The sequence below is a fragment of the Solanum stenotomum genome, chromosome 8 (assembly GCF_019186545.1).
Source record: "Solanum stenotomum isolate F172 chromosome 8, ASM1918654v1, whole genome shotgun sequence".
NCBI lineage: Eukaryota > Viridiplantae > Streptophyta > Magnoliopsida > Solanales > Solanaceae > Solanum > Solanum stenotomum.
Genome location: NC_064289.1, coordinates 51,197,042 through 51,269,130, shown reverse-complemented (window position 1 = coordinate 51,269,130; position 72,089 = coordinate 51,197,042). Strand labels below are relative to the sequence as shown.

Genomic DNA, 72,089 nt, shown 5'->3' with positions numbered 1-72,089 from the left:
TAAAATAAAGAAGAATTTTATTACCAAAGTAATGGTATGTACAATTTTATTGCCATTTTCAACCAACTAAGGAGATGGAGGGAAGGGATTTCTTTTGAAGATGTAGAAATTTTTATGCAATTCTCTACTGTAATTGTTTCAATAACTTTTTAATGTATTCCTTACATGTTATTTCAAGGATATGCGGAAAAGGGGTTTTGTGTCAAATCTTATACTTCAACATTGTGTTATATTGGCGGTAATTTACTTTAATTAGTGAGATGGGCACAGCAGAATATTGAATAATCACATAGGAAATCTTCACTATGCTTGTAGTCACTGTAAGGTATGCAATGATCTTCAGAAAAAGAAAAAAAACCTAGTGATATTGGGACGTATTTTAGTTTCTTATACTAATAATAATAATTATTTTACTAAGTTAAAGAAGACTAGTTTACAGTTTTGTTTCTAAACGAATTCTGATTTTTTAGTATGAATTCTGCATAGGACTTGTCATGTAAGTTATCTTATGAACTGCTGTGTCCTTTCAGATACTAAGTTCGTATCTAAGCTTTTATACTTATTCTCTTTTGTGCCTTGTTTAAGATTGAAATAATTATCTTGCTCTTGAACTCAGGATTTCATTACTATTTTCTTATTGTTTGTGTTCCACTGGAAGATGAATTGTTCTTCCATTACAAAGCCTTACCTTTTTTATTATTTTTCAAAAGAAGTGCCTTAAATTGTCGCCAAATGACATAAAAACTACCATTATTTGCTAGTAAAGGCGCTATTAAGGTTAGTAGCTATTATGAGTTATGACTAATGTGGGTATAGAGCTACAAGTTTAAACTTGTTCTTTGGCTACTAATCATTTGTCTAATGTTTTTCATCCCAGGGAAATAATAGACCATTGCAATTCTCATTTTTTGTTGGAGTCTTTTCACTCTTTTGAGTTAATTGGGAATTTGAAGACGTGAAATTGGAGGCTATATCTCTCAATGATCAGGTCTGTCTGTGACTCACTGTGGTGGAAAATTCAGAAAGACGGCAAGTTTATTGTCGAAGTATGTTATAATTATTTTTTCGGGAATATGGGAGGCATTCACAAGGACTGGCCATGGAGAATAGTTTGGAAGACAATTGCATCCCTGAGGGCCGACATGTTTCACTTGGATCGCTACTCCTGAAGCTTGTTCTGTGCAGCAGATGCTTTTTGTGTGCAAGTGCCAATGAATCAGTAAATCATCCACCGCTTCACTGCACCATCAGTAAACAGTTCTGGACAATGTTTCATGTTATTTTTGGTGTCCAATGGATCATGCCAGGATGCATTAAACGTACACTATGCAGCTTCACTACACAATTGCTGTTCTGGTCTATTTTAATGGGGAGGAATGTTTAGACGTTTCAACGACAAGAGAAGCAAGAATAAAAAGGTATGGCAAGACTGGATCACCGTTGGGATATGGAGCCAAAAATTATACTTTGAAATAACCCATGACTCGTCTAAGGGCTTCAAAATGCTTTCTTTTGTGTATAGGAATTCAAGAAATAGTTTTTCACTGATGAGCGTTGAGCTCTTGATTACACTTTGGAACTGTTTTATTTGGTTTCTCTACTTCCTCCCAAACATTTGAAAGTAGCACGATAATCTTAGCAATGTAATGTCTATCAAGATTACACATGTTTAGTCTCTCAATATCAAATGGTATAGTTTCCAGTAATGGTATGTTCATGTGATGCCATTTCAATACTAGAGGAGCATGACAGATAGATCAAAGGGGTATTTGAGAACTCGATGCACTAAGCTCTCACTGTGCTTGGGTTCAAGGAAAGGGCCAGAAAATAGAAGGGTTTAACGTGGACAATCCTACCTTGCATTTCGAGATCATTCCGTGGCTTCAACCCATCACCTCCCAGTCAAGTCGCAGCAACGAGGCTCCCCTTCACAATGCAGATATGTTACAAAAAAGAAAAAAAGTCAATTGTGGAAGGTTGTTACAAACGTTGTTGCAGTGTCCAAAAGACTAAAGAACAACTACTACCTAGGAACATCGACCGGATCATTTCTCACTATGTAGGAAAAAAAATTTGAGAAGAAAAGGCAGTTAAGAATATGTCAGTATCTTATTTTGATGAAGGTAGGATATCATAAAAAGCATCAAGAAGATGCAAAGAGATAGTTTGTCAGCTCATTTACAAAACTAGAGAACTGACAAAGTTCAAATAGATGTCGGAATGAACCTTTTCAAAAAAAAATGGCAGAATGGTCTGGTGGACCCTTGTACTTGTATCTATTTGTATTGTGAACCCTTATACTTATCCTTTTGTCATCTGGACCCCTGAACCCATCCAAACTCAACATTTTAAACACTTTTTTTGATGTGGCATCCTATATGGAAAGACTCCACATGGAGCGTGTGATACACACAAGGTAAGAGCGTGAGATGCCTTAAAAATAAAGTAACGGTCAGATTTTGACCTTTAAAGGCCATCTTTCTTCTTTATTTTCACTCAAACACCATTGTTGGACAAATTTGAGCTTTTTTCTCCTCTTTTTCTCGATTTTGTCTTTTCAAATTTTTTTCTCTTTTATTTTTGGTGCCTTTATGTTTTCCTTCGATCTACTCATCTTTTTTTTGTGTGTGATTCTATTGTATTTTTGTTTCATCTTTTTTTTTTGTGTGGTTCTATTGTATTTTTGTTGGTTTGATTTTGTTGGTCTTCACAATGACAGTTCGATGTTGCTACTGTGGAATATATGCTGAACTAAAGACATCAAGAACACCAACTAATCCTGGAAGAATGTTTTGGGGTTGCCAAAAATATTCATCCGGTAATGGGTGTGGATTCTTCCGATGGGCTGATGCAAATGATTCAACATGCCAAGAACAATACAACACTAAGAATCCATCAACGAGTTCAGGGCAAGGAAGACAAGGAAGACAAGGAAGACATAGAAGACATAGAAGACAAGGAAGGCAAGGAAGACAAGGATCAAACACTAGTATTGATATCACTGTTATTGTGATTGTTGTTATTTGGTTTGTAGCCGTTATTTTTAAGATATATTAATTTGTACTAGGTGTTATTTGATAATGAAATGGACTGCATTTGCTTTAGAAATCTAAATAGCAACTTCATTCAAACACAAATTCATACAGAAAAACAAAGTCTTCCTAATAGCAACATAACACAAATTCATGTAGGCGCCATTCATATACAAAAACAAAGTCTTCCTAATAGCATAACCAAAACAATTGGGATCAAGTCATTAATCAAAATAAAGTTAGTTGGGATCAAGTCATTAAGCTAAACCAAGTGAAATCTAATGTGTGCCTTGAGTGCTTGGTGTGCCTTGAGTGCTTCTGTAACTCTCCTCCCGTAGCTGCCTTTGAGTAATTGCAGCTCTTCCCTTCCACCTTAGTCCATTGGGTTTGTAACCAAGATCAATATTGGTAGGAGTTGAACTTGACAATGTAGCACTATGTAATACCCTATCAGTATTTCCAGACTGAGAGAACAACAAAAATCTTAACTTAAAGATGAGCTAATATCAATTAAAGCAATTTAATGTGTTTAAATGATAAAATACATACCCTCGCAGTTACACTGCCACCTGATCCAAATAAGAGACCATAACCAGTTGTCTTTGCTTTTTTTGGTCTTGGTTTCTTATATGCAAGAGTTGCACCACCTCTCAAAGCTGTGCTAGTCTTTCTTTTTTGGCCACCTGCACTAGAAGTTGATTGTTGAGCACTAATTAGACCTGCACTTGGAGTGCAACCTGCACTTGGACCTGCACTTGGACCTGCACTTGGAGTGCAACCTGCACTTGGACCTGCATTTACACTTGACTGGCTTCCAGCAGTTGCAGCACTTGCAACACTTGTTCCAGCAGCAACATTTGAAGTTGCAGCACCTGTTCCAGCAGCAACATTTTTCTACAAACATATTTTAAAGTCAAAAGTATAACAAGAGTAAAATTCAGTAACAAAGAGACATTAAAGCACAACTTACCAGAGTTGGACATCCTTTCTTGTTATGTCCAAAAGTCTTACACACAGAACATTTCATTTTTCTTCCCTTCCTTGTAGCCTTTCCAAACTTCTTCTTAACTGGCTCATCACTATCTTTTCTTCTATTTTTTCCTGGTCTTCCTGGCATAGCTGTAATTTCAGGTGGTTCAATGGCTGGTCTATCACTTTTTGGCCACATCTTCATGTTTGTCATAGGTTGAATAAACCTATTATATGCTTTCAAGTATGTTTCCTTCTTATACCAGTGATCAACAAATGTATCAACAACCCAATCCTTATAATGAATTGCTGTAAGTGCATGACCACAAGGAATTCCCTTTAATTGCCATGACCTACAACTACACACCTTCTTTCTTAGGTCAACAACATGTTTATATGGTGGATCATGAATCTCAAAGCCAAGATCACCATTAAACTTTACCTCACAATTATCTGCAATTTCAGCATTTTTTCTAAGAATATCCATAGCCATTGGTGCTACATCAGTAATCCATTTTTCTGAAAATTCTCTCATGTGATTCATTCTTTCCATAACTTTGACTCTTATTTCCTCTAGCATAGTGATTATTGATTTGAACCTAGCACCTAAAATCCAACTGTTGAAAGTCTCACACATGTTGTTCTCAACCACATCACACTTGCTATGTTCTTTAAAATATGCCCTACACCATGCTTCTTTGTTATACTTTAACAAAGCTTCTACAATGCCTACTCCTAACTCACTCAAGTCATCAAGTTTGGACTGTAAAAGTACCTCAAATGATGCCCTGGCAACCTGCCAGAATTTTCTTCTCCTTTCTTCACCCCTCCAGTCTTTCTTCCAGTTTGCCCATATATGCCTAGCACACCATCTAATTTCAGCATTTGGCAATACATCAATAAGTGCAAGATGAAGACCCTGTCAAATAAAGAACATTTGACATACAACAATGTTAAATATTAATTACTCCAAAAATGAAGAAATAAATTTAACAAATAATATAGTAATACCTTTTGCATATCAGACATCACTGTTAGTCCTTCACCTTCTGTAAGCTCCAAATCATGTTTGATGCACTTGAGAAACCAAGACCATGTGTCCTTGGTTTCTTTATCAACTACTGCCCATGCTATAGGGTACATCTGATTATTTCCATCTTTGGAAATGCAAGATAACAATTCACCTTTACATACACTTTTAAGAAATGCACCATCTAAACCAATAATCCTTCTACACCCTTCTTTCCATCCAATTTTTAAGGAACCAAGACAAATATAGATGCTCATAAACACCTCTTTTCCTGGAATTGTGTTCTTGGATGTCCTAATAGATACAGTAGTTCCAGGATTTGTGGTCTTTAATTGCTCAGCATAATCATACAACCTAGCAAACTCCTCTCTGAAATCTCCCATATGTTCATTCATAACTCTCAGTTTTGCCTTTCTACAACTTGTCTTACTAACATACAAACCATATTGCTTTTGTATCAAAAACTGAATCTGATGTAGTTTGATGGTAGGCTCACTCATAATCCTCTCCTTGTAATGTTTACTAATCCAAATGGGGGTACACAGTTTGTTTCTTGTTCTTTTAAAACACTTATGGACAGGAAAATATGTTTTAACACTGAAATTTCCAGTGTTACCATCAATACTTCCAAGAATATGCCAAGGACAACCTTTTTTATTACACTTTGCCCTTATCCTTTCCTTCTCATTAGGTTTCAACTTAATATTAACACCCTTCTGAATAGAGTAAGTTTGCAGTGCCTCCCTGAACTCTATGTGATTCAAAAATACCATATACAGTTGAAATAAAACCTTTTTAGCAGTTGGATCAAAGTAGATCTTTGTACTTTCCTTCCTAGGTGCTAGATCTACCACTTCATCATTCTCAACAGGATCCCCTTCATCTTCACTAATGTCACTACCAGGATCTGAGCTATCAAAATAAGGGTCATCACCACCCAAATTGCCTTCAAATCTCCCCCTCTTCTCCTTATAAATGTCTTCAAAACCAGCATCTATACCTACAGGACCAGATGGTATCTCATCTAGATTTACTCTAGCAGTCTTTTCTTTAACTTGTTCTTGAATATTAGACTGCCTAGCTTGAAGCAACTCCTCATCCAAATCACTCAAATCATCAATATTTTCATCAATATCATAGAGTGAATCAGAATCAGAATGTTCTTCAACTCTAGGGGCAGGGGCTTGTTCTTCAACTAAAGGGGACTGCTCTTCAACTAAAAGGGGCTGATTTTGGTTTAAATCCCTATTTTCATTTTCATCAAATGGTTGAGATGAAGACACATCAGCCCTATCTATTTGTGGGGAGGATGACAGATCAGCCCTATTTTTGTGTGGGGAGGAGGACACATCAGCATTATCTTGTTGTGGAGATGAGGACACATCAGCATTAGTGCTAGGCAATACAAGTATCTCCTCTACAACTAAAGGTATACTAATGGGATGTACAACATATACATCAACAAAATCAGCACCCTTCAAACCATTCAGAAAGTTTAAAACATCAGAATCAGTATTTAACATGTAAAAAACACCCTTCTTGTTGACTCTACATCCAAATGTCTCAACATTTTCAACACCCAATTCCATTGCTATTTTATGAAATAACATAATATGCAACTCATCTACATCTATATTAATCTTTTCAACACTACTGATTCCATTGACATACCTTAAAGTAGGATTAGATACAAAACAGCCCCCATAGTGAAATTGAAGTGTCACTATAGTTAAAGCCATGACCTTACGATGCCTGTAAAGTCAAAAATAATAACTACAGTTAAACCATAAACTTACCATGACTGTAACACAAAAATCCCTAATTTTTTTAAGGAAATAATGAATTGTTGTAACAGTTAAAGCCATTAACTTACCATGACTGTAATTGATCTAATAATGCTCAACTAACACTATCAATACCCAAGACAATTGACCAGAAATAAAATATTAATTTTAGTTGAAATTGGGATTTTACGAATAAACCCTAGAATCTACTCGAATTCACGAAATATGCCATTGAAGTCACTCAAAGTCATACATCAACTAAGAAAGCATATTACACTAATATTACATCTAAACCAAAGTAAAATCCCCAAAAAATTTCAGAAAATCGACCCTAAAATCAAACAGATACGCGCGAGAAAATGAAAAAGATCAGAACTAACGCAAAAGGCAAGAACTTACAACGAAAATCGGAGTGGAACTGGGCTTCAACTGAGCGAAGGTTTGGAGGAAAATCACAGATGAACGTCGTGGAGAGGAGAAGAGAAGAGGAGAAGAGGAGAAGTGTAAAAGTCACGAAGGTTTGAAAAATTTCGCCGGAGTTAGGACTATTCTTAGTTTAAGGTGAGTCATTTGCCACGTGGAATATAATATCATACGTGGATTATTTTTTTTTCTTTTTGGCCAACGTGTACGTGTTTGTGCAACACGCTCCATACCACATCAAAAAAAGTGTTTAAAATGTTGAGTTTGGATGGGTTCAGGGGTCCAGATGATAAAAGGATAAGTATAAGGGTTCACAATACAAATAGATACAAGTACAAGGGTCCACCAGACCATTCTGCCAAAAAAAATAGATGTCGGAATGATTTACAGGGGAAAGTTTAGCCCAACAAAAAATGTTAACCAAAAATCTAGCCTTCTTGGAGCAGTTTGAAGTTGATAACCCATGCAAACATCTCTGGTTTCTTTTCGTCCAAATGCACCCGAAAACGCTTGCAGGGGCTATCTTCCAGATTTTCCTGATGGTTTTGTGAACTTCTTTTGAGTTCCAACTCAAATAGGCATATCAGATAGCGAACGAGATAGTCCACTTCAAATAAAAAAACACTGAGGAGCATATTCCAGATATACATAGCCACTGGAAGAATATGTCAATTATCATTCAATAACCTCCTTGTATATAGGCATTTAACGGCTTAACTCATCCCTATGCCCACTTACAACAGCGCAGACAATATCTCCAATGGATACCAGACCTATCATATCAACCTGATCAACAAGAGGAAGGTGCATAGATAAGTTTTGACATATTGTGTTAGAAAAATAGGAAGACAGAATTGAGAGAAAGTTTTGAAACGTGAAAAATCGTTGTTCCTAAAGAAATATCACATGTATACCGTTTATGGGAACATAGATAAGTTTCTTTGTGAGCCAAAATGTATACTGCAAATTGACAAGTCACTTGCAAGGGAGATACAATTAATAGAGGTTGAAGATGGCTATTCAGAAAAGTGTCTTATTTCAGGAATAGTTATCTCAGTTAGCATTTTCTAAACATACAATTAAGTTTTAAATGAAACTAAAATATGATATGGTAAATGAAAAAATAAATCCAAAATGAAAATAGCCTTTTATTTGAATGTCTGGTCCAGCCAGCACGCCCTGCATCCCAAGTACAAGTACAAGTCATTACACATACACCTGTTTATTAAATATGTCACTTGCTTAGTCAATGATACTTGACAGACTTCCATATCTAAACCTTCAAAAAGAAACTTTTCTCAAACAATACAGGACTTCCGCTTCTCAACAAACCAGTAAAAACTAATATTCTCAACATGTTGCAAAGTATTTAAGCAATTCTTCTTGGGTTGGATGCAAATACAGTAAATAAAGGGCTTGAAGTTTGAGATATGAAGCAGAAAGATACCACCTTTCATAAGTTGTGTCACTAACAAAACTTTAGTTTTTGGTGTGACCGTGATAAGCTTGTTTTGCAAATCCAGATGTACAAATTTGATATAATGTTATAAAATGTCACGTAGATTTAGCTACTAGAATGAAATTTGACAGGAAACATATTTCAATCCTGCTCATTTCTTTTATGAGAAGAGGCTATTAAGTTACCTCCTCTGTCATGACGTTCCCAACTGACTTGGATGCTCTTCCCCGTACTATGATTTTCCTGAGATGAGTTCAAGAGAGTTAATGTTAGAGAGGAGGAGAAAAGAGGGGCGGAGAAGAACGAGAAGAAAGTAAAGAAGTCATTGTTAGTAAATTGCATATAAAAGAAAACCACTATTTGTTCATTTGATCGGTAACACTAGTAAGTCATCCTGCAAACACTTGTCAGTAGAAAATGGAGATTCAAAACCTTTCAGCCTGGCAATTGTCTGTGTATTCATTTCCGAGAGCACAAATACAGAGTCGTATAAAGAGACTACTAAAACTGAGGGAATCATGACATAGACACTGAATACCAATAATGTTCCAGGTTTAATTTTTATGTCAAGACTCCAAGTAGCTTTATTTAATAATGAGTCACTCTCACAGCCAAGTCAAAGCAAGACAATGCAACAAGAAAATATTAGAATGAAAATTCATACACTTTAAGTGTACTTCATTACAATCATGAATCAGAAACAAAAAAATCACAGATATTCAAATTATTGTAGAGATGAGGTTAATATTATTTTTTCTTTTTTGAAAAAACATGATCACACTGAAAAACTAAAGAGGGAAGTAATTTGATATATGTTACTCCTATCTTATAATGTCCACAAGATTCAATATTTCATAGAAATAAGATTTCTGAGGGTGATTTTCATTCTATTTGATGCTATATCTGGGGTCCACATTAACTCAAACAAAAGTTTCCTATATCCCGTTAATGAGGTCCCTCACATTCACAACTTGGCTAACATTCTGGGAGGAAGAACAGGTGTGCTGCCAACCGAGTCAATACTTATCCTTGGGTGGTAGACTAACCTTGCGTTGGATGCATTACCAACTTATATGATGTCCATTTTTCGTGTTCCAACAAACGTGATGGATAGAATAGATGCTCTTAGAAGGAACTTACTCTGGCAAGGCAACTTGATACCAGGAAGACACATTTGGTCAATGGAAATCCATGATCATCAGAAAGAAGTATGGCGGTAACTGGTAAGGGAATCAAGAACCTGATAACTCAGAACCATAGTCTTTTGAAGAAATGGTTATGGAGGTTTGCCTCAAATGAACAATCTCTCTGGAAGAAGGTAATTACTCAAAAGTATGAAATGAATGGAGAATGGACAACCATATCAGTCACTACACCCACTGGAGTCAGTTTATGGAGGTCAATCAGAAATTTGGGGGCAAAAATCATTCATAAGTGCAGTCATCAAGTGGGTAACAGATTGAAAACATCTTTCTGTTCAGACAGCTAGTTAGGTCAACATCCACTAAAGCAACTCTTCCCGATTATCTTCAGCCTGAATCAATAAGAAGATGCCACTATAGGAGAAGTCTGGGATGCTCATGGCTGGAATCCAAGCTTCAGAAGACACCTTAATGATTGGGAGATTGATAACTTGGCAGAATTCTATAGCACTCTCAATCTATTCAAAGGTTCCTCCTCTCAGGAAGACAATCTTATATGGCAAGTGGATAAACAAGGGAGATTTTCAGTCAAGTCAGCTTACAAGGAATTCAATCATTCTAACAACCAGATTAGTTGTTGGTCATGGAAAGTTGGAACTAATCTGGAATGTCAAAATTCCTTACAAAGTGGCTTGTTTCACTTGGCTCATGGCCAGGAAAGTGGTCCTATCTCATGAAGGACTTAAGAACAGGGGCTTCCACCTATGCTCTAAATGTTATATGTGTGTCAGTGAGGTGTGGAGAAGAATCAGAGACAACCAACCATCTTTTTTTACACTGCAAGTTAACTGGACAACTTTGGAGGATTTTCCTTAATTTAAAAGGGATCATGTGGGTGATGCCAAGAGATACACTTGAAGTGTTGGAGTGCTGGAACAAATGTAGTACTCAGTCAAAACGGAAGGAAAGATGGAAGATTATCCCTGCTTGCATTTGGTGGACAGTTTGGAAAGAGAGAAATCAAATGTGTTTTGAAGAAATCATAGCTCTATCCAGAAACTGAAGATGAAGTGCCATGCCCTTTTCTATTTTGGGTGTAAACATGAATATATGGAGGACATAGAATCTTTTATTGATGTTTTAGTACATCTTGCTATATTCCCTTGTAAGTATGGACACCTGTAGTTACTAGTTTTTGTGCAGCAAATAGTTATACAAAAAATGTTACCTTCTCAAAAAATTAGAAGGCTACACATGCAGACATGATCAGGAACAATTTCAAAATTCAAAAACTAGTACAGAAAAGCAAGAGGCCGCATTGCCAACTCTAAAAGCCAGTCAAGAAGAAACTAATATCTTTTAGAAGTGATTGATACCTCATTCTCTAATTATTCCAGCAAATGATATAAGAACCATTCAGTCAATACAGATATTGGATTTACCAGGGAACCAAAAGAAAACAACCCTCATACACGTAGGAGTAGATTGCTTGTTCGTGCATCTTTTAAGTTCTTAGATTGCTGAATTTTCCTTCTTTATTTTTTTTCCTTTATAGAAATCATGTTAGAATATGAATAGGTTTATACAATCCTATTAGAATAGAAATAGGTTTACACAATCCTATTAGAATAGGAATAGGTTTACACAATCCTATTTAGAATAGGAATAGGAATACAAATAGAAATTAGAATAGTAAATAGCATCCTACTTGGTAAAGGATTGTATTCTAGTGTCTATAAATAGGGTCTCAATGTAATAATGTAAACATAACAACAATTCAATAATATTTTTTTTCTATATTTCTCACATGGTATCAAAGCCTCTACGATCTTGGTAGAAAATCAAAGAGTTTCCGCTGCCGGTGGGTGGCTATTACCCATATATACTGCCTGTTCGGCCAATGATTATGTTAGCAAAAGTTGGGTCACAGTGTGTCTTTCTGGTGACTATTTTTTCATATCTAATTTGTGTAACACCTTGCCATCATTCCGGTGACTACTTTCTTATATCTAATTTGTGTAACACCATGCCATCATTCCGGTGACTACTTTCTTATATCTAATTTGTGTAGCACCATGCCATCATTCCGGTGACTACTTTTTCATATTTAATTTGTGTAGCACTGTGCCATCATTCCGGTGACTACTTTTTCATATCTAATTTGTGTAGCACCATGCCATCATTCCGGTGACTACTTTTTCATATTTAATTTGTGTAGCACTGTGCCATCGACTACTTTTTCATATCTAATTTGTGTAGCACCATGCCATCATTCCGGTGACTACTTTTTCATATTTAATTTGTGTAGCACCGTGCGATCTTTCCGGTGACTACTTTTTCATATTTGGTTTGCGTAGCACCGCACCATCTTTCTGGTGACTACTTTTCATATTTAATTTGTGTAGCACCTTGCTATCCTTCCGGTGACTACCTTTTTTTGCATATCTTATTTGCGTAACACCGTGCATCTCTCCGGACTACTTTACCGTGGATTTTTTTGAACTACTTTCTTATATCTGAGTTGCATAGCATCATGTGTCTTTTCAATGACTCCTCAGATTTGATTTGCATAGTTCCATTCGTCTTTCCGGTGACTCCTCAAATCTGATTTGCGTAGGGTTGTGCCATCATTCCAACCCTACTTGTATAATTTTTCAGGTCATGCCATCATTCCAATCCTACCATATTATTTCTCCTTTTCAACGGGGTTGTTCCATCAATTCGAACTATCCTATACAATTTCTATTTTCTAGTTGGGTCGTGACATCATTCCGACCCTACCCATATGATATTATTTTGTTAGATTGTGACTACTTTTAGCCATCAAATCTAATACTCTGGTGTATAAACATGTTCCGATCAATTTTTCGGTGACTTTCTTCTCTAATATCGACTAGATTTTGAGCACTTACAACGACCGCTACATTATGAAGAAGTCTATGGGAGTTTAGTAGCCTTGTATGTTGATTACGTAAGTACTCAATGGTCTGAACAGTCTTTGCAAGTTTGGTTTGGGAAGTTCAACACTGTAATTTTATCACTCTGTGTTTTATCGGCATTATGCATCAAATTCAGTATTTCATGAGAAGATTAAGCACATTGAGATTGACTGACATTATGCATCAAATCAAATCCAGTATTTAATGAGAAGACAAACACATTGAGATTGACTATCAGTTTTGTGAAGTCGACTGATCAACTTGCAGTTATCTCACCAGGACCCTCATTGGTCCTCGTATTAATTACATATGTAACAAGCTAGGTACATGAATTGTATGCACTAGCTTGAGGGGGAGTGTTAGAATATGAATAGGTTTATACAATCCTATTAGAATAGAAATAGGTTTACACAATCCTATTAGAATAGGTTTACACAATCCTATTTAGAATAGGAATAGGAATACAAATAGAAATTAGAATAGTAAATAGTATCCTACTTGGTAAAGGATTGTATTCTAGTGTCTATAAATAGGGTCTCAATGTAATAATGTAAACATAACAACAATTCAATAATATTTTTTTCCTATATTTCTCACAGAAATCATGAGAAAACAAAAAATCAAAAGGGTGCCCTAAATGTCAGTCGGAAGAAATCTTCCGTATAGGTAGTTCCGTCCTGAAACCCATGGATCTCACTCTGTTCTCATAATTTTGTTTAAACAATCAAATAGTACAATAACAACTATTACATGTCAATCCCAAACCAGTTAGGACCCATTTCATTCTTCAAGATTCAAACCTAGCTATCATCCTGGGGTAAATAGAGAAACCAAATAAAACAGTTCCAGAGTGTAATCAAGGAAGAAAGATCTCACTCTCATCAGTGAAAAACCATTTCTTGAATTTCTATACACATAAAAAAGCATTTTGAAACCCTTTGATACTACCATGAGTTATGGGACGTTTCAGAGTATAATTTTTGGCTCCATATCCCAAAGAAGCCATTACACTGAACAAGAATTCTCAGATTACATAATTGTCAAAAAAGAATTCCCAGCTTACTCTGTCAAAGTATTGTAATGGATAAAAGTATTCTATCACTGCTGTTAAGAGTATCTATCATTATTAATGGTACTCCGGAAAAAAATATTCCCTGCTCAGACGGATCTAAGGCAAGGTGATCCAGTCTCGCCATACCTTTTTTTCTTGCTTCTCTTGTCATTGAAATATCTACAATTCCTCTCCATCCAAATAGACCATAAAATGAAGGAATAGCAATTTCATAGTGTTCATTGTCCCTTTGTGAAGCTGCTCGTTCCAGCTGTTTAGTGCAAGTTTAATGCATCCTGGCATGACCTGTTGGACACCAAAAATAGCACGAAACATTGTCCAGATCTGTCTAGTGAAGGTGCAGTCAAGCAGTAGATGATTTACTTATTCATGAGCACTTTCACACAAAAAGCATCTGCTGGCTGCTGCACAGAACAAGCTTCGGGAGTAGCGATCCAAGTGAAACAGGTGGCTTCCAGGGGTGCAATTGTCTTCCAAATTGTTCTCAATGGCCAGTCCTTTTGAATGCTTCCCATATTCCCCAAAAATTTCTAAAACATACTTTGACAATAAACTTGCCATCTTTCATAAACTTCCACCACAGTGAGTAAGCAAAAGCAACCTGATCATTGAGAGAGATAGCCTCAAATTTCAGCAGCAATTCATTTACATTTTCAAATTCCCAGTTAAATAGGTCCTTCACAGGACCAATGAACTTTCCTTTGACAATATTACTATTGTATGAAGATGTCAATTCCCAATAAGCATCCAGCACTCTTGGATCATATATAAACTTCCAAAAGTATGGTCTTAAATAATTTGAAAATGATGTTGACCATTCATCTATGGTATATCCTATCAGATTTTAACAAGTTTTATTTCAATTTCAGGACAGAAGGATGGAGTTGATCTTGTCAGCTCTGGTGTTCCATTTATGGATGATGTAGCAATTTTTAAGTTAAAGACAGTTGTCATCGATTAAAAAAAATAGATAGAAAATGATAATACTTGAAGACAACAATAAAAAGAATAACTGAAGATAACTAAATAACACTTAAAGTGATATTAACAGACTTATAATGTGTACACACAAGGAAACTCACCACTACTCCTTTTTGGGAAAATCAAATTAAGAGTGCAATAACATCTGATTTCTAAGAAAACAAAGACTGAAAAAAAACTCAAAATATTTAATTACCTCTTCAATAGGCCTGCCTAAAAATCTCAAGCAGCATCCTAAGTGCGATCAGCTTCTGCAATTGCATAGTATGCCATTTCTTTTGCATGGATAAAAGGGAAATTGTATCACAGTGATAGCATAGCCGAATAAACCAAGCGAAAGAAATATTCACTTCTTATTTTTCAAGTGAAGCTCGGGTATCATGTCAAGGACAAAAGGATTCTCCATTATAATGTTTACCAACAACTCAGTTGTAGATGCATCAAATGAGAAGCCTCTTCCGGTCATTTCCTTCGTGAAAGTTGTCATTTCACTAATTCTGCTGCACCTGAGGAATCCTTGCACCATAACATTGTAGGTGACATTGTCTGGAAAACAATTGTTGCCCTCCATTTTCCTAAGCATATCTTTAGCTTCATCTACTAATCCTTGTAGACAAAATCCAGTTATCATTGTAGTGTATGTTCTCACATTCGGAAGCAATCCCATTGAAGAAAGCTTCTCAAAAAGAGCACGAGCTTTGTCGAGTTTACCATTTTTGCACAATCCATTAATGACAACATTGTAAAATTCAATATCAGTATTTTCTCCCTGTTTTTCCAACTTATTAAAGAGTGAAATAGCTTCTTCAACAAGTCCATACTTAAAATAACCATTGAGCAAAGTGCCGTGAGTGTACAAATCAGGAATACACCTTGCAGATAGCATCTCAGCATAGATATTTTTAGCAGATCCAATTCTTCCGACATCAAACAGACCTTGCAAGATAGTATTGTAGATAAAAGTAGTAGGCTTTGGTCCCTTTTGAGAAATTTCACAAAACAATTGCATGGCCTTAGCCAATTTCTTTTTCTTACAGTATCCATTTATTAGTATGTTATAGCTAACAATGTTAGGCTCAATGCACTTACTTATCATGAAATCAAAAAGTTTCCTCGCTCCATCAAGTTGACCACTCAAACAATATCCATACATTATTGCATTGTAGGTGATTATATCAGGCTCTATACCTTTTTCAATCATGTATCCCATTACTTCCTTGGCATCTTCGACTTTCCCTTCTTTGCATAGTCCATCTGTTAGTATGTTGAAGGTGCGTACATTTGGATAAATATTAAGGTTTACCATCTCAGAGAACAAAGTCTTACACTTTTCCCATTCACCAAGCTTACACATACCATCAATTATTGAGTTATATGTAACTATGTTTGGAGGAATATCTTTCTGCTTCATCTCATTCATAAGATTGATAGCAGCATCTAAGTTTCCATCTTTACAAAGGGCATCTATGATGATGTTGTAGTTAATTAAGTTGGGCTTAGTGTTCCCTTGTTCCATTAACCGGAGCAAACTTAAAGTCTTCTCCGTATGACCCCTTTTACTAAGCCCATTCATGACGGTTGCATACATGACTTCATCAGGTTCACAAATCTTTTCTCGCACCAACTTTTTGAACAATTCAACTGCATCTTTGACCTTATTTTCAGCAAAGATTCCCCTTAATAGGGTGTTAAAGGTTACAACATTAAACGGAATACCATTCTTGAGGTAAATGGGTAACACCGAAAATGCACAATCAACACGATGCATCAGGCAATAACTATTAATGACAATATTTAAGATGACTCCATCAATTGGGATACCCAATTTCTGCATTTCTCGAAAAAGAGAAAGGACAGCAGAATAATGCTTCATATTTATCATAGTCTTAAATAATTTAGAGAAGTCAACAAGAGAAGGAAGACGGTTCATTGTAACCATTTGCTTAAAGAGAATCACAGCATCATCTAAACAGTTGATGTTAACCCCAAAATCAAATTTATCCATTGCAGAAATGGATTTATTACTATAAATTCTCACTGTAATTGCCGTAAAACAAGAATGAGAATTAGGAGACAAAGAGAGAGAAGGAATACCATTGCGCAGACAAAATCTCCTCATCTCCAATGCCAAACGAATCTCTCTCACTCAATAATTTTCAGCTCATGTGACCTAATTTTGCAGCAAACTTATGCGCTTTTTGCAATGACCCGCCATATCATCGCACCACGTAAGCGCCAGGTAAGTGCCACATCGACACAAAGTTTCCCATATGAGGGCTTGCATATGAAGGTGCTAGACATTTATGGAGAATTCCATCCTTCCAGGACCAATTTTGGATATGTAATTGGATTTGGTTTAATTGAGCGTAACTTATATAATTATTTGGTCAGATAATTGGGTGTAATGAATAAGTAACTCATTTAAGTGACACAATTTTATTTAGACCCAATTATATTTAAGAATAAAAATTAAATAATATCTTCTATTATTATTATTTTAATTATTTTTTTAGAAAATATAAAATAATAAAGAATCTCAATAAAACAAAAAAAGAAAAGTCTCAACAATTAACTTAACTGAAAATTTTATAATTGACATATGCATGATCAGTGTTTTAAAAGGCGGGTGTGTGAGGCGAGACATTTTATACAATATAGGACGAGGCGTAAGTCCTGAGACACGGGACGTAAATCCGATGAATCTACGGGGTGTAGTTTCATGTGTGTATATATATATATATATATATATATATATATATATGATGTATTAATATGTTCTAACACATATCAAGAATATTTAACCCATCTGAAAATATTTTCAGAAATATGCATAGAGCTAAGTTACAAGAACAAAACTTGCTTCATTCCAATGGTATAAAAATGCCTAAAGAAATGACTTGGTATAGTTGAAGGCAACTTAGCTTATACCAAATCAATAAGGGGGTTGTGATGTTTCTTAATACATGGTAATGTATTTTAATACATGGTATGCGGAATTTATATGCATTAAGCACTTTTTATGTTGTATAAAGGTCATTTCTTTTTAAAATACCTTTTGCATTTATGTATTCAAAATACTCTTGTATTCTTATCATTTTTATCTTATGGATTGCTACAATCAATTTTATAGATTTTCGGCTTACCGATAAAAAAGCTTTCTCTAAATTTTGTATAGATTTGTCCAGGTTGTATAGAGCTATGCGATGTTTCCATGCTCTTCTTCTTACTAAGTGTAAATGATATTGAATATTTTTCATTTTATGCTATTAGCATGAATATATATATATATATATGTAATTTTATAGTTTTATTACTAATAAAATAAGCAAAAGTAAACATTTCAATGATTTATGGTTTTTATTTGAGATAAGTATTAATAATCAATAATGAAGAAAAAGAGTATTAGAATTACTATTTGAGAAATATCATTACACCAATAATAAAAATATGACTTAAAGCAAAAAAAGGTTCAAAAAAATAAATTAAAAACGCCCGGGTGTACGTTTTTACTCCCAGGACTTACGTTTTTATGCTCGGGACTTACGCCTCAAATTTTAGGACTTAAGACTTATGGATCTACATCTTTAATTTACGCCTCGAAGTGTTTTTTGTACGCCTCGCCCTGAGACTCGCCCCAAAAACATTTTTAAAAGGCTTAAGTCATCTGCGGCCCCTTAAAGTTGTTCGCATAATTCACGTAGACACCTCAATTAGGACTAGTACCTATTGAACACTTTTATCTACCTAAAACATGTTCCTATTAAACCTTTTTCGATAATCAGTAACAAAGGTAAAGTGTGTGTGATACACTTGCTATGACGTGACAAAAATGACTAATTAAAAGATGACATGTGTCACTTGACCCCAACAACTATAGATTTATTTATTTTTATGTTAAAAAGAATGAAAATTATTTCAAAGAAATTTTATATTTATTTCTTAATAAAAAAAATAAATGAAACTCATTTTACTCAACCCCACCCTACTAACCCTCTTTCTTCTTCATCTTCTTCTCATCAATTTTTTTTCTCAAACAACAAAAACCTTCACTGCAAATTACTTGCAGATTCGATTTTTTTTAAAAAATACTTTGTATTCCTAATATGTGATGAGAGAGAAGATATTCAAAGAGATTGATATAATAGTGATGAGGAAGTTTGTCAATGGTTACTCATCCAGAAATCGATTGCAAAAAAAATTCGAAAGGACCCAAATTAATTTTATTAAAAATTATTTTTCATTCCTAATACGTGATAGAGAAAGATATTCAAAGAGTTGGTACAAGAGTGATGAATAAAGGAAGTTTGCCAATGGTTAATCATCTTGAAATCTATTGTAAGGAGAAATCAAGAGGACCTAAATTAATTTAGCAAATTATTTGATATTGTTTTTGATAAGTTTAGTGAGTTTACAATTTTGTCTAAATGGTAATATTTATTCGGAGGTGATCGAAAATGGAGATGGAACGTCGACTTACTTTTTTTATCCCAATGTTCAAAAATCTACTTTCGTTATTTTTCTTGCAAATTCAGTTACTTGATTCAATTTTTTTTATGAATATTGAAAAGAAATAGAAAAAGAAAAAAATAAAAAAAAATGGAGATTCTTTAGTTGTCTTTGAAAATTTAAATTTGGGGAAGAAGCTGACTTGAAGAGGGGGTAGGGGTGTTCTTTCTTTTTTGAATTAAGAAATTTTTTTTAAAAAAAATATTAAAAAATTATTTTAACTTATTTAAATGCCAAGTGTCAATTAAAGAAGAAAAAGTGTAAGTTTTTTTGAAAAAAATAAAAATAAAATAGTATTTCAAAAACCTTCACGCGCCCATAGGAAGTGAAAAACACTTATTTTGCCATATCAGCATTTTGTGTTTAATAGGTACATTTTTTGAACAATTTAATTGCTCATTAGGTAATAGTCCTAGTTAAGGTGTCTAAATGAAATATGCGGACAACTTTAAGGGGTCGTGGATGACTTAAACCTTTTTAAAAACACTGTGTATGACTAATAATTATAAGTTATGACATTATTCTTTTCTTTCAAGTTATAACAATAAAAAATTGCAGGTTCTAACATTTTATTTAAATAAAAATGATTTAAAACAACAGTAAAAATCATTTTATTTGAAAAATAAATAAGGTAAAATCGGATAAATTATTAGTAATTAATTTGAATTCATTAATGATAATTAGTATGTGCCATAAAACTAAGAGATTCATAAAAAAAAAAGGAATATTTGTTTTCTTTTTTTAACTCAATGCAGTTAAATTTCATTCAAAAATAGCTTTTTTTTTCTTTTGTTCAAATGTTTCTCTCTCTTCACAATTTTTTCTGTAATTAGTTGTCACTCTCAACTAGTTCTAAATCATTTTTATTCAATAATCTTCATTTACTTGTAATGGACGGCTTCTTATCAATATTAATAAAGTATGGTGGTAGATACGTTCCTTCAGGATAGTGTTTTTTTTACGATTTTTTATTTGTATTGTTATACTAATCAAACATAAAAAAAGAAATTAAGAACAGTGATACTGAAAATAAAATTATCAAATTTTTTTTGTGTATAATAAAATTTAATTATAAATGGTATACTGGTTATACCATTTTTGTAAGATTTTGAAATTATATTGGAATGAATTTGGTATACTGTTTACCTAATTAATGATAAGTAATTGTTAAAATTAGTATTATTTTTGTATTATATTGGCATGATTCTGCTGTGAAAAAATTACGACTTAGATGAAATAGTTATAATGTTAATATGAAATATGTATGAAATGTGTACACTCCATTCTGGCGTTTTAAAAAAAATAAATGAATAATGTTATATTTTGGTACTCCATTATTATTTGGTATGTTTGTTGGTTAAAAAAACTATATAATTTTTTTTAGGCTTAAGTCATTCATGGTCACCTAAAGTTATCCGCATATTTCACTTAGACACCTCAATTAAGAGTTGTACCTATTGAATACCTGTCTTGTTCAAAACATGTACCTATTGAATAGGTTTTGATGACATGGCATCATAGGTGTAATACACCTCTGAGAAGCGCATGAAACAAAAAAAAATTACTTACAGACCAATCACAAAATAACACGTCAACATTCAAAAAGTAAAGCAAACATTTCAACATTAAAAAAAAATTCCTAAAATATGTCTTCTTCCCCAATTCCAAACCACCTTACTGCATTTCCTCCTCACCAGTCACCAGCTAAATCGTTTTGCCACCTTCCCCTGCCACGCACCCTTTCTATATTCTCCTTCATTTTTCCTTTCTACTATCATTCCACCACCACCAATATCATATTTGTTATCTTAGTCGGAAAAGTATTCATTAAATAAATAGCAGTCAAAATTAAAAAAAAAAATCAAAAAATTCTAACATTATAAAATGTAGAAAAATTCAAAGAGTTGAATATGTAGGAGGGAATTTAATCAAAAAGAATAAAAATCAAATTGGTAAAAAAAAACTGTGAACCTCCATTTTTTTCGGCAAGACTACTTCGTATCTAAAATTATTTCCTTTGAAATTGTTAAAAAATTCAAGCCCTAAAAAACTCAAATATCAACAAATCTTAATTGATGTTTGAGGAAGACAATGAAATTGGAGAAATGGTAGCTATGGTGTTGATGGAAATCACCAAATCGGGATAGAAGGGAGAGGGTAGATAGCAAATATGGTGTTGATTTTCCTAATCACCATGTGGGGGACGCACTGAGGTGGCTGGTCGGCGGACTAGTTGCTACCAGAAATGTTCTGGGTGGGTGGGTGGGTTGTGTAGAGTTCATTGTTGCTTTTTTTTTTTACTTTAAAATATTTTCTTATAATATATTTTTATATTTTTGAATCCAAATGACATATGTCACAATTTAATTCGTCGTTGTGGCATGTCATCACGAGTGTATTTCACACACGTTTTTGTTTGATTGTCGAAAAAATGTCGAAGAGGTATCAACTCGAAGTGGTAGAGGTGTTCAAAAGGTACAAACCTTAATTGAGGTGTTCAAGTGCATTATACGGATAACTTTAAGTGGCCGTCGATGACTTAATACTATTAATTCCAAATTATAATGTTTTATGGTATGATTTATGGTTTGAATGGATTTTTTTGGCATTATAATGGAATGTAATTTGATAATAATAATAATAATAATAATAATGTAATGAATTTGGTATACTGTTAATTTAAGTTATTACAATTAATCTTTATAAGTTGAATTTATTTTGGTATTCTATTTTCATGATACTGGTATGAATAATTGATGACTTTTGAGTAAAAATATGTATGAAATGTGTGAAGAAGAATTGTATAAAAGTTGTATACAATTTTGGAAGGGCTAGCTGATGTGAAATTCAAAAGGTCTAAAATAGCATGCAGTAGATGTTATCGGGAGGGACACAACAAGATGACATGTTGTCACGACCCAAAAATGAACGTGATGACACTCGTCTTATCCCACCAAGATAAGTCAGCCTAAAACCAAATATCACAGAAATGCAGAAGTACGACAAATTGAAATCTCAAAATACAATAAGTGCCGATAACTAAGTCAACTTAATAAAACCCCCAAAATCTGATTGTCAAGTGTACAAGCCTCTAAAGTATTATAATTGATTCAAAAGAAAAACACAAGTCTCAAATGACATTGTTTCTAGAATAGAACAAGATAATAAATATGAGTAAGAAGCTCCGCTGAAACGACAAGCAACTACCTGACAAACCTCCATAAGAAGCCTCGAACAAGGAGAAGAGAAAATATCACGAAGGTTCGGACAAGTAACCTACAAAATTGTAGAAGCAAGGGGTGAGTACTAAACCACACGGTACTCCGCAAGTAAACTTCTAAACACAAGCTAAGGGAATAGAATACGGGTACTCCTACCACCCCAATCGAACCTCCACAACTACAACCTGCATAAAAATCAGCCTAACCTAACAGTTCACAATTTACATAGCACACAACCAACATCAATACTCTAACAATTACATATTCTCAACAACAACCTCAATAATTCGTTAATCACAAGTTCCACAAAAAGGCACTCACAAGATCAGCAACACACAAGATCAAGTTCACCAGTGATAAAGATGTGCAATGCAATGAAATGTAATGTCAAGTATAATGATTCATGTCTGACCTAATGATACACACCCACTGTCTCACAGTCCGGGACCCATGGAGGACATATCTATCCATGCATCCGTCGCGGCATACGACACAACCCTCGATATATAGTATCTGTTACGGCGCGCGACACATCCCTCAATAATAAAATTTGTCGCCACGTGCGACACTTCCCTCGAAATATAGTATCAGTCGTGGCGTGCGACACGTCCATCAAAATGGTTCATTCTTTTTAATTTCTTATTCTTTCTCAATTCACATAACATTTGTCACAACCATGTCTCAGAACAATACAAATGACATGTTCACATAAATAATGAGGAGATGACCATTTTCATAATAATGCAGAGTTCACAACAACACAATCGTGACACAACATCAACAATGAGTCAATAAGCCTTTCAAACCATTCTCAACAGATCACACACCAACAATTAATCACATACGTTGCCTTTTAATATCCCCTTTTCATCATTAGAATTATTCAATATGGACAAGTCAACCCATCACCAAGTCTCATTACTCCCCAACACATACCACAAGAAAATACACGATTCTATACACTTAATAAGAGTTTAAAAATCTACTTGCCTCAATCAATCAAGAATTCACTCCAGGACTTGAGCCTTCCCTTTTCGTTGAACTTCCAACTCAAAGCAATCTATTCAAATAAATGACCACGATAAGATTTCGAAACTAACAACATTCATATTACTTTATGTCTAGGCTAGACTCATAAAAATTCACTCAAATCTATAGTCAAGTTCCTAATTTTGATGCCAAATAACAATTCAACTCTCATATTTCCGAATTTCAAATCTAGGGTTAAGTTTCAATTTCTCCATTATCGTAAATCTAATAATATACATATAATACAATACAATTAATATTTAATTACTTATCTCAATGTATCAAAAACTAAAATTTATAAAGCAATTATAATAATCATATATTACTATATAAGAAGAGCGAATAATATATATATAAAAGAGAACCTTAGGCCCGCCTACGTGGCACCACCACAAATAAGAATTTCCTTTTAATTTATTTATTTACAAAACTAGCCTCCCCTTTCATGAAAAGTTGTGAAATTTATGAAAAGTTGCGACTTTTATGAAGAGTTGCGACTTTTATGAAAAATTGCGACTTTGCAACTTTTCCAAATAGTTGTAACATTTCCGATAAGGCACAATAAACATTTGTTCACACTACCCTTTGTTGTCTATAAATAGAGGGATTTCCTCTCATTTTAAAACAACGAAAATTCTGAATGTCTTCTTCTTCACAATTAAATTTTTGTGTACTTTGCTCCTGTTGAGTGGCTCACTGACACCATTGCTTATGTTACAGATCCTGGTATGTCTTTTACAGTCATTAATTTATGCTTATGTTATTAAGAATAAAAAAATAAGATGTAGTAATTTTCATTTCCCTTTACATTATTAATGTTTGTTACTACACAATTTTGTATGTAAGATAATATAGTGTTTTAGTTTAATGACTGATAGATTTTAAGTATTATTTTATAAATTTTATGATATTAAATTCCCGCGCAAAGCGCGAATAATTTTACTAGTAATAATATAAAAGAAGATCGAACCCCAAATTATCTTCAAGTTACATTCAGTAACTTGAATCGAGAAAACCAAACAAGCACCCATTTATACGTATAAACCACCTGAGCATCTTTCCAAATTTCAATTTCTCAAATGGAAAAGAAATTGATCACTAATTAATGATGACATTCAGATCTTGACCCCTAAATCAACAAATCACAAACAAAATTAAATAAATTCGTCCACCCTTATAAATCCAAATTCCAAAGCCATTAATGCCTACACAACTTACTATTATTATTGCCTTATCCATTCCTAATCCTCTATTCTTTATATATGTTACTCCCTCCGTCCATTATTGTTTATCAGGTATACTAAAAATAATTGTCCAAAATTAATTGTCAATTTAAACAATCAAAAAATAATTAGTCACTTTTTTTCAATTCTGCCCTTAATAATTACATAACTACTAGCTTCAAAAAGTAGTCATTTTAAAGTTACAAGACTAATTTAATAAGAAAAAAGTTGCTTTTACAACTTTTAAAAAGTATAAATCATTTTAATAATAATTGATAGTAGGGTTATATTAATCAAATTACACTTTATATTTAGTTTTTCTTAAAAATTGTGCATAATCTTACCCTGACAAACAATAGTAGACGGAGGGATTACTACATTAACAATTGATAAGAAAAAGAATGAAAATGCTAGATAGAGTTTGTAGTACCGTGGTTTGTCTTTTTCGAATTACGGCCGATGTCTTCTTCTTCCTTTCCAAGTTACAATAAAAATAAGTACAAATTAGATTTCACTTATTTCCATTATCCCCTGTTACTTTTAAAAATCTCCAAAATTCTTTATTTCTTTAATGTATTTAAGCTATATATTAATATATCTGAGCTACATATTATGTATCCGAGCTAGTTTTTAATGTATCTGAGCTACATATTAATGTATCCGAATCAGTATTTAATGTATCCGAGCTTGTTTTTAATGTATCCGAGACAGTATTTAATATATCCGAGCTACATATTAATGTATCCGAGCTTCAATTATTGTATCCGGTTTTTTTAATTTTTAAGGGATTAATGTAATTAGAAACTTATTAGGGATAGATTGTAATTTCATATTAAAACTATGGGATTTATATAATTTACCCTTAAAATAAATGTTAAACCCCACTAACTCTTTAAATAAATGGATCAAGTGATATAGGGTATCAACTTAATACTTGAAATTGGCCCATTAACCACCAACTAAATAAATAAATTATTTAATATATACCCATCAATAAAATAATCGTAGTTATCGAATAGCTTAAAATTCTCAAATCAATTTCACCGATTGATCATAAAATTACTCGGGGCAACTATCAAGAGGGGTAAAATAGTAATTTTACGAAATTTTCAAAAATGACCTTTCGAATAATTACATTATCCACCACAAAAAAACCATGTTCGTCCTCGAACATAAAGAAGAAGGAAGGAAACCGACATTACGAGAAGCTTGATGTATAATTTTCAGAGTCAATATTTATCTCTCCATGTGAGCTCATCCTTAAAACTATTCCATCAAGTGCAACTACTAAGAACTGAATTTCGACACAAAGTAGCATATATGAGGGCTTGCATATAAAGGTGCTAGAGATATACGGAGAATTCCATCCTTTGAAGACCAATTTTGGATATGTAATTGGATTTGGTGTAATTGAGTGTAACTTATATACTTATTTGGTCAGATAATTGGGTGTAATGAACAAGTAACTCATTTAACTGACACAATTTTATTTAGACCCAATTATATTTAAGAACATAAATTAAATATTATTTATTACAATTATTATTTTAACTATTCTTCTAGAAAATGTAAAATAATGAAGAATTTCAATAAAACAAAAAAAGAAAAGTCTCAACAATTAACTTAATATGAACTAGAGGGAGTATAATTCAACTAGTAATTAAAAACATAAGTAAATTCAACTAGTAGCTAAAATTGTGTTTGTTGACTTCCACTAGGAAAAAAATGTACCCAGTTCGTTGAAAACAATTTATTCACCATTTTAAAGTTTGAACACCCTTAACAAAATTCCTGATTTTCCCACTGACATGGTGTGATTACAAGTTGATTACTTTTAATTTCTTCCATTTTTTTATTTTTATTTATTTCATTTTTATTTATTTTTTATTTTTATTATTTTAAATTCTTTTATTTTTATTTTTATTATTCTAATGTTTTCTGAATATATATTTATATTATTATATTTCATTTCTTTCTCATACTCAACCTTTACTTCTTGTGATTTTATGCAATTTTTCGTATTATATATTGTTTTCATTAATATAATTTTGTTAGCATTCTAATTTTTAAATTAAAGTAGAATTCATTGTTGAATAGGGTAATGGACTTATGTTTTCTTTTTCTTTTAAAGTATATTTATGTATGCTATGTTGAAATTTGACATAAGGGTATTATGTTAAATTTTTTGTTTTGAATTTAAAACTTATGTTAATTTTCAATTTAATTTGTTTTAGGAGTATTGGCTCAATATTTTATATTGCAAGCAATTTTTTTGGTTAGACTTGATAAATCACCTTTTTGTCAAATGTTTTTATATTTTTATGACATTATATTTAAAATATTAATTTTTTTGTCAAACACGCATTTCATGATGTTCATAGAATTTTTGTACTTTTAATTTTTATGATTAATTTAATCAAAATATGCTAAATTGAAAAATATAAATCAATTATTTTTTATAATATTAGTTAAGAACATATGTTTATTAATTAATATATTTGCAAAAGACAATATATATCTTAAATATTCGATTTAATATCATTTATAAAGACTCTTACTTGTCTAATATATTTTTTTGAGTATAACCTTATGATTACACTTGTGCAATCAAATTATACACTTGTAATTACACTGTGGCAAACAAACAAATCATCGTAATTACTAGATTGTGTAATTACCAGGCTGATAATTACTATCCTAGTAATTCCACCGATTCCAATTACTTGGAGGCTTTCCAAATAGACCATTCATGAATTTTCATAGGTCTTTGGAATATTCTAGTTGGATAGAATATTTTAGAAAAGGGACTTATTTGTTAATATGTAGAGACTTGATTAATAATTATTACTTACATATTAGCCCCTAATTAATTAGTATAAATAGATGGGTATTCATTTGTAAAATCATTCAGCAAAAATCAAAGTTCTCTACAATACAATCTTTCTTATGTGCTTAGTAGAAAACCAAGGATGTGACATTTTTCTTGCATTTTCCAATTTTCGTTTGTTAAAGTGAGACTAATACTGCTAATAAATACTCCCTCACATACATTAAAAAAGGGCGAAAAGACTCAAATATGTAGGGGTGTACAAAAACCGAACCGAAAAAATGTTATTAGGTCATTGCTATTGGGTTATTGAATTAACGACTTTTTAATGATTTTATAAAAAGTTTTATCGGGTTATCGATTTGGTATCAGTTTTTAGTATTGGGTTATTGGATAAACCGATAACTCATTAAGACGATAGTAAGTTACTACTATACCCTTCATAAATATTAAATATTGATAATTTAACGACACTATATTAGTACTCCACACTACGGTCTACACACTTCACATGTCATAGTACTTCTACTTCACATCAAAAAATTCATATTATGTTTTGGTTGTAACGTGTTATTGTAGTCGTACTACATCTAGTTTTTCTCATTATATTTCTTGTTTCACTATATCAAAACATTTACAACTGATTTGCTTGTCTCACTGTATCATGCCAAATTGTTAGATAAGTGAGAAATCATAGATTTAATTTATGAGCATTTTCTTATTGGGTAAATCGAAAATCGAACCGTTAATGACAAAAAAAAACCAATAAAGAATATCTTATTGGTTTAGCATATTTAAAAACTGAAAATCGATAAACTGAACCGATAATACATAAAATCAATCTGAACCGACCGATGCACACCCCTACAAATATGTCATCAAACTTTGAGAAAAGGTTATCTATGTCATCCGATAAAAGTTTGACTAATTTATACCATCTTCGTTTGGAAAAGACTCACAATTTCGATTTTGCAAAATCAGAACTGAGTCTTTCTCAAACAAAAATAGCATAGATGAACCAAACTTTAATTAAATGGCATAAATGAACCTTTTCTCAAAATTTCATGGCATATTTAAGGCTTTTCCCCTAAAAAGAAGAAGCAATTTGGTGTAAATTCTTATTGTACACAATCATAGACTATCAACACTATTTTTATTGAAGCTTGAACTCATAGCCTCTCATCCATTATCGCATTGTCTTTACCATTTTTCATTGACCAAGCTTACACAAATTATCAAGAACTATATTTAGTTAAAATGTCCGAAGGAATGCCTTTCAACTTCATCTCATGTTATAGTTGACTATGTTGTTTGATTGACTTGAATGTTTTGGAAAATGTTTTCTAAACCAACTCATTTTCTTCAAATTTAAGGAAAATGACTTACTTTCAAAAATGAAGGAAAACATTTTTCAAAACTCTACTTGATCCTTCAACATTTATTCTTACCCTACTCCATACTCCGGACCCGACCCCCCCCCATAAAAAAATTAAAATTTTTAAATCTTCTTATTTCTTAATTATCAAGTCTATTTTTACTCCTACCCTCAAACCAACCCCCTCCCCCCTCCCCCAAAAATAAAATAAAAATTATTTTGAAAAATATTTCAAATTTAAGATTTTTTTTACCTAACCCAACCCCTATCCCCCACTTCCATAAAGATATTGTTTTGGAAAATATTTGAATTAAAGAATAGTGCTCATTAGATGAAATGGATAGAAGTAAGTTAAATTTCAGTATGAACCAATTTTCAAAGAAAAATATAAACGGAAAAGGCTCAAAAATACCTCTAACCTATTAGAAATGGTTTAGAAATGCCCTCCTTTCATCTATTGGTTTAAAAATGCCCTTAACGTATTTTTGGGCTAAAAAATGCCCTTTAATTAACAGAAATCTGATGTGGAATTTAACTGAACAAATGGCCAAATTTCATTGGTCCATCTAATTTTTTTTATCAAATAAAATAAACCCCACCAAGCCCAAACCCGTTTCATTGTCAATTTAATTTTTTTTCTCTACTTTTCATCCTCTTCTTTCTTTCTTTAAGAAAGAAAACTTCCAATCCAAAACCCAGTGTGTTTGTAAAATCTTGTTATTTAAAAAAACAGACATACAGATTAAACAAGATGAAAATAAGCAATTAAAATATTTTCATACGATGATATAAACCCATATGTATGAAGTTTGAACTAATCCTAAATTTATAAAAAAATCTATCTTTAATCCTTTTCAAAAGTGATTCAGTAGAGATGATGAACAAACAAAAGTTTAAATCTCCATGTGAGAACAAGCAAATAACGGGAGGTATAAAATCAAAGATACGAAAACTGGGATAGATTTATCAAAAATGGCTTTGAGTGTAAGGTTTATTTGATTTATAAAAAGAAAATTATGTGAGCCACTTATTTTAAACTCCTTAAAAAATTTAAAAATAATAGTTAAATTCCACATCAGATTTCTGTTAACTAAAGGGTATTTTTGAGCCTAAAGAAAACATTGAGGATATTTTTAAACCAATAGGTGGAAGGAGGGCATTTTTGAACCATTTCTAATAGGTTAAGGGCATTTTTGACCCTTTTTCCAAATATAAATGATACAAATTACATCAGTCCTTGTAACCGCCAGGAGTTTCATGCCATTGGTAGAAGAAGGGTTGTCAAAAACTTGAAAAATCATGCAAAATAGTCACATATCTCGTAGAAAAAGAAGTTGAAACTAGAGTTTTCGAATACAGAGACGAGAGATTGAGAAAGGAGTATAAAAGGGGAAAATAGCTGCAAAACAGCAATTCTCAACTGCTAAACTGACCACCGAACCAGTAAGTATTTAGTAGCAGAAATCAGTCAGTAATTCAGGAACGGTATTCTAAGAATGAGATACAGATTCAATCTTATGGATGTAATGAAGAATAGGAAAGACAAGATATACAGCTGAGTTGAAGTAGTTTCATAAAAGGCAAAAGAGGGAGCGAAAGCAGATATATGCTTGTTAGCACTTTTGTACTTGTGAATCACTAAAGTCTGGCGGATATCTGATTCCATCCTCAAAGGATTTCTTCAAACTAGATGATCATTCATTTTATTCATGATTGATCAAGAGGTTGCACAATCAAGTAATGGTTGCTCTTATGCCATTTGGTAATAAGCACAAGTTAAGTAGGACCGACGAACCCAGTAATACTCTTTAACTTCAAATTAAGGTCACAAACTTAGCACAAGTGTAAATAAGATGATTGAAAATGTTAGTTATTTAACGTCGATGGTAAAGACAGGAAAAAACAGAATTTTTTTAGATACGGAAGTGTAAAGTATGTCTTCTTCAACTTAAATAGTAATAATAGTGGAAGAAATGAAAATACATCCTAATATCACAAAGTATACATTTTCATACCTTATAGTGAGTACAGAGCATAACACAAACTTCCCTTCTACTGTGTCCATCTCCATCCCACTAATTACTTCACTAATTATACTAAAGTTACCAGCAGTATAACACAGCATAAAAGCTTAAAATAAGACACACAACTGTTTTTCCACAAATCTGGATATAACATGCTGAGGTTACACTAAAAAGTTACAATTGATAATCCAAAATTAGAAACAAACAATAACAGATTGCAGATTTCTACATCTTCAAAAGAAAACTGCTCCCTCCATCTTCTAAGTTAGTTGGAAATGGTGATATGGAGCACAACCCTTTCTAAATTATGGTGACAAGTAGTCAAAGGCCCAATGAACTTATATTTGACAATTTTATTGTTCTATGAAAATGTAAATTCCCAATAAAGCATCCAGTACTCTTGGATCATATATAAACCTTAAGAAATATGCATACGAAAATATTCTCAAAAAAAAAAAAATGTATTCTAAGTAACTAGAACATTGTATTGACAGTTCATCTGTAGTATATCCTATAAGTTTTGAATATGATTGTTTCCCTCTTTTGTAACACTTTTTGGAGGTGGCCAGTAGGCCCTTAATGCTGAGAAATTCATCAGTACTAGTTTCCAACAAAAAAAAAATGGTTCCCAAAACATTTCAAGTTACGTGCAGTTGTTATTGATTCACAAAAAGCTGGAAAATCATAGTACGTGAAGACAACTATATAGCACAGAAACTGATATTCCTACAGACTTATAACGTGTACACATAAGGGAACTCACATTATCACTCAAAAGTGGAAAAAGAATTGAAATATCAAAAGTGATGTACCTCCTCTGTAAGCCGTAAGCATGCCTGGAAAGCTCAAGTGATGTTCTAATTGCCATTATTCTATCTTTCGTAATTGCAAGGATGCCACTTCTCATTGTGAAAGTAAAGCCAAATAAAGCAAGAGAAAGAAATATTCACTTCTTATGTTCAGATCGAAACTCAGGTATCATGTCAAGGGCAGAAGGATTCTCCCTTATAACGTTTACCAGTAACTCAGTTGTATCTGCATCACATGAGAAGCCCTTTCTAACCATTTCCTTCATATAAGTTGCCATTTCATTAATTTTGCTGCACCTTAGGTATCCTCACACAAAAATATTGTATGTAACATTGTTTGGCATACAACCGTTGTCCTCCATTTTTCTAAGCATATCTTTAGCTTCATCCAAAAACCCTTCGAGAATAAATCCATTTATCATTATAGTGTATGTTCTCACATTCGGAAGCATTCCAATTAAAGAAAGCTTCTCAAATATCACACGAGCTTTGTCGAGTTCACCATTTTTGCACAATCCATTAATGACAACATTATAAAATTCAATACTAGTATATTCAATTTCTCTTTCCAACTTATTAAAGAACGACAATGCTTCTTCAACAAGTCCATATTTAAAATTACCATTGAGCAAAGTGCAGAGAGTGTATAAATCAGGTACGAGCCCTGTTGATAGCATCTCAGCAAAGAATTTTTTTGCAGAGTCAATTTTTCCAGCTTCAAACAGACCTTGCAAGAGGATATTGTAGGTAAAAATATCAGGTTTTGATCCCTTTTGAGAAATTTCATGAAACAATTGCATGGCCTCGGCCAATTGTTTTACTTTACAGTATCCATTTATCAGTACACTATAGCAAATAATGTCAGGTTCAATTTTCTTATCTATCATGAAATCAAAAACTCTCCTCGCTCTATCCAGTTCACCATGCAAACAATAGCCGTCCATTATTGCAGTGTATATAATTATATTAGGTTCGACACCTTTTCGGACCATTTGTCTCATTACTTCCTCAGCGTCTTCTACATTCCCTTCTTTGCATAGTCCATCTGTTAGTATAGTGAAGGTGCGCACATTTGGATAAATATTAAGGTTCACCATCTCAGAGAACAAAATCCTAACCTTTTCCCATTGACCAAGCTTACACAAACCATCAATCAATGAACTATACGTGACTATGTCTGGAGGAATGCCTTTCTGCTTCATTTCGTTCAGAAGACTTACATCACCATCTAAGTTTCTATATTTGCAAAGCGCATCAACAACAATGGTGTAGATGAATATGTCAGGCTTAGTGTTCCCTTGTTCCATTAACCGGAGCAAACTTAAAGTCTTCTCCGTATGACCCCTTTTACTAAGCCCATTCATGACAGTTGCATACATGACTACATCAGGTTCACAAATCCCCTAATTAAGGCAGTAAAGGTGACAACATCAAATGAAATACCATTCCTCAAGTAAATGGGTAACACTGAAAACCCACAATCAGCACGATGCATCAACGAATAACTGTTAATCACACTATTCAAGACGACTCCATTAATTGGGATACCCAATTTCTGCATTTCTCGAAAAAGAGAAACGACGGCAGAATAATGTTTCATATTTATCACAGTCTTAAATAATTTAGAAAAATTGACAAGAGAAGGAAGAGGCTTCATTGTAACCATTTGCTTAAAGAGAATCAGAGCATCATCTAAACACTCAAAATTGCTATTTGCCCTAAATTTACTCAGTACCGAAATGGATTTATTACTATAAACTCTGACTGTTATTGGGGAAAAACAAGAACATGAAGTAGAAACGAAAGATGTGAAAAGAATACCATTGCCATTTCGGAGAGAAATTCTCTTCATCTTCGATGGAGGAGTGAAGTTTCTTCTTTACTGTGAAAATGGTCTTTCTCTTTTGGTGTGCCGTGTCTATTTTGATTGACTTATTTTAAATGCTTTTAAGCAATTTTAAAGTGTTTGTGTAAAGTTAAAAAATACTTATAAACAATTATTTTAAAGTCAAAATAATAAAAATAAATCAAAAGTCATAGCTTTTTTTGTGATATTCTACCTTTCTAACGGTAAAGGCACACGAGATTAGTAGGGATAGGTTCACATATTTGGTTCGATTTTATCAAATTTTGATTTTATTTTTTGATATTCAATTTTGGAAAAGTGTGCATTAGATATCAAATTGAACGAGTTTGATTTGATTTGGTTTGGTTTAGATTGATTTTATATAATTTTGATTTGATTTGGTTTGGTTTAGATTGATTTTATATCATTTTGATTTGATTTGCTATTTTTAAAATGTTTGTTTTATGAAATGAGAAATAAAGTAAGCACAGAGTATAAGATCATTTCTTGTATTTTTAGACCAAATTATTTATATTTTCAAATGAAAAAAATAAACGTTTTCCATGGATACATTAATTTTCGGAAAACTTACATAAATATATTATATTAAAAAAAATATTTACCATTTATAGGAGTATCCTTTTTTTTTTTTTTCACTTGATCACTTTTAATACATTTATAATACAATTTTAATAACATATTACAAAGAACAATTCATTATTCACATATAATACATGTTTTATTGATGGATAATACATTTATCACACATTTTAATACACTTATAATGCAATGGTTAATTTCTTACCAAACAAGCATAATATATTTTTAAAAAATAATTATAATACATATATATTGCATACATAATTCACTTTTAATACATATTGCAGATTTAATATAGTATTGTATTAATTGTTATAAATGGTAATAAATAAAAAGTATCGCTAAAATCAGTAATTATTTATAAAAAGATACTCATCTAAGTAATTTTTCCTTAATTTTCTAGCCTACCAACCAATAAACCTGTTAATTGGGCCGGCTTGTCCGGTTTCAGCCTATTAAGGCCGGTCCAGTAACGGCCCAAGTCCGGACTGACAGCCGACCACTTTTAATAGTGGGTGGGCCGGTCGGGATATTTTTAATGCTCAGGTCCGGTGTTATTGCAGATATATAGTTGAGAGAAAATATAAAAAAAAATTATAGCTTCAATCGCTAGTCGTTTCGCTTAAGATATATAGTTGAGCAATATAACGTCAACCTTCTTAGCATGACGTAAAAGAACGAAAGAACCTTTAAATTAAAAAAACTCTAACATAATAATATCCATCATTTTTACAACTTTATTTATTTATTTATAATTAAAATATATTTTTATTAATATTTATACGATATTAAAAATTTGGTACTCATTAATAATTAATATGGAATGCACACACAATGAAAATATATAGAGATAAATACTTAGGGAAAGAGATTTTTTTTTTAAAAAAATAGAAATTAATTAAAGCAAAAAATAGTCAATTAGATATTTGGATTAACAAATAATAATAGCAAATAAGGAAGAACGGGGCGGGGGGGGGGGGGGGCGGGGGGGGGGGGGCGGATTGAAGCCTTGCGCACATTAATGAAACTCGACACCAGCATGGTAAACTAAGCCTTTTACCAGTCACACCATTAAGGATTTTGGTTCACAAGCTTAATACATGACCAATTTGTCATATACATACACACAAAGTTTTAACCGAAATCACTGAATGTCGTGACACCTCCACCCATGCATATAGATTCGCGCCCCTGCCTAGTTTCATAGTGAAATAAATTCATAGCTTTTCTTTTGCTAACAAGTGGCTTCCAAAAACGAATTGCAGATTTGATCTGTAATTCATTGTTTCAGAATATCTCATCGTTGCATTATTACAACTCTGATTCACATTCCTTGTCACTATAAGTGTTTACCAGTTTGGGGAAGAATATCCCAAGTTGGTTCCACCATTGGAGAACTGGTACAAGTGTATCAGTCAATTTGCCTTGAGAATTGGTATTGTATCGAATAACTTCTTGAGATTTGTTGTATGCTAATCTAACAAATTAATTGACACCATAGCTCACTTGATTCCCTTATGTGATGATGGAGTGTCGTCGACGACCCAAAAACTTGCCTTATCCAACCATTCAGAATAATCTCCACACTATGCTATTCATTTTTTCTTGGTACCTTTTGTTGGCGTATGGGATACATCAAGCCCAAATAGAAAAACACCAAATGACTATGGACTTATTTGCTCAAGTACTCTTTCTGGAGAAATGAAGGATTTTGGATTTTGTTTGTTGTATAAATTGTTGGGATATACTTCCTTTGTCCCTAATTACTTGCCCACTTTTGAATTGACACCTATTAAGAAAACAATTAATGACATAGTGAGTTTATCATTTTACCCCTATTAATTATAAAGTGGATGAAAGGTTCTACATTTTAAAAAGTAATTAGTCATTTAATTGAGGGTATAATAGGTAAAAAAAAATTGTCCTTTCTTGATTTGTCAAAATGAACAAGTAATTAGGGACAACTATAAAAGGAAAAGTGGACAAGTAATTAGGGACAACTATAAAAGAAAATGATTGTTAGTATTTTTTTCAGTTTAGGAATAAATCGTTTTTGACTTTTATTAGTTTAAAAGAGAAAATAACTTTTTATTTCCTTAAAAGAAGAAAGAGGAAAATACTGGATTTCTTTGTTTCCTTAAAAAATGAAAGAAGCAAATATTGTTGTTATTGGTAATTAATAGATATTGATGGTGTTTTTGTTGATAACTATTGATCATGATTGTTGGATACCTTAATGATGTCAAAATACACTTAATGATATTTAGTGTTTGTTGATAACTATTGATCATGGATGTTGGATACCTTAATGGTGTCAAAATACACTTAATGGTATTTAGTGGTTGTTGATAACTATTGATCATGGCTGTTGGATATCTTAACGGTGTCAAAATACACTTAATGATATTTAATGGTTGTTAATAACTATTGATCATGGTTGTTGGACACCTTAACAGTGTCAAAATACACTTAAGACTTGATTGAGAGAGTTAGCCAAGAATTAGTAGAAGGCTGTAATCCTGGAGTCCAGTTACTGAACGAGTTGTGTGAAAGCTTCAAAGATTAGAGTTTCACAAGTTATTCAGTTTACATTATTATGCTATTATGTTTATTCGTGATCTTGAATAATGCTTCCGCTGTGAATATTCTAGAATAAATATGATGCCGCAACCAGTTAATGTCAAATACTCTAATAACATTAGAAATAAAGTCATGGTGTGGGAGCAACAACTATGACAACATCGACTGCCTATGAACAGGGGCGGCTCAAACTCGTTGGTGGCCTAAGGCCAAAATCAAACTAGAGGCATTAAAAAAAAATTTAAATTTTTTAAATGTTTTTATTTTAAATCTATTTTTCTATCTTTTTGAGATGCAAAATTGTTAATAATTTTTGTGTAGTCAATCTCTTCTAATAATTCTTTTTCAATCAATAATATAGCCAAACCACTTCTAAAATTTATCAAGAGCACCTTTTTGAGATTTTATCAAGTTAGCGACTTTTCTTTTTCTTTTAAGTTTTCAATGACCGGATTCATATTTTCTTGTTGACATATTAAAATCTAACAAATATTTTAAACACTATTACAATATCAAATAAAAAATATAATAAACATAAGACACAAAACAAAAATAATATTAGAAATTAAAATGATATTATCGGATTCAAGAACTATGAAGACTTGATTTCCGAAAATGAATTGGACTGCTGCAATATATATTTTTTTCCAAATTTAAAATATAAACTATCAATAGAATAAGTAAATTCTTAAGCTTTGACTAAGAGAGATATATAAGATTAGAAAGAGAAAGAGAAAAGAAATAGAAGAGAAGAAGAGACGAATAGAGGAGGATAGAAAATATAAAAATAAAATTAGAAAAAGAATAAGGTAAAAAAATAAACATAACTTGTACATTAAAAAAAAAGTAGACAACTTTTTATTAGAAAGGGAAAAAGTAATTGTCATATCTATCACTTCATTAATACTGTTTGCAATTGTTGTCTTAGTTCTAATTTTTTTTTTAGTTTAATCCTACTTAATTAACTAAAAAAATATTGGAGGCCTAAGGCCAAGGAATTTTTTTTATACCTTACCAGCCGCCCCTGCCTATGAAGAGCACATGTTTTCTCTGTCTGAGAAAGAGATTCGTGAAAGAACTTGGGTACGCAAGAATCTCAGCCTGAATGGAAGACTTTATAGATGCTGAAGATTATGAACACAAGTTCAATGTAACTGATATCCTTGTACGTTGCTTCAGTTGCGAGCATGTTCAATTCAGAGTAGAATTAATGTTTGGTGCTTCAGTTACAACTTACAAGCTTGATATAACAAATTCAGTTTGTAACATTAATTATTGAGCTTTATTATCCTTGAGGTGATTAATTAAACTGTACTAAGAAAAGCTAATAATTAAAGATCAAATTGTCCTTTTTGTTGTAGCATTTTGAAGCTCGTTGATAAAGTCATTATTGTCAAAAAAAAAAAATAGTATTGCTTTAAACTACAAAGCTTTGCCTAACATGATTTTGAAATGCCAAGTGAATTGCAAAACATAAGATATTTTCTCATGTCTTTTTTAGTCTCAAAACTTGTGGCCTGAACTAAATTGCTAAGAGAGGATTACTCCAATCCTAGGTCATATCGAAACTTGTGGCCAGAGCAAAATTTGTAACAATGCACTAATTTAAGAAAGTCAGAGGTCTTATATCATTTAGTGATTTTAGCATGCAACAAGAAAAGACATGATCCATACAAGCTTATTATGGCTAATTTCTAAGTCAAAATACTATGAAATTTATTCAATTTGAATATTGCTTTCAACTGGACTAGAACAATATTGATCAGTATAATATATTTTACATATTTGAATCAAAATCTAGGTGCCCAAAAAATTGAAGTTTGAATTTTAATTTGTGGTTATCAAATTTTGAGTAGTTTCCTTCTTTTATATACTTGAGTGACTTTCTACTTACAAAGTTTTACTCTTTTATTCTCGTGTTATCATTTCTCCATTCCAGTACTAAGTGTCATGTTGCCAGGAGTATCTCAAATATGGTCATTTGATTACTGTTCATTTAGAACAAGTGTTTGATTAGAATACGGAAATTTTTTGGAAAGGTAAGTAACACAATTATGTTCTTTCTACAAAAGAATTATGTTCACTATATATAGCCTACGCTTCTCATTGGATCTTGTAAATTAGTTACTTAATATTGTTCTATGATTGAATTGATTTATAAATTTCTATGAGCTCACTCCTATTTACAAAAATCAAAGAAACTCTTCCAACATAACTTTCAATAGGTTTACACGAACTGAAGAGCTCATTGTTGACACTTTCTATTACAAAACACATTTCTTTCCTTTTATAGTACCCTTACTCACAAGGTTTACAACACTTTGTAAATGTCACAAGTTCTTATACTCCACCTTTAATTTGTTGATAGGTAGCGCTAGGTCTAAAAGTGGATAGAGAGCTAGATCCCGTTCTAATAAGAAGACATGAAGCAATGTGGACACTAAGGAAACCAAAGAGCAATACAAAAGTTTGAACACATGTAAAGTCAAAGCTGCATCACTCCTTACAATTACTAGATGAAAAAAAATAATACTTAGACTACTAATGATACGTATATACTATATGTATTTAATTTCATTGTGGTTTGATTTTATTATAATGGAGTCCGGATAGTTCCGAATTTGATAAAATTCTTAATAGAAATCACAGGTTTCTTGGTAGTGCAGTAACTAAAGCAATATACTGAAAGGGTCATGATATGATATTTACAGGTTCTGTCGATCTTTTAAAAATTGTTTCTCATGTATTAAAATTAAAATTATTTTTCATGTATTGCGATTATTATGCGATAGACGTGTTGTGAGAGTTCTTTAATGATGTGAATTTTTGTATGCTTTACATGATATATCTAATTGAGTAGCCTTTATGTATAGCTTTTTTTCTTGTCAATTACTACTACCACCTTCATTTTGTTCCTTTATGATAAAAAGTTATACATTAAATAAAATTTAAGATTTTAGAATACATTAAAAAAAATTGTTGGGCCTCATGCCCCGTGCCCCGTGCGATGCACGGGCCTCCCTTCTAGTATATTAGTAAAGGTGACATGACACATTTCTTACAGTAGAATACCACGTTTTATTATAAAATAAAATCACATCTTAACATTTGCTAATGAGTAGCTTGTCCAAAATTCAATTGCAGACAGTGGCGGATCCAGAATTTTCGTTCAGGGGGTTCAAAAATAAGAGTATAAACGTGTATATATAAGCCAACAAAATAAAATTTCAAGAAAGTAATAGTATATAGTTTTAGTGGCGGACCCTTGAATTTTTTTGGGTTTAAAACCACACTTTTAGCATGTTTTATAAAATAAAAAACTAAAGAAAACGTGAAAAACAGAACTGAAACCTTAAAAAAAAATGAAACTGAAAAATAAAAAAATAAAACGCTAATGTAGGGATTCGAACCCTGTACCATGAGGATTAATTTTTAGGGAACCTGCCGCTAGGCTATCTCTTTCTCCTTGTCATCAAGGGGGTTCAAAATATATGTATCCACATAAATACAGAAAATTACCTTATATATACAGTGCAATTTTTTGCCGAGGGGGTTTGGGTGAATCCCCTGGAACCCACGTGGATCCGCCCCTGATTGCAGATGAGCATTGGAACTATTAGTAAGTGGCCTCACATCACAAAGCTAACGGAGCAAAGGGAACTATTTCTTCCACCGGAGTCGGAGTCGAAATCGGAGTTGGAGTTGGAGTTGTGTGATAATAGAGAATTAGAATTAGAGTTGTCAAAAGAGAGGAACATGTATATCTTCTGCTATCAGAAATATTGAATTATGATATTGGATTTTCTCTTGTTTTTTTAATTATTCATCAGTCTAGCAAAGCTAAAAGGTTACGTTCATTTATCATATCATTCAGAAGGTCAAAGAGGTTTGGGAAAATGTCTGATATATCCCTTAACTTAGTCATTTAAAACTAATACACCTCTCGTCACACAAAAAAATTAATTTTCTAATGTAAATTTGCTAATTATTGGAATATCAAGTCATAATATTATTTTTGAGTTATCCAACATGATAGCTAAGTTTAATATAACATGAAATCATACCAGTTTGTCATGAATTTTGTGCCAGCATTCTGAAACCAATTCGGCATAAGGAGATCATAAAAGTGGGTTATTTACCCAATTTCATATTTTACCCAACCCAATTTTATCGGCATTTCATGGACTTTATGACAAACATTGTAAGGTAATATTATAACAATTTCAATTGCATTGAAGATAAATAAAAAGTCAAAAGCAATATAAAATGTAGCATAACAGAAGTAAGTAGGAAATATCTTGGAAACTCCAATGTAATATGCACATAATGGACCACTAAAAGTACAAGGAAATAAAGGTGCAAAAGCAAAAAAGAAGGCTAATTTCTTTGTCAACACCACTTGGCTTCATCCATTCATTGAGATGGAAGATTGCCATAAAAAATGATAAGAAAAATTACCTAATTACACAACCGTAACGTTTGAATTAATGAATAGAATTACAAGGTAAAACCCAATTTCTTCTTTTGTTAGATTCCTCTTTTCCAGACATCCATAAATTAGTTAGGGCCAACTGATTAACTGTCCATCGTTTATTTACCACAGTGGAGTTTTGGGGTCTTTGAAGGAATTTCCTACTTCCTTCTATTAAATTTGGATGAAAATACTAAACAAACTAATTCTTTTATTTCACTCTTTTTTAAATCTCTTGTTGACTTGAACTCATAACCTTATGATTCGAAGCAGGGGCGGAGCTAGGCAGGGGCAAGGAGGTTCATCTGAAGCACTTTTAGCAAAAAATATTGTATATTTTTTTATCCATATACAATAGACGTTGAATCCTCTTGATTTTTTTGTGTATTTACTTCTCTATATAATTGAAGCCCCTTAATAAAAATCATGATTCCGCCCATGATTGAAAGTGAAGAATGCTTACCATCCCAACAACTTGATCTTTTCTTTAATAAGAAGTAGTTGTTGAATTAATATATTTTACAATTTATACTTTACCTAAACATAATTAAAAAAAATTCAAGTAGGACCTCAAGTTTTTGAAGTCAAGTTGTGTGCTTAAAGAACTTGGCCATGTGATTTAGTTTTTCTTCTTTTTTTCCCCAATAATTCTAATGACAGGTGGATTCTTTTTCTTTCTATTTCTTTCATATTGTTATCACCACACAATTTGTGCTTACTTTTTTCAGATCAACATCCATGGCATCTTCTTCTTCTTGTGCGAGTTATCCAAAATACTATCCTCGATGGAAGTATGATGTATTTCTAAGTTTTAGAGGTGCTGACACACGGAGAACATTTACGGGTCACTTGTATGAAGGTTTGAAAAACAGGGGAATATTCACCTTTCAAGTTGATAAAAGGCTAGAGAATGGCGATTCCATCTCAAAAGAACTCTTGAAAGCTATATAGAAGAGTCTCAAGTTGCCATAATCGTTCTCTCAAAGAATTATGCTACATCAAAGTGGTGCTTGAATGAACTAATGAAGATTATGGAATGCAAGGAGAAAGAAAATGGACAAACAGTCATTACAGTCTTCTATGACGTGGATCCATCACATGTTCGATACCAAAGTGAGAGCTTTGAAGAAGCATTTGCCAAACACGAATCAAGGTATAAGGATGATGTTGAAATGAGGCAGAAGGTGAAAGGATGGAGAACTGTCCTAATTGTTGTCTCAAATCTAAAAGGATATGATATCCGTGACAGGTGAGTTGAAAACACATTGATTGAATCATAAATTTATTTATCATGAAGACTAGCTACACATACTAGCTAATACTCTACTATATAGAGCAAATTTGTATCTAAAAATGTGCCAGAATTTATGATTCTACTATAGAACAAATCCTACTTGTGCACACCCAAAATTGGAGGACACAAATGCTAGCTGAAGTTAAGTTAAAGGGTATATTAATGTATTATGCCTTATTGCAATCGAGTGAATAACTTTTATGGTCATCCAAGTATACTAAATTACTTGCTAAAGTCACTTATGTTGATTTTATATTTTATATCAATTTAGTTACTCAATGACATTGTTACACAGATAATTTATTGAGGAGTTTGATATATGTGTTCTGTTTCCAGTGGCGGAGCCAGACATTTTATGAAGGGTGTGCAAAATTTTAAAAAGTAACCAACAAAATATTTAGTGAGTTTTGACTAACAAAAAATGATGTTAAAAACTTAAAGTTAGCAAGAATCAAACCTTCGACCTCGGGCCTCGAAGCTTCTAACTCGCTCTCTACCACTGAGCCAAGGGCTCTAATTATGTCATGTGTGTGCAACCTTATGTATATATTAACAATTTCATTAATTTGACCTATATATATGGTATAATTTTCCAGCGAAGGGTGTTCACCTGCACACCCATCAATGGCGGTAGCTCCGCCCCTGTATGTTCCTTTTATCATGATTATGCACTTACAATGTGAAGTACTTCTTGTTCTTACTTTTTGTAGGATTGAATCAGAATGTATTCGGGAACTTGTTGACGATGTTTCTTCAAAATTATGCAAGACTTCTTCATCTTATTTGCACGATATTGTGGGAATATATACTCATTTGGAGAAAGTAACATCCCTTCTAGATATGGAAACTAATGATGTTCGGATTGTGGGGATCTGGGAATGGGGGGAGTCGGTAAAACGACTATAGCAAGAGCTGTTTTTGATAGACTCTCACCTCAATTTCAGGGTGCAAGTTTCCATGCAGATGTAAAAGAAACTAACACAAATGAAATCCATTCTCTGCAAAATACCCTTCTCTCTGAGCTGTTAAGGAAAGACAAAAAATATGTGAATAATAAAAAGGACGACAAGGTTATGATAGCTCATAGACTTCGTTTTATGAAGGTTTTAGTTGTGCTTGATGACATTAATCATCATGATCATTGGGAGTATTTATCAGGGGATCTTCGTTGGTTTGACAGTGGCAGTAGACTTATTGCAACAACTAGAAACAAACAAATTATAGGGAAGAATAACGTAGCGTATGAAGTGACTACACTACTTGAACGTGATGCTAATCGGTTGTTCAGTCAATATGCTTTCAAGGATAAAGCTCCAGATGAGCATATTAAGAAGCTGGCATTGGAGGTAGTAAGTCATGCTAAAGGCCTTCCGTTAGCGTTGAGATTGTGGGGTATTTTGTTACATAATGAAGATGCAACTATGTGGAGAGATGTTGTAGATATGATAAAGAGAGAATCTAGTCCAGACATTGTTAAAAACCTCAAAATAAGGTTTGAAGGGTTGCCGGATAAAGAGAAAACCATATTTCTAGATATCGCATGCTTCTTTAGAGGAAGGGGGAAAGATAAGACCATAAAAATTCTTGAGAGCTATGATTTAGGCGCTCGCATCAGATTGCATGGTCTAATTGAAAAATCTCTTGTGTTCATCTCTAAATATGATACAATTCAAATGCTTGACTTAGTTCAAGACATGGGTAGATATGTGGTGAAAATGCAAAAAGATTCCGGAAAACCTAGCAGACTATGGAACATGGAAGATTTTGAAGATGTGGTCAGCAATACTGTAAGTAGGCTGAATACTGCAATATAATATTCAATTTTGAGTTTTTGTATATCAAAATTCATTTATCTTACGCTATCAAGTCATGAATTAGTCTAGTAGCCGCTTAATATGTTAAATCTAACTTTCATTATATTCTTTGGATTAAGTTGAACAAATAACTCAAATAGTAATTTTTTAAGCTTATATTACCCAACTATTTACTCTGAGGAACCTTTTGTTGATAAAAAATCTTGAATGGGAAAAATACAAGAAGGGCCAGAAAAATACAATTTTATTGATTTGTCAAACGCCTTATTTTTCAAAAAAGTGTTTTTTTTCAAAAATTGCACGAGAGGAGTAAGAAAGCATATTTTACACGACATGTGAAGTTATAATTTGTGGTTTTTAGCAGGGGACCATGTCAGTGGAAGCAATATGGTGTAGTTATATTAAAAAACTATGCTTTAGCAAAGAGGCAATGAAAAATATGAAAAAGCTTAGGATATTATGCATATGTGATGGGAACGAATTTTGTGGAATAACCTCCTCCTCGTTGTCTAACTCCAATTGCCATGACGGCTCCATTGAGTACATGTCCAACGACTTGTGTTAGCTTATCTGGCATGAATATCCTTGGAAGTTATTGCCAGAAAATTTTAAACCCAGAAGGCTTGTTCATCTTAATCTCCGGTGGAATTCGTTACATCATTTATGGAATGAAACAAAGGTAATGTTCTATTTGAGATACTTTGTATATCGTCTTCTCCTAAAATTATGATTCTAATATGTTTATTTGGTTGATATAATGTTTATGGACTTTCCACTTCAAAATCAAGAACTTGTTTTTATTTTTTATTTTCTTGAATTGGAATTCAGTTGTGGTGGTGGTGGTGTAGGAAGTAGTGGTGATGGAGGAAGAAGAGGAAGAAGTGGTGGTGGCAAAGGTGGTGGAGGAGTAAGAGGAGAAGGTGATGGTGATGGCGGTGACAGCGACGGGAGAAGGGTGTTAGAGTGGGTAAAAGTCCCACATTTGTTGGGGAATGAACGAGTGATCCCCTTATATGGGCTTGGAAAAACCTCCCCTGATGAGCTAGCTTTTGGGGTTGAGTTAGGCCCAATGTCATATCTTTACATAGTATCAGAGTCAGGTCCATCTCTGTTTTGGCTCTCAGTCCACACTCCAGTCGGACCTAGGCATGAAGTGGGAGGGGGTGTGTTGGGGTGGGTAAAAGTCTCACATTGATTGAGAAATGGACTGATGGTCTACATATATCAACTTGGGCAAACCTCCACTCATGAGTTAGCTTTCGGGGTTGAGTTAGGCCCAAGTGTCATATCTTTACAAAGGAGAGGGGATGATGTTGACAGAAGGATGGGAAGATAGGATCTTTGTATAAATAATAAAACTTGAGGGTTTTAAATTAGTTTCATTAACACTAATCTTAAGATTATTGCATCTACTCAATGATTAGACTTGTGCCACTTTCTTAATTTTGAAACTCTTTTGTCACCCCTAATTATTTTCCCTGGTAATATGTTGTCTCGTGTTTGTATGATAGAATTAGTCACAGGCTAGTCTACCATATATATACTCTTATCACAATGCATTAATCTGATCACACTAATGTTATGGTAGTATTGATCCCTCCGTCTATAATTAGAAATAACCTAACTTTAAAAAAGGGATAATACATATATTGACCCCTAAACTTGGCTTCAAATTTTAACTTTGACCTTTAACTTTGTAAGTGCACAAATAGGCACTTTAACTATCCAAAACTTAAACAAAAAAACACGCGGATCCTACCTGGCAAAATGCGTGAAATACACTCAAATTAGGCGCGTCAGATGTAAAAATTCAGGGGGTCAACAGTAAAAAAAGCATTGAAAGGACAATTAAACCCTTTTTATATTTTTTTCAACAATTTTTCCCTCTTTTTTGCATTATTTGTTGTTTACTGTAAAATGCAAGTGACATTTAATAAAAATTTTTGTTATTACGAAAAAAAATTATAATGAAGTTTTTTTTTGGCAAGAAGGAAAAAGAAACACATGTAGTACTAAATTTTTTTTTTTGAGATTCAATCAATTTTTTTTTGTCTTTGAAATATTTCTAGCTGTTAATTACTGTAATTTATAGTACTTTCTAAGAAATTTTCAAATAATATATATTATTTCATTTGTCCGAATTTATGCGTCACCGGTAAAATTTGAAGAGTCAATCAGATCTTTTATATATTTTTATATCTTTTAAATATTTAAGTAATTAATTATCGTGATTTATAATATTTTATACAATTATTTAGTATGGTAAAAGAAATTTAAAAGAAACACGCATCCTTCAATAGTAAAATATGGGTCCCCTTTTTTTTTTTATAGGTTGACCTCCTACCTGTATAGTCTTTTTTTGTCCAGAAGGAAAAAGGAACACGTGTCGACCCCAACGTCCTCTCTATTCCCGCTTATTATATTATATACTAGTGATGAAGAGCCCGTGCTAATAATTAATTTAAAAGTTAATTTTTAATTGACGTTAAATAAATAGTTTTAAATTTTAAATTTGAATAAATTTTATATATTTATAGGGTAGTAGATGTTCATGTTAACTCTAAAATGAATACATCACTATTAATAAAGCTTGAAGTTTAAAGAAAAATCCTTAAATGACCAAAATAACCCTTAAACTCAATTTTAATCACAAAAAGCATACATGTCCACGGTGTGGTGGCTGATTCATCAACTAATTTTTTGTATGTTTTTTCAAAAATATTTTAGTTGCTAATTTGTTATAATTTATAAAAATCATTAACGTCATTTTCGAATAACTTATAGTACTGTTAACTTTCAATAATATATATTGCTCCATCTATTCAAATTCATGTGTCACCAATAGAATTTCAAGAGTCAACAAAAAATTTTCTAAAAAAAAATATATTTTAATTATGATTTATAGTACTTTTAAATATAACGTATAGTGTGTTTGTAGGCTCTTATTAGATTGAAAAAATATTTTAAATTAGTAATTATTGTAATTAATAGTGTATATTACGTAATTTTCAAATTTGTAATAAATTTTTTTTAAATATTAAGTCTAATAATTTATAGTATCTTAAATGTAATATTTGAATACACATAAATTAAAAAAAGAAATAAGACAAATAAATTATAAATTAAATAATTGACATTTTCAAATATTAATTTACCACAAAATAAAAGTGAAGGAAGAAGTTGTGAGACAAAAATAAAGAGAAGGGAATGAAATTAGTGAGGTGGGGTCCATATCCATTAAAAGAGATTGAAATAAATGCATGGCAAATTGAAAAGGTGTCAAATAGACAGGAAAACGGGCCCACATGCATTGAATAGTTGGCAGCCATTGAGTGGGTCACTAATACACGTGGCAGCGCTTGCATTTCACGCTTTTGGCTCCAAAAATCGCGTGTTTATTTATTTAAAGGTAGGATAGTTAAATGTCTATTTGTACATTATGAAAGTTGGAGGTCAAAATTAAAATTTAAAGCCAAGTTTAGGAGTCAATATATGTATTATGCCTTTAAAAAATTATTTAAAAAGATTGTTCACACTCTTTCCCACATCAACGACCAGGAATAAATGAGAAAAGATAGTCAAGGTTTAAGAGTACAATTGCAATATTCAAATGTGCACCGAATAGGACATGCTAAATATTATACCTTTTATTTATAACAAAAAAAAACATAAGTTCTATATAGTTTCTGAGCATATAATTTCCATATAAAGTAAAATAAACAATATCTAATTTCCCCTGTTGAGTCATAATCTAAAAATGTGTGTTTACTACTTTACTCATTTTTCATCATTCTTTCTGTGTTTTGAATAGCAGCAACTGCTGTGTCTACGGAGTCTAGGTCTATGGGGCTCCAAAATCCTGAAGAGAATACCTGATTTCAGGGGGATGCCAAATTTGGAGCATTTGGATGTACGAGTCTTGAAGAGGTTCACCATTCCCTGGAGTATTGCAGAAAACTCGTCCAGTTAATTTGAATGAGTGTATAAGCCTTGAGAGGTTTCCATATGTTAATGCAGAATCGCTTGAATCTGTGAATCTAAACCACTGCTCTAGTTTAGAGAAATTTCCAGAATTCCTCGGAAGAATGAAGCCGGAGTTAGAGATTACATTGTCATTCTCTGGGATAAGGGACCTGTCATCATTATCGGTCATTCATCTCCAAACTCATGCATCCTATAGAGCTAGATTTGAGTGGCATGAATAACATTGTATCTCTTCCAAGTAGCATTTGTAAGTTGAAAGGTTTGGTGAACCTATATGTGTGGAACTGCGCAAAACTTGAAAGCTTGCTAGAAGAGATAGGTGATTTAGAAAACTTGGAAGAGCTTGATGCCAAAGATACTCTAATCTCACGACCTCCGTCTTCCATCGTCCGGTTGAACAAACTTAAAATATTGACTTTTGAAAAGGAAGAATCAGAAGATGGAGTATTCTTTGTGTTCCCTCAGGTGAATGAAGGGTTACGTTCATTGAAATATATATCTGGATCTCAGTTACTGCAATTTAATAGATGGAGGACTTCCGGAAGATATTGGATCCTTATCCTCTTTGAAAGAGTTGTATCTCAAGGGAAATAATTTTGAGCATTTGCCTCTAAGCTTAACTCAGCTTGGTTCTCTTCTATTCTTGGACTTATCAGATTGCAAGAAGCTTACACAGCTGCCAGAACTTCCAAAACAACTAGATACAATGGCGGCATATTCGATCTGTAATTCGTTGTTTCAGAAAATCTCATCATTGGCAGAATGATGTCTGTGCTTCAGATCCCTTGTCACTAATAGTGTTCACCGCTAGGGGGGAGAATATCCCAAGAGGGTTCCACCATCGGGAAGACGGTAGAATTATATTAATAAAATTGCCTGAAAATTGGTATATATATAAGTGATAACTTGTTGGGATTTGCTGTATCTTACTCTGGCATATTTATTGACATCATAGCTCACTTGATTTGTAATACGTGTATCGCCCAGAAACTTGCCTTATCCAACCATTCAAAATATAATCTTATACCTGCTATTCATTTTTTCTTGGTACCTCTTACTGGCTTATTGGATAAAATTAAGGCAAATGGCAAAACACCAAATGACTATGGGTGCATTAAGTTATCTTTTTCTGAAGAATTGAAGGAGTGTGGACTTTGCTTGTTGTATAAACACCATGACTCCGTGACCAGAATCTGTCGAATACTCTGACAACATTAATTATATTCTAAAATTCACTCCTTCTATGAGCTACAAAGTCTTCTTTGAAACCAATATTTTTTTCTTCTGAATTCATTCGTTTGTTTTTCCTTCTTCGTTTCCCTATTGACACAATGGCTGATGCATATAAACTTGTACTGAGCCATGATTAACCGTTGTGAGTTAAAATGAAGTTAATTACTCTGCCATTTGGAAAAAGATTTCAGATACAACTTCTTTTGTCACAAGCTTCTACTTCTACATCAAACATTTTCATGTCGAAAGGTATTGATCATGCTCTAACTTTAGCTATATACGTCTTTCCGGTGCCATTTTCATATTTGTACCAAGTAAAATGTGGAGGTTCAATCTATATTCATTTACTGCTTGCATTCTCCTTTTCTGAGTACCGAGTTTCAGATTATGACTTTGTTAAATGATTTTGATTTTGATGCTCTCTCAGATTGTTATATTAGCATAAATATTATCTGTTTAAACATCTCTCTTATTATGGCAGGGAGGTTGGGAATACGATGAAACAATCAAAGACGCATCACAGGAAGCTGGATTGACGTTCAGGTTCGTCTTTCTCATGATCTCTTTCAGTTCTCTTATGCTTCATTTGATGGAAAATGTGAATTAGGAATACAACATCTTTTTATCTTTCTTCTGTCTAGCTTGTTGACTTCGACCTTTATAAAAGTAATAAGTAGCACCTATATCTCGATTACGTATTATAAGTAGTTATCGCAAGTTTCACTCTTTTGGTACTTCGAGAACAACGCTGGTAGCTCCGCCTACGTAGCAGAAAAACTTGAGTCTTGGCCTGTGATAATGCAATAATCTGTTCTATTCAAGTCTACATATATAGTCAGTCTCACTCGTTTATCCCAAACAATAATGTATTCATCATATCTTTCACATAATCAACAAATTTTAAAAGCTTAGAAATAGATATTATGCAACATAAAAAATTTGGTGTAAAGAAAGAAGAAATTCTTACATATAATCATCGTTATATTTTGTCATGCGATTATAATGCCATAAAATTTGAGAGAGGATAAAAATTAAAAACATAAATACAATTGAATGTGATAATACAATAGATGAAGAAGAAATCAAATAAAACAAAGAAACTTTGAAATCAACAATTGATTTATCTCATATTGTTCATGTCTTAATTTATAGTTTACAAAACCAACTTTTTCCTTAATTCAATATGAGAAAATGAAAAGATAAGAGTTTTAAAATTTAATTTTTAGAAATGAAGAGTTTTGAAACAATGATCTATTCATTATCATCTTTCTTAATGTCTTTCTCATTTAATTGAATTTAAAAGTTGATTCAACTTTTGACTTAACACCTTCCCACATTTAGAATTTAGTATAATATATATGATATTATTTAATATTTAATTAATTAAATATTTTTTTTAGTGTTAAAATAAAATGGTAATCCAACATTGTATTTTGGAGTTTCCCACTTTTAATAATACTAGATTCACCACACGTGTGCTTTGCACGTGTATGATTAGTTTGAGATTCATATAACTCTGGAGTAGCATTCATACGTCTTTTCCAATGTTTGTTATTAATGCCACCAAGATCTTGGCGTCGAAGCTTCAGGCAATTTGTAAGTTTCTAATTGATCTTGAATCATCATTTGTGACTCAGATTTATGCCGTCAAGAAATGCAGGCTACATTTCAATAGTACTCAGTCACTTGTATCCTAATTATCACTAAATATGTCTACACGATTGTAGCATTTTCTTCCAAAGTTGCATGGTGATTGTTGGCACTCTACAGTTGACTCAGTAGTGGGTGAAACTATGAATTTTTTAAGTCAATAGCATTCAGAATGAGCATGTTGGACGTAAGTCGTAACCAAATCTTCAATTGGTCTGAGTAGTATTAGTTGGATGTTGCATTGGCATGGTAACACCCCGAAAATTTCTAAGTTAAGACCCAAATCATTCTATAACACCTCACAACTCTACTCTTAAAATTTGAATCGTTTGTGTAACACTTCAAACTTCGAAAAGGACTAAAGAGAGGAAACGGGCAAGTCCACGAATCCAAAATGGACCATGGACCCTTCACGGAACCCTAGACGGTTCATTTAGGGGTCCACAAGCCGTTTAGGGAATGGTGGATGACCGTCCAAGGCTGCCAAAGTGGAAGTCACCTAGACGGGACCCTAGACGGCCCGTGGTGACTTGTATGGTCTGTTTAGGGGTCCGTACATGTCACCCACCACTTTTTAAGTTTCGGCTCAACTTCAAATGACCATATCACTTAGCACAAAACGAATCAGGAAGCCCATGACTTATTAAATTAGAGGTTTTTGAGTCCTCTTTCCAACGCAACCAAGTTTGCCTCATTTCAAGTTTGGAGTAAAATGTTATGCCCGTTTTAGTGAAGCCCTGTCGGGCAGGTGTCACGACCCAGACCGTCGTGAGTAATACCCACACTAACCCTCCGATGGGAGAACCAAAACTACATCCCAACTAATCAACTTAACCAAAGTACTACACATTTAAAGATAAAGAAACAGATTTAAATAACTATATAATTAATACAAAAATACCCCTAAAACCTGAAAGTCATTGTACCAAAACTCTACTAACGACAAGTCTAAGAACAAGGGTTACAACCCTGAAACTAACAAACACCTTAAACAAATAGTTTGAGTTCGAAAAAAGTGGACTTAAACAAGATAGATCCATGACAGCTTGAAAGAACTGGCTCACCCTTGAATCCGGTCACGCTCAAAAGTCACCTAGCCGAGGTCTATCAATAGCCGCCTGAAGATGCCCTGTACTCAACAAAGAACAAAAAGTGCAATATCAGTACACAACCACAGTGTACTGGTAGGATCACACGGCTATCCCAATAAGTGCAACATAAGCAAGTAATTACAACATCATAAACAGGAATATACCGAACATATACAATTTCAGTCATCTTATCATGAAACATGTTTAATTCCACCTTATCAATAGCAAGTAGATACGAAAATATCAATAACAACTCAATGGTCCTCTCATGGAACCCATACTCAAACTGTTAGTGTACCAGTACATGGTACCCGATCCAATATTTATGCCGGAACGTGGCAATTGATCCTATATTTATGCTGGAACGTGTCAACCGATCCAAGTTTGTGTGTCAGAATGCAACGCCTGATCCATTCAACAAACGACAATCACAATCACAAGTATATTCTCAAATCATACAATCAAGTCATGATTCATGGCATTCATCATTCATCTATCCTCATTTACAATTAGTGAGGTCAATAATGCAACATTCACATACATACATGTATTATAATGACACAAGAACAAACATACATCACACAACATGAAATCACAATCGTCACCTACCTCGAATCCAAGCTTGAATCCCCTAAGGCACTTGAATCTTCCCTTTCCGGATTCTTTCCGCTTGTTCTAGGTCTACAACAATTAATATACGCAAGGATCAACAATGAAATGTCTAATTATACAGATTATAACAAACCCAATAATCCAGGACCAAACCCATGATCCCAATATCCCAAATTAGGGGTTTTTCCACCATAATTCTCATATCAAAACCTTTCCCAACAATAATTACCCAAGAAACTAAGTTCTACGGATCAAAAAGTGGAATTGGGGAGTGAAAACCTTACCTTTAGCCTTAAGAATGGTGGAAAACGTTCAAAAAAAACCTGGGGTTGTCCCTTATCTCTCAAAGTCAAAAAGTGCAAAATAAAACATTTTTAGGGGTTATTTCTGACTTTAAGTCACGTTTGTCCCGCTATGGCGACCCAAGTCCCGCCACAGCGGCCTCGCCTTGGCGGGAAAATCCTGCCTCAGTGGCTTGCACGAAAACAATGAGGAAATTTAAAAATTTCAAAACTCCCTTTTCAGAACACACATTTATCCCACGATACTCAGAAAATACCTGCTCGCACTAAGATCATTTTTTGGAGTTTCACTCACCCGAATTCAATTCCGTAAAGTCGTACGGGTTCCTTAACGTCTTAGATATCTACTCATAATATCAAATTCACAATTGGACCACCCATTTGTTACCAGATTTCCCTAGACCTCACTGACTCCGATTTCGTCCGAATCTGGACTAGGCTAGGAAATCTAAAGTTACTATGAAAAGGTTTTCTGGTCCCAATTCTTTTCCCATTGGCTTTTTCCAAACGACGGAATAAGGTCGTTACAATAGATACAAATTTGCCCATCACTCGTCCCCGAGTGATCAACTAGGAAAGACTGGCTAAAGTAAGGGTAGAGTAGTACTTGAATCGCTGAACAACTGGGGATACTTTGACTCACATGTCCTTAGCTTCCGGATATTGCGATCAAGAATTTCAACCGATTCTTCCTCATACAGAAGGTCTTGTTTAATGAAACTGAGTCTCACTTTATGATATAGTTTCCGTCCCCAAACCAACCAATTAAATACCTACACATCATTTCATACAATGCCTCAATGAACTCATCACAATATTTGAGTGATAATTTTTGTTGTATGCACACTTAACTAACAATAAAGCTATTCCCAATAACCATGATAAAATCTTAAATCAATACTCGCTACAATTAGAAGTGAATCTGAACCCACCAACACACACTCATAGTACCCAAACAATCATAATTCTTATTAACATATCCTTTTCACAACATAAATTTTCATGAGCTTAAGTTATAAAATTTTGATCTTTAGACATCAGATACTCATTGAGGGATATGTCCAAGCATACCAAACCTCCAACAACACTATTGAAATGCTAGATTTAGTAATTATGATTGTAGATTACCCTTAAGAACAGTAGAATTGGACCCAATGATCCCCACATTCAACCACACACAATCGATACATTACCTCGACAACTAGATGAATATTAAGATTGTCGGACAACCATAATTACGCATAGAAGCTCTTCTATGAATTCTCATAATCAAGGTGGTACATGTAGAACTACTGAAATACTTTAACAACTCCAAGACAACACCACATATGTCCTCTAAATTAACCAAATCTTCTCAAATCATCCTACTCAACCAAGAGAACATCGCAGGACCGGTACACCTGATCCACCACTAGGGATCCACCCACAAAAGTGAAAACACGCGTAAGCATAACTAGTGCATCATACTCAAAACCATGTACAAAATGAAATAAATGGTCACATAAGAATTTATCGAATAACACTAAAGGTTTTCCTCTGAAGAGTCGATATCATCCATTTCCACTCAGTTGACTCCACCTACTCTTCCCATCATTCCACTGAAGCCCATGCTCTCAATACTAACAACCATCATGATCACTCCGACCATTTACCTTACTCTCAACCAACACTTTTTAAATGAAAACCTTTCTTAGCTACTTTAACAATCAAAAGTAATAAACTTTACGTCTCAAACCAAGTGTAAATCCTTTCAAAGGTTCAATACCTGATACAATTGATCATTTCTCACCTTGCAAGTTCATACCTTGACAAAATATATCACCACGAATGTAGACATTACAATGAAAAAATTGAATTGTAAATTCAACTGTATAACTCAATCCCCTTATCTATCAACATTAGTTTATACTGTTGACACCCAATTTTGACCCTCCACGATAAATTCAATTTTTGAACTTCTGAATTTTCAAACAATTTGGAATAGTTAGTTTTATTAAAAATAAAAATAAAATCCAACATATCTTTTGAGTTTTAAAGTGTTTTTAGTCATTTTATAATATTTTTAAATAATAAATATATTTTATATAATTTCATATATAACTAGTATATTTTATAAGTAGTTGAAAATCATATAAAAATATTTCTACATTGTTAAAATAGATATTTTATTAATTTGGTTTTAGTTCGAATTATAGTTTAAATTTTAAATAAATTAGTTTGTATTTAAATTAATTATTTTATTTCGTTAAGATTAAGAAGCCCCTTAATTAATTTATGAAAATCCGTCTTGTTTAAATATATGCGAAATTCACCGACTAATTTCAATTTGGCTATAATCGAAATTCATTCAGCTATTATTTATTTGTGATTTTAGCCATTTCTAACCCTCCCTTATCTTTTGTAAGACCCAAAAAATGGGCCAATTGTTCCGGCCCGTATTTTTTTCCAATTATCCTCAACAATACATTAAGACCCATCAACCTATATTTCCAATTTCCAATGCAACAAATACCCAACCCATTTTATTTTATTTCCAGCAATACACCAGACAACCCCTGTACGTTCTTCTTTCAGAAAACCCGAAAATTCCAGCGACAAAGCGAGCAGAAACTCCAGCAACGCGACCCAAACCTAGAATCGACCCGAAGTCGCGATCCAGTCCAGAAAAATTGAGCAGCCCGCATTGTCCTTTCTCTCTCATTATCCGTTCGTACGAGAATATTCTCGAATCGTCCGCGTGTCCCCATCTCCTTCCTCGCTTGTCCTTTGCTCAAATCCAACGGCTCTCGTCCTCTATCCGTTGAAAATGGTACAAGATTGGTACAATTGATAGCTGGCCAATCTTATCTCGGAAGAAAATTTGAATTTCGAATTCAAAAAATCCAAAAAAAATTTCATCCGTTCCCCCCTAATTTTAGTCCTTAGTCTCCTCTATAAGAACAATTCTCTCTTTCAGTGAGCAAAAAAAAGAAATTAAAGTTGGAAATTCGAACTAAGGCAGAGAGAATTGTTCAAACAATTAGTCACAAATACATAGAAAACATACATTAAAAAAAAAAGGCTAAACTAGGCCTTTCACTTGCTGTTCCGTTCGGATTGTGCGGTGAAACTTGTCGTCACTCCCCGGCTCGTTCTTGCCCAGGTCGCTGCCCCGCGAAAGGTAAACCTCGTTTCAGCTCAACCTTTCTATTTCTGCAGTGTGCTGGATTTTTCTTTAATGAAATCTACTCTTTTATCGTTTTCGACTCGATGTCAACTACGGGCTAGTGAAGGAATTTGTTCAATGATTTGAATATTGTTGTTCCGCTCATTCCTCTTCTCTGTCTCGAGTTTCCCCTCTTCTTGCTAGTATACGTTTATGTCACTTTGTTTTCGAAGCATAGATTATAAGTCGTGATAGTTGTTTACTTCCTGTTAGTCGTCAGGTCTAGTTACTTGCAATGAGTTCGATTTGGTTGAAAATGAGTAGGATGTGTAAACGAACTGATTTTTTCAAATTGTTTAAACGTTCACCCGAACGCTACCCGCTCAACCTTCTTTCTTCTTCTTTTAACGTTGTTCTCATTGGGTTGGGTTACATGTCTTTATTTCATTTTTTTTATATTTTTTTTATTTTCACTGTGAAGCATGCTAAAAATAATGCTAATGTATATATTTAAGTCACTTTCGAGAATGGTACTTGGGCTGTTTGGTCCTCCCTCCTCTTGATTGTTTTTGGAGTTTGTTTTTCTTACTGCTTGGGGGCAATATGCTCACCCCTCTTTAGTTTAATAATTTATTTTTGAATAAATTTACTGCTTGCAAGTCGGAATCGATACAAAGCTTGATTTTCTTGTCTTATCCTCATGCCTTAGTCTTGTAAAAAATCTAAATCGTTTCAATTATCTATTTGAAGCATGAGTTTATTTGGCTTTGACTATTGTGTGCATAACATGTTGATTTTTATTTTTTTTATTTTTGTGCAAGGTTAATTCTAATAGTTTAATCACATGTCGTATGGCTTTGGCGTTGGTCCATTGTATTGATTGTTTATCCCTCTGTTTCAATTCTTGAATGAAATTAGCATCGGTTCAATATTCATTTGCTCACTAATTAGTATCTAATTTACCGAATGCTAGTGTTAATTCTATGGGAATGCGGTTCTTGGTGTGTAATCAGCTTTTAATATATAAATCGTGTTTGTCTTAACTAATTTAAATAGATTGAATACTAATTCTGCTTGGTTTATTCCCTAGGCAGCTTGATAAGCTAGTTAGTCATCTCCTGCATTCGATAAGTCAACCAAGTCTCGTTTGTTTTGCACATCTAGTTTAGTCCGTATTATTTATTTCATTTGGTTACATTACTATGGTTCTCTTCATACTGTTAGAAAGGAAAATTACTTAATTAAGCTAGCATGCCTAATATTATTAATTTAAAGATATTGAATTTGGCTCCTTTCATTATTGGTTTCAGAAAAGGATATTAAATTCCCTTTGACTTGTTGCCCTATCACTATTCTTTGGCCCCACATAAAGATATATATTAAGTCTTCATGAGTTTTCCCCTTACTAGTGTTTAAATGTTATGCTATTTATGACTGACTGGTCTATGATGTTTTGTGTATTTACTCGCTCTTTATCTTATCACCTCATTTCATCCTCAAAAATGCTAATTCGGTAAGTTTGTTTGTCGCTTTGCATGTGAAATCTGCCTGAATTCGTCACGAACTCCTATCTTCCCTCTTGCATTTCGGGAGAGCCGCAAAAGCTCAAATTCCTTTGTTGAGTCAACCGGCCAATGAAAATCAACGTACAAGTCCCGAGGTTGAAAAAATATTGAAGCAGATCGAGAAATTGAAAATTTTGGGCCAAAGGCCCATTTTTAATTCAAAAATTGTATTTTGGGCCTAAGCCCACTTATTTGCTATTACTTGTTAGTTTTTTAGGACAGGTGGAGGAATTGGGCCTAAGGCCCAAAAGAAAGATAACTATTTTATGTTAGTTTAGGACAGGTACAGGTGATTCAAATAAGCCAAAGGCTCAAAACGAAAAGGGCCCAGATATCGGCCCAAGTGAACAGAGAAACCGGATTTTGGCCCAAGTCCCTCACCCTCTTTACTTTTATTGTGTTTATTTACTTGTCAATATTTGCCGTTAATTGTAAGGTCGAAAAATTCAAATCCACAAAAGACACCCATTTTGAATTAATCACTTAACCTAGTTATTCATCTTTACTTGACTTAAAAATAAATAAATGAATGAATAAGCTTACAAAACATTTCACTTAGATAATATTTCAACATTTTTCTTTTTCTCCCATAAAATGGTCCTAATTGACGAAATAGTTCAATTTTGCAAGTCGAGTTAAGTTAAAATTGTTTTAGCCAAATAAGTAATTGTCGGATAACCGTGTGTTAGCGGGTATTTCGGGTGCTTTCAAACCCTTCTCGAAATGCTAATATGAACCCTCGAAGCCCCTTAAATATTTTCATTAGATTTATTGTTTTGATCTTCTGAAAAAATAGTTTTTCTTAAGTGGCGACTCTAAAACCAGTCTAAATATATTTTTAAATAAAACATATACCTTGAAGATTCTTACAAATTCATGGATCTTCGCATATCATTGATCGCATCTCCATCGATCTTATAATATCTTTTGCTAACAATTCAATCGTACTCATTACTAAACTTAAAACAAAACAAAGCACTTATCATCTCACTCGAGCTAATGTCTGTTCACTTCTTTCTCAAGTCTTTTTCAATAGTTTTTAACCAATCGGATGGACTTGTGACACTATTACTATAGCCACAGTAGAACGAATGAAATTACACGTCTCTGAACCCAATTATCTACCCCTCAGAGGATACATTTTTAGCCTTTGCAATCAAATAAAATATTCTTACTCTCGCCTCTCTATAAATGTTGTACTACATCCCATTATTTTTCCTTCATTATGACTCCAGCTCTTTTAAATTCTATTCGAGTGGTGTCCCACCATCTCTTAAAACTTTCCATACAAGCACGTTACTCACCAAACATTAGAAAACCACAACCTTAGATACTCGCAAGTCATAATTACTATACACAATTCACTTAACCAACAATCTTATTATATAGTTGCATTCCATCACAATTCATCACGCACTCTTACCACCATTACGCTCGGTCATCCCTGGTTATCACTACAAGTCAACCTTTTCGTTGACATGACATCTCAAACTCAGGTATACCATCAAATTCAAAAGGACTAACCCAATTTTTATATGTACTTTCTTACTAAAATACTTCAATTTCCTTCACCCAACTATACTCATTGAGACTTTCTTTATCCATAAGCTTGTCATTTCGTTATCAATCCACTCATTTAAATTCAGACACTACATGAATAGACTCAATAAAGGGAGACTTAACCTCAACATCTCGAATATGAGCCAAATAAACCAAACAACCTTACCCCACCGGTTTCCTACCCGGATGAAGGATACAACCTTAACTGACTTAGGCTTGTACTCCCTTCCCACTCTAACCTTTCCCTACCTGAGATCTCTAGAGTTACCGACTTAGCATTACCATTAAACACAACATAATAGAGGGACAACCAAGTCATGTCTAAGATTATATCAAGTCAGTCATATCCAGCATAACCAAATCAACCCAAGTCTGAAAATCCATAAACACAACAGGACAAACATGATATATAAGGGTGACTATGATTGACTCTTCAACTGGGGTAGAAACATGGATGAGGTCATCAAGTATATCACAAATCATATCAAATTCTTAGGAAAATTGCATGGACACATAAAAATAAGTAATACCTAGATCAAACAACACATTTAGCCTTCTAGTCACCAACAATAATAGTACTTGTGATCACTGCATCAGACCCTTAGCCTCGGTCTTTCCCATGAAGGCATAAAACTGAGCCTTGTCATCTTGAAGGGCAACCTCCTCGCCTGGCTGCACTACTCATCTACCTGCATTACCATTTCCCCGGTATCCACGGCCTCACTGATTTCCTACTCATATGCCCAGGTTCTCCACAATTCTAACACATGTAATAACTTAACCCAATAAATATCGTTGCTATTGGAGCAGTTGTATCCAGACCCTCCTTGATATACAATCAATCCATGAAATCATAGTATAACTTCTAACCTCAATTGGCATAACTTATTTTCATCATTCGTTAAACAACCCATACATGTTATGATAACAATACTAAATGCATCTTCCCAAGTAATGGTGTTCATTATCTAACCGACCCTTACCAAAACTTCTTAAATGTAGTCACCTATAAACTGGAATCTACAAATCTGATCTTAATCCCTTCACAAGTGACGGTAATAGATAGCGAGCCCCACAAAACTCTTAATTTCAATCATAGAACTAGGCCGGACCTAGTTCCTGACTGCTTCAATCTTTTGAGGATCTACCATTACCTCTTCCATTGAAACTACATGCCCTAAAAAGGTAACCGAAGTCAACCAAAACTCACACTTAGAAAATTTAGCATACTATTTTTGTCTCCAAGGATACTCAAAACTATACGAAGATGGTCAACATATTCTTCCTCACTCTTAGAATAAACTAAAATGCCACCAATAAATACTATAACAAATGAATTAAGAAATGGTTTGAACATACCATTCATCAAACTCACGAAAGATACAGATGCATTTGTCAACCCAAACGACATAACTAGAAACTCATAGTGCCCATGACAGGTCCTAATTGCCGTTTTTGGTATATCCTCAGGCTTAATCCTTAACTGATGATAGCCAGATCTTAGATCAATCTTAGAGAAAACTGATGCACCCTGCAACTGGTCAAAAGATCATCTATCTGAGCCAGCAGATACTTGTTCCAAATAGAGACCCTATTCAACTATCGGTAGTCTATACACATCCTCTCTTGCTAGTGATGATGTTACCACTTTTGTTGCTCTAGTTCGGACCATAGAGTGAAGGAGGAAACATACCAATTTGTATCACCCAGATACCAATTGGATTCAAGTCATAGCATGAAGGAGTAGAAAGAAATGAGGTTTTTCTAAAGTCTTATAGCATCTCAAAGAAAAGTACAGACGTCTTCGTACTGTTTTACAAGACTCTACTAAACTCGTTTTGGTACAATGAGATCAACGAACCTAGGGCTCTGATACAACTTTGTCACGACCCAGACCGTCGTTAGTGGCACCCACACTAACCCTCCGTTGGGAGAACCAAAACTACAGCCCAACTAATCAACTTAACCAAAGTACTACATATTTAAAGCTACAGAAGTAGGTTTAAATAACTATATAATTAATACGGAAATACCCCTAGAACCTGAAAGTCATTGTACCAAAAACTCTACTAATGACAAGTCTAAGAACAAATGGTACAACTCCGAAACTAATAAACACCTTAAACAAATAGTCTGAGTCTGAAAAGAGTGGACTTAAACAAGATAGATCCATGACAGCCTGAAAGAACTGGCTCACCCTTGAATCCAGTCACGCTCAAAAGTCACCTAGCTGTGGTCTATCAATAGCCGCCTGAAGATGCCCTGTACTCAACAAAGAACAAAAAGTGCAGTATCAGTACACAACCACAGTGTACTGGTAGGATCACACGGCTATCCCAATAAGTGCAACATAAACAAGTAATTACAACATCATAAACATGCATATACTGAACATATACAATATCAATCATCTTATTAGGAAACATGTTCAATTACACCTTATCAATAGCAGGTAGTTACGAAAATATCAATCACAAGTCAATGGTCCTCTTATGGAACCCACACCTAAACTGTTAGTGTACCAGTACGTGGTACCCGATCCAATGTTTATGCCGAAACGTGGCAACTGATCCTATATTTATGTCAGAACGTGGAAACCGATCCCATATTTATGTCAAAACGTGGCAACCGATCCAAGTTAGTACGTCGAAACGCAACAACCAATCCATTCAATAAGCCACAATCGCAATCACAGGTATATTCTCAAATCGTATAATCAAGTCATGATTCATGACATTCATTTATCCTCATTCACAATTAGTGAGATCAATAATGAAGCATAATCATACATACATGCACTATAATGAAGCAAGAACAAACATACATCACGCAACATGAAATCACAACCATCACCAACCTTGAATCCAAGCTTAAATCCCTTAAGACACTTGAATCTTCCCTTTTCGGATTCTTTACGCTTTTTCTAGGTCTACAACAATTAATATACGCAAGGATCAACAATCAAAGGTCTAATTATCTAGATTATAACAAACCCAATAACACAAGACCAAACCCATGATCCCAATATACCAAATTAGGGCTTTTTCCACCATAATTCTCAAATCAAAACCTTCCCCCAATAATAATTACCCAAGAAACTAAGTTCTACGGATCGAAAAGTGGAATCGAGGAGTGAAAACCTTACCTTTAGCCTCAAGAATGATGGAAAACGTTTAAGAAAACTCCTGGGGTCGTCCCTTAGCTCATAAAGTCGAAGAGTGCAAAAGAAAACATTTTTGTGGTTTATTTCTGACTTTAAGTCATGTTTGTCCCGCTATGGCGGCCCAAATCCCGTCACAGCGACCCCGCCCTGGCGAGAATATCCCGCCTCAACGGCTTGCACGAAAACAGTAAGCAATTTTAAGAATTTCAAATTCCTCTTTTAACAACACACCTTCATTCCACGACACTCAGAAAATACTCGCACGCATTAAGATCATTTTCAGGAGTTCCACTCGCCCAAATTCAATTTCGTAAAGTCGTACGGGTTCTTTAAAGTCTTAGCTATCTACTTATAAGATCAAATTCACAATTGGACCTCCCATTTGCTACCAAATTTTCCTAGACCTCACTGACTCCGATTTCGTCCAAATCTGGACTAGGCTAGGAAATCTCAAGTTACTACGAAAGGTTTTCTGGCCCCTATTCTTTCCCCACTGGCTTTTCCCTAACGACAGAATCAGGTCGTTACAACAGGTGAAGTGTCACGACTGGCTATACAGCCTGTGATGTGTTTCACGGACCGTGAAGCGTTAGACGGTCGGTGAAACCTCTCTTTTAAGGCCCCTTGACAATTTAAACGGTGGGATCTTTCACCTATGTGTTTGGTACTTAAATCACGTCATTTTAACCCTTATTCTAAGTCTAGACCAGAACGTTTTACACTTAATTAAGGGCTTAGAAAGTGTTAATCAATTCTTTTACGTTCATTAACACTTCAAGACATTAGAGCAATATTCTAAGAGGAGAAAAATTAGTGTTTCATGCATTCTTTGAGTTTCATCGCTTTCGCCAAGAACATTGTTCTTCTTTTGTATGTAAGGCTATTATAGTGTTGGACTAGTTCGTCCTCACGTCCTACACCTACTTTCAATTCAGTAAAAGATTAATCTAGGGTTCTATCCTTAGATTTTAATATTCTTGAGTTGAGTTGATTTTGAGTTCCTGATTCTTTTGGAAATTCTATTCCTAATTATTGAATTGTTATGTGTTATGGATTAAGATTTTTGAGTTGGTTCGTTCATGTCTATATTTCAGCATGAACCCTATGAATTGAGTATTCTTGAGATGAGTAGTATCGTTGAGTTATGAGTTCTTGAGTTTTTTATATTGTTATTGAGATTCTTAAGTTGATTCGTTCATGCTTACATTTCAGCATGAACGTTATTCTTGAGTATTCACTGAATTCTTATAGAGAATCTTTTAAACAAAATATTATTGGTTAAACTGAATTTTGAGGAACTAAAATGGAGTTTGAGAAAGAGTATAAGGGAACTAAGTATTTTCCAAATGTTCCATTCCATTTATGAAGAAAAGAGTAGACCTTTTTTTTTTAGAAAAGTTAAAAGAGTTTTCAGAAAGATTATGTACAGAGAAAATACTTCTTAAAGAAGCTTTTATGAGTAATTATCTCAACCCAGAGAAAGTATTTTTACTTTGAACAAAGAGAACATTATTTTATAAATGAGCAATGAGTTTCAAAGATATTTCAGAGCAGTTACCTCTTTTAAGAGGTTAGTTTGAGCAATTATCTCAAACCAGAGAAAGAGCAATGTTTTTATAATTTGAGCAAGAGTATATATATTATTGGGAGTAGTATTGAGCACCGATACGGGGGAGAGTTCAGACAACTCACAGTCCCCATAAACCATGTCTTGCCAACATGGGTACATGATCATACTTTTTAGATATGTCCTTAGTGACTTTGAGCAGAGCTTAGTGGATCCACTTAGTTGAGTTGTCCTATAGACCGACACAATATAAGACAGTTCTGGCAGAGATGGTTGTTGGTTAGAGAATCTCCCAATAAAGTTAAAATGTATTTTTATATATCACTTATTATGTTGAGTTTCAGAGATGAGTAAGTATTTTTATAAAGTTTAAATGATTTCATTCCTTTAATCCTTTACATTTAGTTGAGTTTATGCTAGTTGAGGTGTCCTATATTTCGGCACAATGTATGACAGTTCTGGCTGCGTGGACAAGTCGTTGTATCATCACGAAGCTCATAATGATGGTTGTTGGTTAGAGAATCTTCTAATAGAGTTAAAGTGTGTTTTTATATATCACTTATGTTAAGTTTCATAGATGAGTAAGTATTTTTGTAAAGTTTAAATGATTCATTCCTTTAATCCTTCACATTCAGTTGAGTTTATATCTTATATGTTGCAGTCCTTTCATTGAGTTATTTTCACTTCGGCTATATTACATACTCTTACATTCAAATGTACTGATGTCATTTGACCTGCATCCTTTTATGATGCAGATACATGTGTCCTAGATCATCAATAAACGCTTCATTGAGATCACTCTACACTCAATTTAGCTTTTGGTGAGACTCATTGTATTCCAGATAACTTCACATTTACTTTAAATATGCTTTGCAAACTATTATAATTATTGCAATGAATACTTTTAGATATTCAAGATGAGTTTTATTTTGAGAACAAATTCTATTTTAAGCCTATTTTTTCTTGAGTTAGTTTTTCGCTTGTAGTCATCCAGAATGAGGGTTCGCTTGGGGACCAACAATGGTTCTCGAGTGCCGGCCACGTCAAGGGTGTATGCTTGGGGTGTGACAAACTTGGTATCAGAGCACAAAGTTGAAGTGTCCCAGGGGCCTATGAAGCCGTGTCAAGTAGGATCTTATTTATGGTTGTGAGGGCCCCACTTTTATAAATGAGGGACTACAAACATTTTAGAATAGTTTCTCTTTTTTCATACTCTAAATCATGCAATAGAACTGTCATAAGAATCTTATTCAAACTTGTGTGTTTCTCATATCCGTGACTACCTCTCGCACTCAAGGTAGTTGAAAATTAAAGCCCAGATCCTTATCAATAAGTTACTTTCAGCAAAAGTCTTCAAAAAGTCATGAGACTGTAGAGGGGCTTGAGAGAAGCCCGTGAGTGAGCTTAAGGGTTGAGATTCAAAAGAATGCACTCTTATTCATATGAATCGTGTGTTCAAGCTAAAAGCGAGATGTACTCCCTTCTCTAAACTTTATTCAGGTGAGACCCTTATGAAGGAAGTATGTTTTAGCGCTTGGATATTATTTCATCTGAAAAGATAGTATGAGTTGCGATGTTATAAACAGTAGTAGTAAAAGTGCTTAGAGTTAGAAAAATGCATGCAGAGGCATAGTAATCTAAAAATGAAAGATAGTGATGAGGCAAATTATGTTGTTGCAGTCGTGCACCCAGTAAATTATTAATGAGGATTGTTCCCTTATGAGTAAACTAAGAAGTGATGAGTTTATGTAGATTTCATGATAAAAGGTAGAGTAAAAGTTATTAGTATGGATGAGTTAGAGTATACTTTAACCAGAAGGGAATTATGTCAATGTGACATTGTGTTAGGGTTGTAAAAGAAATGTGATGTTTGTTTGCAAAAAGAGCATTTAAGAAATGAGAAGTGCTAGTAGGTTGGTCAGAAACTTGGCCCTTTGAGGGAGGCAAAGTGCAAACATATTCTTGGAGATAAGATGGTCTAACATGATGTCTAGTAGATCTTCTAAGTTTAGGTGCAGCAGGGTGAGGCACAAGTTGAGGAGGATGTAGAAGACCATGAGTGGAGGGACTGTGTAAGGTTGGTGTTATCATATGAGATGGTACTGGTACATTAGGTTCAAGAACTTGACTTGTTGGTTCAAGAGTGTCAGTACTAGATAAAGGGTGTATGCATGTCTTGAGTGTTAGCATGACCATTGTCCCAGGAAGAGGGTAAAACAATAGTTGGCATACAGGTAGTTGGAAAAGAGGAAACATCAAAAGGAAAAATATGTTCAAGAAAATTAACATCTCTAGATACATGTATTGTTTTAGTAGCTTAGATTGAGAACCTTGTACCCTTTAGTGTGAAAAGAGTATCCCACAAACACATAAGGAGTTGCCCAAGGCTCAAATTTATCTTTGTGAGGTTTGGTGACTGTAGGGTAGCAAAAAGGCCCAAAAGTTCTGAGGTGAGAGTATGTAGGCTTCTTTTGGTACATGAGTTCATAAAGGCATTTTCCTTTCAAGATGGCAGAGGGTAGTCTATTAATCAAATAAGTGGCTGTGAGGATGCATTCTCCCCAGTACCTAAGAGGCACTTTGGATTGAAACATAAGGGATCTAACAACTTCAAGTAAGAGTTTGTGTGTTCTTTCCACCACACCATTTTGTTGAGGTGTGTATGAACATAATTTTTGATGAACAATGCCTTTGGACTGATAGAAAAGGGTTGATTCTTTACTAGTGAATTCCAGTCCATTGTCTAACCTAATGGCCTTTATGATTGTATGAAACTGAGTTTCTATTAATTTGACAAAGGACTTGATGACTTGTAGAGTCTTGCTTTTGCAGCACAAAAGGTGCACCCAAGTTAATCTGCTATGATCATCAACTATAGTCAACAAGTACTTATAGTGATCATGTGTAGGCATATAGTAGGGTCCCCACAAGTCCAAATGCAAAGATCAAAAGGTTTGGATGAGAATAAAGTGTTGGTAGGGAAATGCATTCTTGTTTGTTTGGCCATGGGAAAGATGGTGCAAGTGAAAGGTTGTTTAGAAGCAAACCTTATTGAATGCTGGATATGTTTCTCATTTTTCACAAATAGGATATGTCCTAATCTATTATGCCATAAATAATCAAAACAAGTATTATGAGGAGAGGAGCAGGCAGAAGACATAGTACAAGATTAAGCAATTTTCTTATCAGAATGATTACAAACAAACATAGAACAACCAAAATTTCTACAATTGGACATGGTACAATCATTACAAGAGTCATGAAACTGATTAGGACTTAAAGTTGAATCATAAGCAGCAGGACTTGAAGTTGAACTACAAGTAGCAAGAAAATGAACATGATTTGAACTTGAGCTGGTGAACTGACATTTTAAGCATAGGTAATATAAACCATTCCTTGATTTACCAAGCTCCAAAGGCCTCTTCATTGAAGGGGCCTGCAACATACATGTATGAGTTGAAAAATTAACAATGGAATTAGATTGCATTGTTAAGAAGTGAATAGAAATCAGGTTATATTTAAAACTAGGGACAAAAAGTACTTTGTTTCAGGTCAATCTTGGACTCAAGACGACATCACCTATTTCTGTGCCTTTCACTTTGTAACCATTAGGCAAGGTGACTAGAAAAGGATATGGCAAGGGTCTAGTGTTAGTCAATAATTTTCTGTCTGAGGATATGCGATTTGAAGCACCAGAATCTAGAATCCAATATTCAGTAGAAGATTTGAAACATTTACATGATAGATTACTCATTAACTCTTTATGAGAAGAACAAACCAATATACCTGCAAAGTTTATAGCTCCACCAACATCATTTTGAGGGACCTCAACAGCATTTCCCACTTGGAAATTGTCTAGAAGTCGCATCAGTTGGTTATATTAATCCTTTGTGAGGTGTTGGCCTTGATTCTGATAGTTAGGCTCAGACCCAGTCCCATGAGCATGTGTTGTTGTTCCTGTATTTCTTCCCTTGGTGAATTTTAAGTCTGCTGGAAATCTATGCAATCGATAGCATTTGTCCTTAGTATGCCCCTGCTTTTTGTAATAGTCACAAAACAATTGAGAGGACCTACTTGTCTGTGACTTATTTGTTCTATAAGATTGATTTCTATTTGAGCCAGGGTTTTGGTGTTGATTGTAGTAGCCTCTCGAGTTGTTGATGTTTGTGTGTTGAGTGTAGTTTGTCCTGAACTGGTTTATGCCTGCATTGTGAGCTCCAGCATTTAGAGAGGTAGATTCAATGATAGACTGATTTGATGGCCTGACCTCACGCTGTTTTTCCTCCTGAATGAGAATGGAGAATCTTTGTGCTATAGTTGGTAGAGGATTCATCATTAAGATACTCCCTCTAACCACAATGTAAATCTCATTCAACCCCATAAGAAATTGGATCAATTGTTTGTCCTGTTCAGCCTTGTGTGAGTTGTCCTTTGCTCCACACGCACATGCACAATTACACAGAACACTATTATCCAAAGCATTGAGCTCTTCCCACAATTTCTTCAGCTTTGTGTAGTAACTAGTGATGTCGAGAGTACCCTGGGTTAAATCATTTATTTCTCGTTGGATCTAATAACGTTTTGCTCCATTTTGTTGATCATACCTGTCTTCCAACTCCTGCCACAATTCCTTCGCATTGTTGACGTATTGAAGACTATCTGTGATGTCTGTGAAGAGTGAATTCAAAATCCAGGAAACAACCATATCGTCACATCTTTCCCATTGATTGTAAGTAGGATCTGTTGAATGTGGCTTCACATAGTTTCCAGTGATGAATCCCATTTTGTTCTTGACTAAAATACCTCGGAGGATGCCTCGCCTCCAGGATTTGCAGTACCATCGAAAACTGATGGCACGAGTGTAGATCCAACACTTTTCGCCGAATGAATGTAAAGTGGGTTGGTTCCAATGCACGGTGGATTGGTTTCCGCCATGGATGATAAGCAAAGAAGATTAAGAAGAAGAAAAAAGAAAATTAGATTAGAATCGAGTGAGTTCTCGAGAGGAGATTGAAATCTATGTGAAATAAGCTTGGGTGATGATTGCACCGAGCTCTGATACCATATTGAGAAGTGATAAACTAAGCTCATCAGACATCCATTAATGGAGGTCACATGAACTGTATAAAAGTAAGTTTGAGTGGAGGAATGAAAATGAGAAGATTGTTTGGGGAAGAAGAAAAATATCTTATTCCAAGTAATGTTGTATGTATATATACACGTGTATGGATCAAGTAAAAATATCTAGACTATCTAACTAACTCAACTGATTCTGTACACAATGCTTAATTAAGCTCATCCTTCTAACTAACTTTGAACAGTGTTAACTAACTAACTAATGTAAACATTGTTAACTAACTAACTATTTGATTAAACTATATAATATTTCAATAAGGGTGATTGCCATGATTTAGAGTGGGCTATGTATGAATCAAATGTTTAATTTACACCAAAAATGAGTAACGACATGTGGATTATGAGAATCAACCCAACATTCTGGATGTGTTCGTATGGAGGAAAATAATGGACTATGAATGTTGAATCACATGTTGACTGAAACTATGGATTTTTTTTTTATTGACAATTTATATTACTAGACACGGTATCTAGTGAGTTTTTTTAATTAAAATTAAAAAATTCTCAATAGAAATAAGTACAAGCAAATGAACATGCACTAAGAGAAGAAATCTTGAACTATGCATGTTATTCAATTTGCTTGAAAACATTTTTTTTTTATCATGAAAATATAAATAATTTTGTCTAGAAGTACAAAGAATTTTTTTATCTTATACTGTATACTTATTATGTATTCTCATTTACATACAAAAATCGTTTTAAAAATAGCAAATCAAAATTAGAAAAAATCAAACAAAACAAAACCAAATCAAACCCGTTCAATTTGATATCCAATGCACACTTCTCCAAAATTGAATATAAAAAAATGAAAACAAAATTTGATAAAATAATATCTAAACCGTTAGAAAGGTAGAATATCACAAAAAAGTTAGCGGCAAAATTAGGGCATACCGAAATCACAGTAAAGAAGAAGAAACGTTCACTGATCCATTAAAGATGAAGGGAATTTCTCTCCGAAATGGCAATGGTATTCCTTTCATCTCTTTATTTCCTACTTCAGATTCTTGTTTTTCCCCAATTATAGTCAGAGTTTATAGTAATAAATCCATTTCGGTACTGAGTAAATTTAGGGCAAATAGCAATTTTGAGTGTTTAGATGATGCTTTGATTCTCTTTAAGCAAATGGTTACAATGAAGCCACTTCCTTCTCTTGTCGATTTTTCTAAATTATTTAAGACTATGATAATTATGAAGCTTTCTCTTTTTCGAGAAATGCAGAAATTGGGTATCCCAATTAATGGAGTCATCTTGAATAGTGTGATTAACAGTTATTCGCTGATGCATCGTGCTGATTGTGGGTTTTCGGTGTTACCCATTTACTTGAAGAATGGTATTTCATTTGATGTTGTCACCTTTACTGCCTTAATTAGGGGATTTTTCGCTGAAAATAAGGTCGAAGATGCCGTTGAATTGTTCAAAAAAATGGTGCGAGAAAATATTTGTGAACCTGATGAAGTCATGTATGCAACCGTCATGAATGGGCTTAGTAAAAGGGGTCATACGGAGAAGACTTTAAGTTTGCTCCGGTTAATGGAACAAGGGAACACTAAGCCTGACATATTCATCTACACCATTGTTGTTGATGCGCTTTGCAAAGATAGAAACTTAGATGGTGCTATAAATCTTCTGAATGAAATAAAGCAGAAAGGCATTCCTCCAGACATAGTCACGTATAGTTCATTGATTGATGGTTTGTGTAAGCTTGGTCAATGGGAAAAGGTTAGGATTTTGTTCTCTGAGATGGTGAACCTNTTGCAAAGATAGAAACTTAGATGGTGCTGTAAGTCTTCTGAACGAAATGAAGCAGAAAGGCATTCCTCCAGACATAGTCACGTATAGTTCATTGATTGATGGTTTGTGTAAGTTTGGTCAATGGGAAAAGGTTAGGATTTTGTTCTCTGAAATGATGAACCTTAATATTTATCCAGATGTGCGCACCTTCACTATACTAACAGATGGATTATGCAAAGAAGGGAAAGTAGAAGACGCTGAGGAAGTAATGAGACAAATGGTCAGAAAAGGTGTAGAACCTAATATAATTATATACACTGTGATAATGGACGACTATTGTTTGCATGGCAAACTGGATAGAGCGAGGAGAGTTTTTGATTTCATGATAGATAAGAAAATTGAACCTGACATTATTTGCTATAGTGTACTGATAAATGGATACTGTAAAGTAAAACAATTGGCCGAGGCCATGCAATTGTTTCATGAAATTTCTCAAAAGGGATCAAAACCTGATATTTTTACCTACAATATCCTCTTGCAAGGTCTGTTTGAAGCTGGAAAAATTGACTCTGCAAAAAAATTCTTTGCTGAGATGCTATCAACGGGGCTTGTACCTGATTTATACACTCTCTGCACTTTGCTCAATGGTTATTTTAAATATGGACTTGTTGAAGAAGCTATGTCGTTCTTTAATAAGTTGGAAAGAGAGATAGAATATACTAGTATTGAATTTTACAATGTTGTCATTAATGGATTGTGCAAAAATGGTGAACTCGACAAAGCTCGTGTGATATTTGAGAAGCTTTCTTTAATTGGAATGCTTCCAAATGTGAGAACATACACTATAATGATAAATGGATTTAGTCTCGAAGGGTTTCTGGATGAAGCTAAAGATATGCT

At 33.6% G+C, this 72,089-nt stretch overlaps 5 protein-coding genes, 1 long non-coding RNA gene and 1 pseudogene across 8 annotated transcripts in view; 5 read left to right on the top strand and 2 right to left on the bottom strand.

Annotated features, from left to right (window-relative positions):
- The window catches only part of LOC125875227 (putative pentatricopeptide repeat-containing protein At1g12700, mitochondrial), a 3,899-nt gene extending 2,367 nt beyond the window's left edge, over positions 1 to 1,532 (top strand). The window contains exon 2 of the mRNA XM_049556329.1: positions 878 to 1,532. The gene's annotated coding sequence lies outside the window, so the exon portion shown is untranslated. The remainder of the gene's footprint in view (positions 1 to 877) is intronic.
- A 6,077-nt stretch (positions 1,533 to 7,609) lies between these two features.
- LOC125875226 (putative pentatricopeptide repeat-containing protein At1g12700, mitochondrial) lies at positions 7,610 to 17,054 on the bottom strand. 2 transcript variants are annotated; one of them, XR_007447354.1, is made up of 4 exons: positions 16,926 to 17,054; positions 13,977 to 14,451; positions 8,883 to 8,940; positions 7,610 to 8,024 (listed from the first exon to the last, which is right to left on the bottom strand). XR_007447354.1 is itself a non-coding variant. In XM_049556328.1 (2 exons), the coding sequence occupies exon 1, from the start codon at positions 16,948 to 16,950 to the stop codon at positions 15,178 to 15,180; it is 1,773 nt and encodes a 590-aa protein (XP_049412285.1). In that variant the 5' UTR covers positions 16,951 to 17,037; the 3' UTR covers positions 14,005 to 14,451; positions 15,028 to 15,177. The 2 variants fall into 2 exon arrangements, 1 of the variants encoding a protein (XP_049412285.1); XM_049556328.1 differs by lacking the exons at positions 7,610 to 8,024; positions 8,883 to 8,940 and having other exon boundaries at positions 14,005 to 14,451; positions 15,028 to 17,037.
- A 14,725-nt stretch (positions 17,055 to 31,779) lies between these two features.
- Positions 31,780 to 33,697, bottom strand: LOC125875228 (putative pentatricopeptide repeat-containing protein At1g12700, mitochondrial; annotated as a pseudogene).
- Positions 33,698 to 42,023: 8,326 nt separating this feature from the next.
- On the top strand, positions 42,024 to 44,003 carry LOC125875254 (TMV resistance protein N-like). Its single transcript, XM_049556359.1, has 2 exons — positions 42,024 to 42,591; positions 43,347 to 44,003. Exons 1-2 carry the CDS (start codon positions 42,365 to 42,367, stop codon positions 43,540 to 43,542), a joined length of 423 nt encoding a protein of 140 aa, XP_049412316.1. The 5' UTR covers positions 42,024 to 42,364; the 3' UTR covers positions 43,543 to 44,003.
- Positions 44,004 to 44,334: 331 nt separating this feature from the next.
- Positions 44,335 to 50,232, top strand: LOC125875273 (uncharacterized). Of its 2 annotated transcripts, none has more exons than XR_007447364.1 (3): positions 44,335 to 44,423; positions 44,815 to 45,129; positions 50,149 to 50,232. It is a non-coding gene; the product is annotated as an uncharacterized LOC125875273 (long non-coding RNA). The 2 variants fall into 2 exon arrangements; XR_007447363.1 differs by lacking the exon at positions 50,149 to 50,232 and adding an exon at positions 48,265 to 49,379.
- Positions 50,233 to 70,319: 20,087 nt separating this feature from the next.
- On the top strand, positions 70,320 to 71,222 carry LOC125873906 (putative pentatricopeptide repeat-containing protein At1g12700, mitochondrial). Its single transcript, XM_049554732.1, has one exon. The coding sequence runs from the start codon at positions 70,395 to 70,397 to the stop codon at positions 71,220 to 71,222; it is 828 nt and encodes a 275-aa protein (XP_049410689.1). The 5' UTR covers positions 70,320 to 70,394.
- LOC125873904 (pentatricopeptide repeat-containing protein At1g63330-like) overlaps positions 71,223 to 72,089 on the top strand; it is a 10,919-nt gene continuing 10,052 nt past the window's right edge. Inside the window, exon 1 of the mRNA XM_049554731.1 lies at positions 71,223 to 72,089. This exon is cut by the window's right edge and continues 229 nt beyond it. Coding sequence (XP_049410688.1) covers positions 71,257 to 72,089 — 833 coding nt within the window. The 5' untranslated portion in view covers positions 71,223 to 71,256.

What these genes read in the sequence shown, in the direction of transcription:
- LOC125875226 (XM_049556328.1), bottom strand. Translation starts at nt 16,950, where the DNA reads ATGAGGAGATTTTGTCTGCGCAATGGTATTCCTTCTCTCTCTTTGTCT.
- LOC125875254 (XM_049556359.1), top strand. Translation starts at nt 42,365, where the DNA reads ATGAAGATTATGGAATGCAAGGAGAAAGAAAATGGACAAACAGTCATT. An exon ending in GGATATGATATCCGTGACAG is followed by an intron (nt 42,592 to 43,346) that starts GTGAGTTGAAAA and finishes TACTTTTTGTAG; the next exon opens with GATTGAATCAGAATGTATTC.